Source organism: Symphalangus syndactylus, chromosome 1 (assembly GCF_028878055.3).
Source record: "Symphalangus syndactylus isolate Jambi chromosome 1, NHGRI_mSymSyn1-v2.1_pri, whole genome shotgun sequence".
In the NCBI taxonomy this organism is placed as follows: domain Eukaryota; kingdom Metazoa; phylum Chordata; class Mammalia; order Primates; family Hylobatidae; genus Symphalangus; species Symphalangus syndactylus.
The window spans coordinates 114,240,553-114,294,570 of record NC_072423.2 but is presented as its reverse complement, the minus strand read 5'-3'; the positions used below and the strand labels follow the sequence as shown (position 1 = coordinate 114,294,570).

At 49.9% G+C, this 54,018-nt stretch overlaps 3 protein-coding genes across 7 annotated transcripts; 1 reads left to right on the top strand and 2 right to left on the bottom strand.

Annotated features, from left to right (window-relative positions):
* The first annotated feature begins 4,486 nt into the window (after positions 1–4,486).
* TMIE (transmembrane inner ear) lies at positions 4,487–13,469 on the top strand. Of its 2 annotated transcripts, none has more exons than XM_055294640.2 (4): positions 4,487–4,744; positions 8,389–8,472; positions 11,693–11,842; positions 12,149–13,469. In XM_055294640.2, exons 1-4 carry the CDS (start codon positions 4,531–4,533, stop codon positions 12,253–12,255), a joined length of 555 nt encoding a protein of 184 aa, XP_055150615.2. In that variant the 5' UTR covers positions 4,487–4,530; the 3' UTR covers positions 12,256–13,469. The 2 variants fall into 2 exon arrangements, with proteins under 2 accessions (XP_055150615.2, XP_055150623.2); XM_055294648.2 differs by having other exon boundaries at positions 4,556–4,744; positions 8,389–8,506.
* A 1,212-nt stretch (positions 13,470–14,681) lies between these two features.
* LOC129490993 (probable threonine protease PRSS50) lies at positions 14,682–39,961 on the bottom strand. 2 transcript variants are annotated; one of them, XM_055294617.2, is made up of 6 exons: positions 39,832–39,961; positions 20,449–20,649; positions 18,556–18,718; positions 17,201–17,484; positions 15,466–15,632; positions 14,682–15,047 (listed from the first exon to the last, which is right to left on the bottom strand). In XM_055294617.2, exons 1-6 carry the CDS (start codon positions 39,911–39,913, stop codon positions 14,811–14,813), a joined length of 1,134 nt encoding a protein of 377 aa, XP_055150592.1. In that variant the 5' UTR covers positions 39,914–39,961; the 3' UTR covers positions 14,682–14,810. The 2 variants fall into 2 exon arrangements, with proteins under 2 accessions (XP_055150592.1, XP_055150582.1); XM_055294607.2 differs by lacking the exon at positions 39,832–39,961 and adding an exon at positions 20,731–20,881.
* Positions 39,962–44,795: 4,834 nt separating this feature from the next.
* LOC129490973 (putative serine protease 45) lies at positions 44,796–53,767 on the bottom strand. Of its 3 annotated transcripts, none has more exons than XM_055294585.2 (6): positions 53,645–53,767; positions 51,525–51,551; positions 47,569–47,716; positions 46,792–47,066; positions 45,834–45,997; positions 44,796–45,504 (listed from the first exon to the last, which is right to left on the bottom strand). In XM_055294585.2, exons 3-6 carry the CDS (start codon positions 47,679–47,681, stop codon positions 45,214–45,216), a joined length of 843 nt encoding a protein of 280 aa, XP_055150560.2. In that variant the 5' UTR covers positions 47,682–47,716; positions 51,525–51,551; positions 53,645–53,767; the 3' UTR covers positions 44,796–45,213. The 3 variants fall into 3 exon arrangements, with proteins under 3 accessions (XP_055150560.2, XP_055150557.2, XP_055150568.2); XM_055294582.2 differs by having other exon boundaries at positions 53,650–53,767; XM_055294593.2 differs by lacking the exon at positions 47,569–47,716.
* Between the last annotated feature and the right edge of the window lie 251 nt (positions 53,768–54,018).

Genomic DNA, 54,018 nt, shown 5'->3' with positions numbered 1-54,018 from the left:
CAGGCTCCAGGAGAGAACATTCCACAGGGTCCTCTGGCCACTACCGCCTGCCTTGCTCACAGCTTCCAGTTCAGAGGCCCTGGAGGCTGGATTGGGTCCCTACAGGAAACTCACAGGAGCTAAAAATAGTACAGGAGGGAGAAGCAGGGCTCTGCAGACCAGCATTCACAGCACCATGTATGGAGGGGACACTGTCTTCCAGGGAGCAAGGCTGGGGGACTTGGAGTCCAGAGCTCCCCAACCCCAGATATGATGGGCCCAACTGATTTTGGGGTGCAGGGGGATGTGGGGGCCTCCTAAGAAGTAGAAACAGTACTGGACACTGGGCAGTGCCTTGGGTTGGAGGCAAAGGCTGAGTTGGAGGCCATAGTTCCTGTGTGACCTTAGGCAGGGCATAACCCCTCTATGAGCTTAAATTCCTCACTGAAAAGCCCTCAGAGATGTAAAGTCCCTCAAAGATGGGGAAAAAAAAACCCATGTGGTGTTAGGTATTGATTTTCATCCTCGGCTCCTGGCTCATAGCTCCCACTGCCCTTGTTATACTCTTTGGCTATAATGTGTTGGGCCTCAGGGCAGGCCCCAGGAAATGGAATCTCTCTGACCCTCTCCTGCCCTGCTTTCACCTGCCCCAAGCCAGGACCCTAATTTTCCCACACCTTTCTGATTGCGAATCTTAAGACCCTCCCCAGAGAGGGTCCTGCCCTATACTCTGGGAGGAAGGAATGCAGATGTCGTGAAGCCTCCATAAAGCCCAAGAGGACAGGGTTCAGAGGGCTTCCGAATAGCTGAACATGTGGAGGCTGGGTGACATGCCCAGGAGGGCATGGAAGCTCCACACCCCTTCCTCCATATCTCGCCCTATGCATGTCTTCATCTGTACCCTTCGTAATACCCTTTACAGTAAACCAGTAAAAGTAAGTCAGTGCTTCTCTGAGTTCTGTGACCCACTCCAGCAAATTAAGCCCAAAGAGGAGGTTGTAGGAACCCCAACGTGAAGCCGGTTGGTCAGAAGTTCCAGAGGCCAGACTGGCAACTGGTGTCCTGGGGCTGGGTGGGCAGTCTTAGGAACTGAGGCCTACAGTTTGAGAGAGTTTTCAAAACTACTGTAACTTTCAGGATGTTTGTCTTAACGTGGTGTTTAATACTGGAGAATTGGAAGCAACAGAAATGTCCAACAATAGGACAGAGATCCAACAAGGCTTTTTGTTTTTTTTTTGTTTTGTTTTGTTTTCTTTTCTTTTCTTTTTTTTTTCTTTTTTTTGAGATGGAGTCTTGCTGTGGCCCAGGCTGGAGTGTAGCTCACTGCAACCACCTTCTCCTGGGTTCAAGTGATTCTCCTGCCTCAGCCTCCCGAAGAGCTGGGACTACAGGCACGTGCTGCCGACTAATGTTTTCTATTTTTAGTAGAGACGGGGTTTCACTGTGTTAGCCAGGATGGTCTCGATCTCCTGACCTCATGATCCACCCACCTCAGCCTCCCAAAGTGCTGGGATTATAGGTGTGAGCCACCGTACCTGGCCCTTGCTGAGTTTTTATACAGTGTAGTATCACACAGCCTTTAACAAGAATGATAATAATTATAATGACTAGCATTTAATGAAGGCTTGTGATATGCTGGTGCATGATACTGAACTTAAAAAAAAAATAGAGATGGCGTCTTGCTATGTTGCCCAGGCTGGTCTCGAACTCCTGGGCTCAAATGATCCTCCTGCCTTGGCCTCCCAAAGGTGTGAGCCACTGCACCTGGCCTATGATCCTGAATTATACCTGTTTTACAGATGAGGGACTGAAGCTCAGAGAGGTTAAGTAGCCCACCTGAAGGTTCACAGCTGTCAGTATGCTCATGTCCCAGAAACCTTAGTGCAGTTTTAAGCTTTAACAACTTCAGAAGTTAGGACATATAAAGCTACGAATTTACCAAAAAATTTTTTTGAAAGTTTGTTTAAATTCTCTTTATGCTACTTTAGTTTTGTGAATTTTGAATGACCTAAGTTTCTTTTTCTTTTCTTTTCTTTTTTCTTTTTTCTTTTTTATTTATTAGAGAGACAGGGGTCTCACTATATTGCTTAGGCTGGTCTCAAACTCCTGGTCTCAAGCATTCCTCCCACCTCAACTTCCCAGTGTTAGGATTACAGGCATAAGCCACCACACTCAGCTGACTTAAATTTCTTTCAGTCAACTTTTACCATCTTCAGAGGGCACAAAAGGAAACTTAAACTTTCAAATGGTGTTTCTTCTTTTTTTTTTTTTTTTTGAGACAGAGTTTCGCTCTTGTTGCTGCCCAGGCTGGAGTGCAATGGCACGATCTTGGCTCAACGCAACCTCCATCTCCCGGGTTCAAGCGATTCTCCTGCCTCAGCCTCACGAGTAGCTAGGGTTACAGGCATGTGCCACCACACCCAGCTAATTTTGTATTTTTAGTAGAGATGGGGTTTCTCCACATTGGTCAGGCTGGTCTCGAACTCCTGACCTCAGGTGATCCGCCCACCTCGGCCTCCCAAGGTGCTGGTATTACAGGTGTGAGCCACCATGCCTGGCTAAATGGTGTTTCTCATACATTTGTAGCTTTATACTTCTGAGGTTATTAGAGCTTAAAACTGCACTGAGACTTTTGGGACACCCTGCTATTTAAGTCAGTTTGACTTTGAAGCCCGTATGATAGTATTTGGCTGTGGTGGAGTCAAGGAGGATCTAGAGTACTTGAGTTAGTTAAAAAAAGTTCTGGGTACAAAAGTATACTAGAAATAGTGTACAGTAAGATCTCAGCTGTGTTCAAGAGTCTGCAGAGAAGTGGAACCCACGCAGAGCAGTGGCCATCTCAGGGGACACCGGGGGACACACGATTGTATTTTCTTTCGGATTTCTTCACTAGGCTTGCCCTAGTTATTGATGGATGGATGGATGAACTTTACAGAAAACAGAAACAGCTCTCCCCTGGGCTGAACTGTGATTGGGAGCCTGTAAGCAGCAGAGCGCTGCCTGTCCTGCTAAGGAGAGCCAGCACTCCCATATTCATTAATTCATATCATCCTCACATCAATCACGGGAGTCTCGCCCTCCCCATGCCATGCATAAGAAACAGAAACAGAGGAGTAATGCTTTGCTCAATGCATTACTGACAGGCTCACTTAGTCCTCACCCTGTCTCGCCTTCCTGACCCCATGTCCCGAGGGTGACCTCCCTGACTGGTCAGTGTGGCTTTCCCTAGCCTGGCTGTGACCAGCAGCATGAGGAAGTGGGGATTGGAGTGCTGCAACAAGTGATTTGGATTTTAGCAGAGTTCCTGTTTGCCTGGCCAGGGCATGCCTGGGGAGGACTGGGTGGCCCAGCCCACTCAGTCCCCAGACTTTGCCTCCCTCGTTGAGCGTTTCCTCGATGGGTCTCCTGGGCTGCAGTCCTTCTCCAGCAGCTCTCGTTTTCCTGCCTGGCTGTCATCTCCAGGCCCTGACACTGGCAGGTGTCCGCAGGTGGCCCTCTGCTCCCTGCTGCAGCCTGCTGTGGTCCTTGCCCATTCATGGCATGTCCAGGCCAAAACCTCACAGGGCTCTGGAGCCACAGGGTCTCCCTGGTTCTCAGGGCAGGCCTTGCTGGGCCATCCCCAGCCTGCGCAGGCCTTCACCAGTGCCCCTGGTGATAAGGGTTCCAGGGGCCCAACACCTGGGCTGCTTCTCCTAACACTCAGCAGCAGGAGATAAATAAGAATAGAAGGAAGGAAGGAAAGGAGGGAAGGGGAGTCTACCAACTCCAGGCCTCCCCACTCCTCTTTCTAAGTCTTCAGCCCCTCACCCAGATCTCTACATCTCCTCAGAACCTCCCTCTGTCCCTCAGTTGTCAATGCTCAACATGGGGTCAGGGCCAGAGTGCAGTGTGGGTCAACTTCAGCATGAGGTCAGGGTCCTGGCTTAGACTGAAGTCAGAGTCAGTGTTCAGGCTGGGGCAGAGATTGAGGGCAGCCAGGGTCAGAAAATGGTCCTCCAGCCCTTCCAAGGACAGCCCACTTCTGTCCTGTGGGGCTGAAGATGCTGTCTTCTTCTGGAACCCTCCATAACACTGCCGGCTGGCTGCTCTGACCATACCATGCCCTGCTCTCCAGCTCTGGTGTCCAGGGTGACCAGAGCCGCCTCTGGGCAGGAAGCCAAGTCAGAAAGCCCAGGACATCCCTGAGCGCCTGTCACCATGGCAACCTCCCCTCTCTGCCCCCCCCCCAACTCAAATCCAGTATATTTTTCAAATCCAGCATGACAGAATGGGAAGGGCCTCCTAGATCAGCAGATTCCAGCCCCACCCCCTTGTCCCAGATGGAGAAACTGATGCCCATTTGCAGAAGGGAGGGGGACCTGTTGATTAGGGACCTGGCCCCAGTCTGTCCTCCCTCCCGCCCACCCCCACCTCAGTGTCCCTGGGGATGCGGAAGGTGGGGGCAGGGAGGGGGAGCCTGCGGCCCGATCTCCCGGGAGGAAGGGGGCGGGCCCTCCACCGCAGCGATGGCGGGGGCGAGTGGCGCGGGAACCTGACACCGAGGATGAATAAATGATGCTCGCTGACTACCCGTGGCCAAAGCCCGTGGCCACCGAGCGCCGGCTGGCAGGGGCAGTGACCGGCGGCCGGCCGGTTCGTCCCTGGGCTCCGCAAGCGGCGCGGTCGCGCGAAGATGGCGGGGTGGCCGGGCGCGGGTCCCCTCTGGGTGCTGGGCGGCGCCGCACTCGGGGTGTGCCTCGCGGGGGTTGCCGGGCAGCTGGTGGAGGTGAGGCCGCGGCGCGCAGGGACTGGGGAGGCTGTCACCCTCCAGGCAGGGGGCTGGGGGAGAGGGGACGCCTTTCTGATCCGGAGCTTGTTTGATCCCTTCCTCTTGCCCTGAGAGATCCAGTCTCCTGGGCGATGCAGCCCTGCCCCAAGCCCTGCCAGGCTGTGAGGGAGACTCAGCCCCACTCTTAGGGTCCCTGGTCTGATGGAAGGGCACAGTCCCAGATTTCTGGAACATTAATCTGACGGGGGAGACTCACCTTGACCTTAGGGAGTCCCAGCCTGACTGGGGACACAGCCCCTCCCAGACTGATGGGGGATACTGGGCCCCCATCCTCCAGCCTTTGGTCTCACTGGCAGGGAGGTGCACAGCCCTGGGTTTCCTGGACCTCTAATCTGATGGAGCGGATCCTGGACCTCTAGTCTGATGGAACAGACCCTGAATTTAGGGTCTTCTGGAGGCAACAGTCTCTATCTCCAGAGATGCTCCAGGGACCCCTGTCTAATGGAAGGGGAGACATAGCCTTAAAATGGAGATGAGGGCATTCCAAGTCGGAGGGTGGGGGCAGCAGGATGAGGAGACCCTTTACAGAGAAGCCATGTGGAGCACTAGGTCCAGAGGGGCAGGCAGGGCAGGGCCCAGGGACTGGGGAGCCTGACTTGGTCCTGGTGGTAACCAGGAGCTTTAGAAGCTTTCTGCTCAGAGATGACTCATGATGAGTTCTGGTTTGGAAGGAGGGTAAATTGGGAGCAGGCACACAGTGGGAGAGGTAGAAGGAGCTGCTGAGATAGCACAGAAGCAGGTGGAGAGGATGGCTGGCGGAGAGCCCTGGTGGAGAGCCTGGCTGGGGCCAGGAAGGGTGGGGCCATCTGTAGCCTCCCTAACCCCCTTGTACCCCACTCCTGCTGAGCCTGAAAGGGGAGCCAACGAGGGAGCTGGCAGATCAGACCTAGAGTTCTGGATTGTGAGGCTAGAGGGAGAAGGCCCAGGAGCCAGGGCCAGGGAGGAGCAGGGGATGGAGGCTGTTCAGGCAGGGGCGGACCAGAGGGAGCAGGAAAACAGAAATGCAAGAGGCAGTGAGAGGTGCCCAGGGAAGTCCTGAGGGGCGGGGACTTGGGGACAGTGTGGGATAGGGAGGACAGAGCCATGGGGAAGTCGTTATGGGGGACACAGCCCTGAACTGGAGGGTTTGATGGGGACATAGGGACAGAGCCCTGGACCCGGATGTAGCCTGTCCCTGCTGTTGCCCAGAGGGTGTGACCACAAGGCTGGGCTAGAGTCAGGTGTCAGCTCCAGTGTCCCTGTAAGGGGAGCTATGCTGGCTTGAGCCCTGTGAGGCGTACTTGGGCTCCTCACAGGCTGCCCTGAGGCCTGGGTACAGAAACTGAGCTGGCCTAGGTGCAGACAGAAAGCTGGGGGCAGGGGTTAAGTCAGCTCCCAGCCAAGGACTCTTCTCCCTCACCCCCAGGAACTCATCTTCTCCCAGTTCAAGGGAAATTGCATTTGGAGGCCATCTGCTTACAGCCTGAGCAAGGCCCTAGCTCTTCCCTCACGGAAGCACCAAAGACATGGGTAGGGCTGGGGGCCATGTCACCACCCACCTTAGCCCTGCGTGGGTCACCATCACCCTCCATCAGCCCGTGAGGCTCTGAAGGAGGTGGGGGCCTCCATGCTCCAGAAATCAGACCCCAGCAGGGCCCACCATGAGGAGAAAACCGGCTGTTATCTGCTGCCGTCCACCCAAGACCCCTATCTGTGAGAGTAGGCCCAGCTCCACCCACATCAGGGCTGGGGCAAGAATGTGTAGGAAGTGAGCTGCCTTGGCTCAGAACCTGAGAACTTTGCCATGGCCCTCAGAGTCTTCCAGTCGTACAACCAGCAGGGCCAACACATTGGGCCTTAGAATTAGGGCAGCTGCCACCACCAAGCCCCTAACCCTAATTGCACAGACATGTCCCTGACCACACCCACATGCACGCCAACCACACATGTGCCCAACCTCACACATGTTCCCCAACTTTACGTACATGTCTGACCCCACACATATAGCCAGGGGACAGTACTGAGGAATGGTGTCTTCTTGTCAATAGCTCACCCTGGCAAGGAGAAAAAAGCCTGAGAATCAGGTACCAATCCCAGCCCACAGATCCTCTGGGTTACCTGGGACAGGTTGCTGATCCTCTCTTGAGTTCTGCAACCCACACTGAAGGGTGGCATTCACTAGATGAAGAAGCGCCTGGCTCATGACAGATGCCTAATCCATGTTTATGGACCTGGGGGAAGAAGGGCTGGATGGCCTAACTACAGGTTGCCTTTCTTCTCAGAGAACCAGAAGGGACTTCTCGTGTCTGTCGTTATTTGGTAATCAGTGGACAACATCTCATTCATATGCCCCAGGGTTCTCTCTCCCTTAGAGGACAGACCCCTCTCCCTGTCCCTCAGCCACACTAAGTGACAGACATGGGGTCATATCCATCTCTGGTCAGGGACGGATCTTACTCAAATTCTACAGTGTGGGTCCATGTCCCTTCAGACCTAGGCAGGACTGTGTCCCCTAGACACCCAGGGAAGAGCTGTGTCCCCTAGACTCCCAGGGCAGGACCGTATCCCCTAGACACCCAGGGCAGGACTGTGCCCCCTAGACACCCAGGGTGGATCGTGTCCCCTAGACACCCAGGGTGAAGCATGTCCCCTAGACACCCAGGGCGGACCATGTCCCCTAGACACCCAGGGCCAGGGTCATGTCCCTAGACAGCCAGGAGAAGGGTTGTCTCCCCTCAGACCTGGGCAGAACTATGTCCCCTAGACACCCAGGATCAGGGCTGTGTCCTCTCAGACCTGGGGCTGGGCCATGTCCCTTAGATATCCAGGACGAGGCCATGTCCTCTCAGAACTGGGGCAGGACTGTGGCCTCTAGACCCTGGGGCAGTGTCCTAACCCCTCAGTCCCCCAGGGCAGGGTCATGTACCCCTGGAAAGTGGGAGTGTCTGGCTGTGCTCTATTCAGGCTTGCTACAGCCGCACTTCTGCCTTTTGGCCTCCAGGTGTCGCCACAGCACTGCAGACCTTTTATTTATCTAGTGCCCGTCCTGTGGACACTCTGTCAGAGTCTTCTGTTCAGATGGTGACTCCTAGTAGGGTAGGCGACCAAAGGAGGCCACCTGGCAGGGGTCCAGGCCAGCTGGCAGAACTATGAGGCCCGGACTCGTAGCTCTACACCCCACCCTCACTGGGGAGATGTGAGAGCAAAGCCAGTTAGCCAGCACCCCCCAGGCCTCGCCAGGTCTCTGGCCTTGGTCCTGAGACCCCATCTGCCCGGGTGGAGCCCAGGACTGGAGTAGGAGGGTGTGTTCATAGGGGCCTTAAACCTGGCCAGGACAAGCCATCCACGTTTGCTCCTCCAGGCCTTGCTTTCCCCAAGCATCAACCACCCTCCCACTTCAAGTCCCTGGCTCTGCTCAGTTCTCTTGCTCTAAATCTGGAACTTTCCAAGGTCTAGGGTGTTGGTAGCACATGCTTAAGAGAGTTGATTCTAGGAGATTCTGACATGCTTGGGCTGAGTGTTTGCTGAGACCTGGGCCCTTCTCAGCCGGTTCCAGCCAGCTGGCCTCTGCCTAACTCACTCCCCTCTCTCCTGACCCACAGCCCAGCACGGCCCCGCCCAAGCCCAAGCCGCCCCCGCTGACCAAGGAGACAGTGGTGTTCTGGGACATGCGCCTGTGGCACGTGGTGGGCATCTTTTCGCTGTTCGTGTTGTCCGTCAGTGAGTAGCTGTTCCCTTCCCTCTCCACCACACTGCAGTGGGAACACAGCACCCCCTGCCCCCCAGAGGGCTCGGAGCAGCAATTCTGGGCAGTGCAAGTAGGCCAGGCACCCGCAGGAGACCCGCAGTGGTTTCTGGCACCTCCTGATCCACACAAACTCCCCATGGAGGGCTGACAGGCCGGTGGTGACCTGAAGTATTCTGCCGGACCCAGGGAGGTAGCCACATGGCAATTACGGTAATTACAGGGAACTGCACTGAACCAAGGACTGGGACGAGGACGTGTCATTTTTCCCTATGGCTGGCCTCCTGATGCTTTTCCTGCAGTTTGGCCAGCTTAAAGGCCCACACCCAGGGGCCCCAGCAAGGCCATCCTCCACTAGAGGCTCCCCAGACGCCCAGCAGATGTGGCTCCCAGGCTTTGATCCCTGCCTTGTCAAATACCATTTTCCGGGAGTGACTCACACCCGCCTAAATTAAAAGCAGGAAACCCATTCCTCTCCTGGGCTCTGGGAGCTTCTTGATGCAAAGTCGCAGCAGAAATGGGCTTGGCCTGCTCCTCCTAGCCCTCCCCTCAGAATGGAGGTCTGGAGTTGGGGAAGGGGACAGAAAGGCACAGGAGACGGAGGCCGAGTGGGGAGGCTGCCATGGCACAAAGCAGTCTGACAGAGGTTCCCACGAGGCAAAAGCAGAGTGTGGGGGGGATGTAGGCGGTAAAGGGAGAAGCAGCCCACTCCCCTGCAAAGGTGTCACAGAGGAGGGTCCTCTGAGCTGCAGACTAGCGGGAGGGTAGGTGGGGTTTTGCAGGAGGGAAGGCTGAAAAGGCATTCTGGGAGAGGGAATAGTGTGAGCAGAGGCTGGAGGAAATGCAGCCTCACACAGGGTCTCAGATGACCCCAAGTGGACATTTGCTGAGTGTACCCTGGATGGGGAGGTGAAAGCTGCACTTCGTCCCAGCTGGAGCTGTCCCGGGATGAGGTGCCCACAGAGAGCCCACCCAGGTGTGAGGGGCTCCAAGGAAGACATGACATCTGATTTGCATGTGCTTCTCCTGGCACCAGAAGTGCCATCCCAAGAGAAAATATCTGCCTGCAGAAAATCCCCGCCCCCTATCTGAGCGAGAGCCTATGCTTTGTTCCCAGCCGAGGCTGAGAACCAGTCAGGCATCTTCGTGGAGGCCCCACAGACAGACAGGTGTGCCTGCAGCCTCAGCCAGGTGTCCAGAGAGGGAAACAGCCCTCTGCAGGGCTGGGGGGTCATCTGCCCTACAGGAGCCACAGGCGCAGCCTAGGATGCAGGTCTAGGGAGCAGCAGGGAGAGCACTGTGGGCCTCAATACACAAAAAAGGTGCCTGGGGCCACATGAGAAAATTGCAGTGTCAGACCCCAAGCGGCACTTGGACATCAACCACACAGACCATCTCTAACCCCATTTCCTAGAAAGGGTGAAGGATAGTCCCAAGACGCCTGAGCAGCAGGCAGCACTTGTTACCTTCCATTGCCAGATCCAGGCAGTGGGGGCAACACAGCTCCCTCTCCTGGGGGGAAACATTTTTCCTGCTTCCCAGTCTGCTTGGGCTGTTGTTACTGGAGCATCACCCCCGAAGCCCTGCAGGAAAAGGGGCTGGGGCTAGATGGGGTGCCCCTGGAGGTCTCCTCCAGCCCCAGAGACTTATATCCCAAGCCCCTGCCTGGGCCCTGGAACTTGACCCAAAGCTCTTTGCATCTCCCCTTCTTTGAAGAGAAGCAACCAGGCCAGGCTGTGTGGGGCAGGCCTGAAGTGAGGGGTGGTGTTTGAGCCCTGCTCTGGCTGCCATCAGCTGCCCACTGAGCTCCTTTGGAAGCCCCAGCCTCCCAGGGCCTGGGACCAGCCTGCATGGCCCCTGAGTGGGCATGGTCCCAAGGAGGTTCCTGGTGGGGTGGCTAGAAGAAGTGGCCTAAGCCAGGAGGGTTAGGATTGGGTACCAACTTTGGGTCTCAGGCATGGGCACAGGTTCTGGAGAAATCCAGGACTCAGCTTCTTGGATAAGGCCTACTGTCTGCTCAGGTCCACGCCCGGACAGTCAGATCTACAGCTGGGGCCCTTGGGCAGCACCCTCCTCCAAGTGTATGCCTGGATGCTGTTGGCTCCCCAATTCATTCACTCCAGAGTCCAGTCCTGTTCCCAGCAGCAAAGGCTTTGAGATCATCCCATTCATTCATTCATTGATTTTTTTTCTTTTATTCTGAGCCTGGGTGAGACCTAGTGGGACCACAATATTTGTCTGAAGGGGTTCTGACTTGGTTGCATAAAATGACCCCAGAAGGTACTCCAGTCCAGGCTACATAGATCTGGTCCATCTTCCCCAAAATAGACCTGGCTAATCCTCCGTGGGCCCTTCTGCCCCCAGAAGTCTGCCAGGAAGTTATGTCTGGTCATCTGATTTATAATAGGAACCAGCTCCATCCCCTCCTCTAGGGTTGGGGCCAAGGTGGTCAGGCTGTGGGGGCCTTAGAAAAATAAACTCAGTCCAGCCAGGTCCTGGCAGCCCTGATCTGCCCTACCCATCACTAGACAGGCCAGCTCCATGCCCTGGCCCAACTGGCGTGGGTGCAGCTGCCCTCAGCCGGAAAACCACTCCTGAAATAACTCCGTCTGAGGTGAACGCCTCAGGGCAGGGTCTGTGCCCTCTCATGGGCTCCCGCCCTAGCCAGGGAGAGCCCAGGGATGTCCTGAGGGAGGCTGAGGAGGACATGCAGAGCCACGTCCTCTCATGACTGAGGCAGCTTTGGCCTAGCTCTCAGTGGCATGGGAAGGAGAAGCTAAGTTGCACACCTGGAAGCCTGGGTTGGAAGTGCTGGGTGGCCCCCAGGAAGCTATGGCTTAAGTCATGGTGCAGACTTACCCTCCAGTGACTCTCAGTCCAGTCAGAAAGACCTTCAGGACCAGGACTGGTGACATAATTTAGCCAGGGGCCCTTCCAAGCACGGGGGCTTGTGCAGCTGCATGAAGTCAGCCCTGCTTAGGAAGGCCACCTTGGTCCCATCATAGGGTCCACAGGGTTTTGTCAAGATGCTGAGCCTCCTGCCAGAGTCTGGTGGGTGAGACATATGTGGGTGGATGGGAGCGGGCCTGAAGGAAGGCGGATGCCATTCCTGGGGTGTCTGAACCCCAGCCCCAGCCAAGCCTGCTCTGTCCTCCCTACAGTCATCACCCTGTGCTGTGTCTTCAACTGTCGTGTGCCACGGACCCGGAAGGAGATTGAAGCCCGGTACCTGCAGCGAAAGGCAGCCAAGATGTACACAGACAAGCTGGAGACTGTGCCACCCCTCAGTGAGCTCACAGAAGTCCCAGGAGGTGAGTTGGCCCTGGCTCAAGCCCTGCTGCGCCAGCCAGTTCCTCAGTCCTGCTGCCTGGAGTCACCCTGTTCCTCTGCTCCAACCGCAGCAGGTTCAGGGAGGGGCCCCAGCCCTGCCCCTGGAGACCAGAGCACAGAAATTGGTTGGCATGAGGCAAGCAGAACGATGAGCCTATTCTCCAGTAGGAAGAAGGAAGTTTAAAAAGACAGAGTGTAGGAGGTTCTGGGGCTCTTCCCCTCGGGACAGTCAGACCCCAGGACCTTGTCTCACCACTATCACATGGTCTCCTCCCCCTGCCCCACAGAGGATAAGAAGAAGAAGAAGAAGAAGAAGGACAGTGTGGACACAGTGGCCATCAAGGTAGAGGAGGATGAGAAGAATGAGGCTAAGAAGAAGAAAGGAGAGAAATGAAGACATCCTGGACAGCTTGGGCTGGCAGGCCCTGGAGCTCAAGCCGTGGCCAGGGTCCAGGCATGTTGGATTCTGAGCTCATTTGGGGACCACAGAGTCTGTGGTCAGAGGGGGAAGCTGAGGCCCATGGCCACATCCTCATGGCCCATCAGGGGCAGGAACCAGACAATCTAGTAGGTGTCCTGCCCCCCAGCCTAGGCTTGGCTCCTTTCACCCCATCCACATGAGTACTGTCTCGGCAGAGGTGGTCTGGTGCCACCATCCCTCTGCAGATACACTGCTCTCCCCACCCAGACCTGCCTGTCTCCCACCCTTTCTGCCAGGGATGGCAGTGGCTGTGAAGGAGTAATGGGATAAGGGTTTACTTCAGCCACCCTTTCTGGCACGAAATGGCTGAAGTGCATGGGTCAGGGTGTGAGACCACACCCAGACTGGCCATGAGGAGGCAGAGAGGGTCACTGGGGGACATTGTGGCAGCAGGAGGGACTCTGTCTGGCCAGGGAGGAGCCCCGATGGTGGGGAGACTTCCCCAAGCCTGGCAGGGGATCCAGCTCAAGGGAGTGAGTAGAGGTGTCTTCAGAAATGGAACCCCCAGCCCAGCAGACACTAAGCTCAAGGCAATGGGCTACCCTCATTTCACACGTTGTGATGAAGCTAAGGCTGCTGCCAGGCCCGGCATGAGGCCCCGAGGCTCGAGCTCAGGGCTGGGGGCTGCAGGGCTGGGTCAGGGGTACACAGAGCTAAGGCCAGTGGGCTAGAGGGTGCAGGAAAGAGAGCTGGAGTCTGGGCCCCTCTTGGGAATCAGAGTATGTTTAAGAAGCCAAGGGGGACCTCGGGCTGTTCTGGTGGCCCCTTCTATGCCCAGCTGTGCTGGGAGGTCTCAGGGCCCCAGGAGATCACAGCAGGGGACTTCTGCCTGCTGACCATAACAGCGCCAGCTTCTTTGCAGCTTACTCTTCTACCATTTCCCACTACGGGCACCTAAAAGAAGCATCTCTGACCAGAAGACAAAGGCCCAAATAGCACCTGGGGGAGGGAAGATGCACAGAGGCACTTCCAGATGGCATTGAACAGACTAAGGCTCTGAAACCTAGGCCTGAACACTAAAGTCTCGAGACACCAGAGGTTCCTGAGCCAGGAGAGCCTGCTGGAAAAGCAGCCTGCAGAGGTCTGTGAATAAAGTTGAGTGCCTTCTCAGAGCCAGGCCTAGGAAACGGCCTCTTGAGATGACCCCTCGGGATGCGCTATTCCTGGGGCATTTGTGTGGAGGGTGATGCAGCAGTCTGTGACAGATGGCTCAGGCCAGGCTAAAGTCCCCTCCCTGACTCTTCTCCCAGCCTGAATTAGGATGAGATAGAGGGAGAAATGGGAGCCAAGAGGCTGAGGGGCAGCTGCAGTCACCTGGGCCCACCCCGGAAGCAGGCACGGGACTCGGGAGGGACGCTGCCAGCTCTCTGGGTGCTGAGCTCACAAGGCTGCATTCATGACTTTCAATAGACCTGTGATGGTCTGTGCCCAGTGCTGGGGACACAGAAGAGTCAAACCTGGATCCTGACCTGGACCTGGATCATCACTGTACAGGGAGGAGAGTGATCCAGGCTGATGAGGAAGGAGCATGACATGGGGTCTTAGGAGCAGTGAGGGGCAGAGCCATGGCAAAAGGCCCCGCCATGGAAGCTGAGGACTCTGACACCAGATGGAGGCAGTTGACTGACCTCTGCCCTTAGGGTCCAACCCATGGGCTTCTCATACATAGGGGTGACAAAGGCCATTCTATGCAGAATTTTCCTATTTGGCCAGGCAGCAGAAGTCCAGAGGGGTAGGGGCCACTCAAGGTCACACAGAGCAGCAGTTGCTGAAGACTGGCGGAAGTCCAGGCCTGAGCTCCACCTGCCCCTCCCCTGACATGGGGCCACCACTAGCCTTTTATGGGCAGGCCTGGCTGCTGATGGTTGGAATAATGGCTGACTCCAGTGGGTGTCTGTCACTGTCTCCAGACAGGAGACAGAGATAGAGGGTCAAAGTTCACTATGGCTCTTTGGGGCAATGAAAGGCTGTGTTCTAGCCTCTTGCCAGAAATCAGCCAAAGTCAAGGAAAGCCCGACTCCCACAGTTATCACAGAAATAGCACCCACTTTCCAGCCCAGACAGCTGCACCCCAGCTGGGTCCTGGCAGCCCCAGCTTCAGCCTGGGCGGTATGTTCCAGGCCCCTCGATCATCTGACCCTAATATCACCCCTTCACACCCCCTCCACCTTCTGCGGGAGCCACCCCGAACCTTTGAATGGGGGCAGATCCTGGAGGCTCTGCAATTTTCAGTGTAAACTGCCTGGAGTTCCCCACCTCACCCTCATCTGGTTCACCTGTGGACTCCCAACAGAGCAGGCCCAGGAAACGCGGGGCCTCTGAAGCCGGGGAAGAAGGAGGCATGGAAAACAGTAATGTTTAATTGAGCACCTCGTCTCCACCCTGACTCTCAGGGCTGTGAGAGCTACACCCGCAGCAACCTGGGTACGGAGGCAAGGGGGCCCACAAGTGAGGGAGGGCACACGGAGTCAGAGGGCAGCAAGGAGGCTGAGGGGCAGTGGGAGTGCCAGGAGCAGGGCCCTGGATGGGGCTGGCAAGGCCAGGGCCTGCCCATTGAGGCAGTCCCAGATCCAGTGTTGGTAGGAGGAGACCTGTAGGTAGATGGGTGGGGCCTCGCCCTTCTGGCAGCCTGCACCCCAGCTCACCAATCCCACCAGGTACCACGTGCCCTCCATGGAGCAGACCAAGGGCTCTCCAGTTAGCTCCTGCGGGAAGGGTTGGGGGAGTAAGGGTCAGGGAGGCCAGGCAAGGCCAGAGACGACCCAGCTCCAGGACAGGCAGGATGTCCTCACACCACACCTCCACAGCCCCCCAGTGCCAACATAGGTGAGAAGTGCTCCAGACCCAGGAGATCTTCCTCAAAAGGTTTCATCCCCCACCTCTTAACACCCACCCTCCCTCTCCCCATGGACCCCCAACTCCTCTCATCTCCAACAGCCACCCGCATTCCCAGCCCCTATCTGTTTCCTCCCAGTCTCCCCCCACATCCTCCATCCCCATACCCCAGAGTCCTGCCCACCCCCTTCCCTTCCCCTACCCATCCTCCACCCTTCCCCTCTCCCTCCCCAGATGCCTCTCCCCCAGGTGCCCCTGAAGGTGAGGGAGTGAGGAGAGGCCGCTCACGTAGCAGAACTGCTCCCTGCGGGTGTCCTCCGCACACATCATCTGGGACTTGATGATCCGAACCAGAGTGGGGATTTTGGTGAAGTTGTGGTAGAAGTTGTCACACTCTTTGCTGTTCAGGATGATGACTTCCTTCTCCTGAATGGTCCGGAACTGAGGCCACATGCCTGTGGGACAGGGCCCCATTTAGGCGCGGCCACTCACCACTGCCCATTGCCTCATCTCTCCACTGTTCCCCACGTCCCACCTTTTCTGCTTTAGCCACACACCCCTGCTCTTGTTCTAGCCCGTACCCATCTAGGGCCCTCAACACAGAGCCCCCAGAGCAGACTGCCCCCAACCCAGCCTTGCTGGGCCTGCTCTCGCTTCCTGCAGCGCCCAGGCCACTGGGGCCCCTCACACCACCTCCACCACACTCGGCCTCTCGGCTTTTGCCACTCCTTCCCTCCTGAGGGCCTGCCAAGCCTCTCAGGTCCCAAACCTTCTCTTCAAGCATCCCTTCCTCCACAGGCCTCTTCCCTGCTGAGCCTTCCCAGACCCCTCCATGGAGGCCAGGCACTGCTTCTTCCTCCTGCCTCCCTGACTAGTGTGTCCCTGTCCCTGGCCTAAGCTCCTGGGAGACAGGAGACAGGCCACAGCAGGGATGACAAAGTAACCCCCAGGTCCTCCCACATGGGCTGAAGTCCCCTTGAGCTGTTTTGAGAGTAAGTTCGTTCCTTCAGGCCACAGGGAAGGGCATCTCTCTTATGGGCTGGGGACCCCCTGAAGGAAGTGGACAGTTCTAGGGTCCCCTGGATGTTCCTGAGAGAACACACCTGCTCTCTGGGCCTTGCTCCTGAATTGGGATGACAAGGAGTTGAGGCCCAGTGAGGGGAGGGGAAACCATGAGCTCCAGGTGCAGATGGTCCCAAGCCAGCCATGTGGGCCTTCTGGGCAGCATTTTACAGCACAGAAGACTGCTCCCCCCACAGCTGCTCCCCCCAGCAGCTAAGGCTGCTGCCAGGCCCGGCATGAGGCCCCGAGGCTCGAGCTCAGGGCTGGGGGCTGCAGGGCTGGGTCAGGGGTACACAGAGCTAAGGCCAGTGGGCTAGAGGGTGCAGGAAAGAGAGCTGGAGTCTGGGCCCCTCTTGGGAATCAGAGTATGTTTAAGAAGCCAAGGGGGACCTCGGGCTGTTCTGGTGGCCCCTTCTATGCCCAGCTGTGCTGGGAGGTCTCAGGGCCCCAGGAGATCACAGCAGGGGACTTCTGCCTGCTGACCATAATAGCACCAGCTTCTTTGCAGCTTCCTCTTCTACCATTTCCCACTACGGGCACCTAAAAGAAGCATCTCTGACCAGAAGACAAAGGCCCAAATAGCACCTAGGGGAGGGAAGATGCACAAAGGGAAGATGCAGGTGCTCTGCTGCAAGCTGCCGATGCCTGGGCAGTGGGTGTGGACTGTGAGGTATTACTCTGTGCCTGTCTGCCTTCAAGGAAGTTCCGTTTACATGCCCTGGCCTGGCTCAGGATTCAGAGGCAATTGGGGTCCCCTGAGGCTGGAGCAGCAGTGAGGTGTTCCCTGCGAGATCCTCAAGGGGAAGGAGACCTCAGAGATGACAGCCTGGCAGGAAGGTCCCGGGAGCGGCAGGCTCCCTGGGGAAGGTGCCTCAGAAACATCCATCTGTGGTGGCACCCTGGCCTGCATCCACGTCCTTTCTCACAGCACCTGCCCTGGTCTGCGGAGGCTTTGACTCACCGTCAGCCTTGGGAAGCCCCCAGCCCGTCACAGTGCAGAGGGAATGGTCCTTCAACACATAGTCTGTGCCAGGCAGGCAGATGGGCTGCACGTACTTGCTGTACTTGAGTTCCTGCTCGAGCTTGAGGAGGCCGATGTCGTTGGCCTGGCCCACCCAGGACCAGAACCGCTGGGCCCGGTACCTGCTATGCATGATGACCTGGAGCACTGGCACATCAGAGGCGGTCTGCGTCATCTGGTCAATCCATGGACTCCCCACCCTCACTGAGTAGATCACATCACGCCTAGGGGGGCCGTGAGGGGAGGCCATGATCAGCTCCAGGCCCCCTGCCCCAGCCTCCAGCCTGGGCCTTCCCCCAGTCTGCTGCCCTCCCAGAAGATCCAGGAGGGGCCACCCACCCGCTTCAAGCCCCTGAGCCTACTCCTCACCACAGACATGAACAGGGCCCTGCACACTCACTGTGTGGTCCAGTCCTCACGACCTTTCATTTTATGGAGGGGGAAACTGAGGCTCAGAGAAGCCCAAGGAACCACTCAGGGCTGCATAGCTAGGAGGCAGTGGAAGGGATGCGGACCCAGTTTTCTCTGGTTCCAAACTCTACTCTCAGTCCATGGCATGGACTCTTTCACCCCATGCTGTGCCCTGGAGGAGGCAATTCCACTCCTTCCAGCTCCATGGAATGCGCCATGGCCTGGCTGTCTAGCTGCGCACCCCTAGGGTACCCCTTGGAGTCTGTATGTTGGCCCTTAGGCCTGGAACACATTTCACTCGTCAGCTCTCACAGCCAGCACTCCTGGCCCCAAAACATCAGAACACTCCCTCTTTTGTCCCCACACCAACCAGGCACCCTTGTGAGCATCTATCTTCCTTTCTGTCTCCCCCACCAAGCTGGAAGGAATGATCCATCCCTCCTCTTCCCCCAGTGTCCAGGCCAGGGCCTTGCTCAAAGAAGTGTCAGAGACGGTTGATTGAAGGGAGGAACAAGGATGTGGGTGCAAAGGGGGTGAAATGAAGGAACTAGGAGCTTCTTCCCATGGAGAGGAGGCATGAGGCCAGACAAATGGCTTCTGAGCTTGCATTTCCCATCTGCGGAATGACTGCACGGGACTGAGAGGCCAGGCGAGGGGAGCGAACGGTGGGACACTGAAAAGACTGGAGCCGTGAAGGAATTTTTAGGACTCAGCCTCCACCTGCTTGGAGCCCAGGTGAGGCTGGGGCTGGGACTGTGGGGCTCTGCAGAGCACATAGCTGCCACTGCTGCCACCACTGCCAGAACGGCTGGCAGGGAGGGGGTGACTGGGCCCACAGCAGCTCCAAATGCCTCTCCACCCACCCAACCTCGGCCTTGACTCACCGGATCAGGCAGTGGGCCACAGTCAGCACCCACTGGGAGGCAATGATGGTGCCAGCACAGACGTGTGTGCCATTGGCCCGCACGCTGACCATCCAGGGCCACCGCCGAGCCACGGCTTCTGGGTCCCTGAGGGTGGGGTCCTGCTCGTAGGAAAAGCCACAGACTGAGGAGGAAGGTGAGAGCTTGATGAGGGATGGATCTTTCCCTGTCCCTCCCCTCCCCCAGCCTGACCTCCTGCCTCTCCATCCTCTGTCCTGCACCCATCCAGGGGTGCTCCCTTTTCACCTGTCACCATGGAATCATGCTGTCCACATGTGGACTGGAGTCTCATGCCTCAGAAGGGTCCAAGCACTGCCCAGATATCTGTCTCCCTGTTCCCACAGCCCGGGCCCTAGAGCATCCCCAGCCTACCAGCCCAGTGTACCACCGGCCCCTCTGCCGTCACCAACACACTCTCAGCTCCAATCAGATCCTTCACTAACTTGTTCTCATTTCCACCTAGTTCCACCCTCACCATGTCCCCTACTTCAGCCAAGGCAGAGGTCTCTCCCTCCTCTGGGAACCCCTTTCTGTGGCTCAATGAGAGGAAAGTGGATGCCCCAACAGAAAAATGGGCATAGCCCAAGGAGGAAATCCCAGTAGCCAATGGCCACAGAAGCTGCTCCGCCCTTAGTCTGCAGGGAAATGCAGACTGCTTCTTCTTTCCTCTTCTCTCTTCCCTCTTCCTCCTCCTCTGATGAGGTCTTGCTCTGTCACCCAGGCTGGAGTGCAGTGGTATGATCATTGTTCACTGTAACCTCAAACTTCTAGGCTCAAATGATCTTCCCACCTCAATCTCCTGAATAGCTGGGACTACAGGCACACACCACCACACCCAGCTAATTTTTTTATTTTTTAATTTTTTGGAGAGATAGAGTCCCACTATGTTGCCCAGGCTGGTCTCAAACTCCTGACCTCAAGTGATCTTACTGCCTCAGCCTCCAAAAGCACTGGGATTATAGGCATGACCCACTACCTCCAGCCTGGAAATGCAGATTTCAATCACGATGAGATTCTGCTGTGTACCACCCACCTGGCAAAAACGCAACATCTGTGACACCGAGTGTCAGTGAGGATTATCACCCAGAATGCCTACCCACGGTTGGTGGGAGTGCTCACTGCTGCAGCTGCTTTGGAAAACAGTTTCTCTAGATTGAAGATGCACATATCCAACATCCTAGGAGTCCCATTCTTAGTGTTTTCCAAATGGATTCGCAGATTGTAAACGTAAGTGGGCCGTGACCGGCCTTTTTAAAGGATAACATAGACAAGAAAACATCGGCATGCACAACACAGGGTACGGAAGTCCTGTCTGGGTGACTTTCTGTGGCAGTTAAATGCTATTTGCTGACTCCCAGTCTTACGTCGGTCTGTTAAACATGCCTGAAAGCCACTGGGCAAGAGAACGTCTTACGTGTGCACCCTGGAGACACCACAAGAAGGCTCACACAGCCTGGCCCTGAAAGCTGTGCTGGAGATCCCAGAGGTCCCTGGCTGGGAGCCTGGGTCAGAGGCACGATGGGTCAGGGCCTGGAGCAGGGTGAGAGGCCACGTGCCCCACAGCCAGCTCAGGCGGGGCGGGAACACACAGCCGGCCCCAGGCCCCTCTGACTTTCCTGCCCCCTACCTCAGCAGGAGGGGAGGCCTGTGAGGACAAGACACCCAGAGCTCTGGGCCTCCAGACGGGACCAGGCCTGGCCCACAGGTGTTTAGTGCTCAATGAACACCTGTAGAAGGAGGTGCTCCTCTGTCCTGCTCGCCCCCGTCTCTTCTGCTCCCCTAGCCCCAGCCAAGGTCCTTAAGACTCCTCTGTCACCCTCCTTGCCCCACGGAGTCTACACTCCTGGTACTCACAGTGGTATGGGTCGACTTTGCCTTCAGAAACTGGGGATTGGGTCTCCATGGTGGTCGAGGGCGGTGTCTGGGTGGTCGGGGCCTGCCGGAGAAGGCGAGGCCGGCTGGAAGGACAGGTGGCCTTGGGGACACACTGGACGCTCTGGTCGGCGGGATCAGCAGTGGACAGTGCCCCCGGGGCTTCCCCTGCGCCCCAGCAATCTGCGGGGGACGCCGAGCAGATTAGAGGTGGAAGGCGAGGGCCTCGTCAGGCGGGTGGGGTAGGGATTGGAAGGGACTCACCTGCAGGCCTCAGCAACAGCAGCAGCAGCAGCAGGGCACCGGCGCGGGAGGGGGCAGATGTCCGGGGGCGCTGCCCGCGGGCCAGGCTCTGGCACCAGGGACCCATCCCAAGGTGGCAGCCGACTGCGTCTCTCCGAAACGCGTTCCCAGTGCCGCCCCCACGACGGCGCCCCCTGTTGGCCGCATGCCGCGGCCTCTGGTGAGCTGGGTGGGGATGCTCCTAGTGCCCCGCCTGCGTGGCGCCCCCCAGGGGCCACCGGCCACGGCGCTCCCGGTGTCTGAGCTGCAAGGGTGCCCCTAGTGACAGCCCTCCCTTATACCTCCCGGGCTGGGTACGCCCCGGCTGACCTCCCTCCTTGGCCCCTCCCTCTCCTCACTCCGCTGGTCTAAGCAGTCTCCTGGAGTCCCTCAACTTAACCTCGGCCGATTCTCAGACCTTCTTACCCCTGCAGCCCATTGCCCTGGACTGGCTCATGGTGTCACCCCTCCCGCAGTGAGATGAAGACCAAACCTCAGGGGCTGGCATCCAGGATCTCCAAGTGACCCTACTTTCCCTCCAGCCCCTCCAGTGGGGCTTTGCCCAAGGAACTGAAATTAAGCAGATAGATGTGTTTTAAATAATGATTTTGAAAGACTGCTTCATTCTAAGCAACTACACCCCACCCCCACCCCATTCAGCAGATGCCCTTGCCCCACAGATCCATCTGCTTAGGAAAGAGCGCGCAGGCAAAGGGTCCCTCCACAGAGGAACACTGGTGCTTACCATTGCGCCACTGTGGGATGAGGAGGTCACTTTGCACGTTACAATTTGGGGAACACATTGATGGTTCAGTGACACAGGAGGGTAATACATTTAAAAAGCCATGTGGGGTACTCAAAGCTGTTGGAAAATTCTAGCCTAATAGAAGATAAGGTGATCCAGCATTGTGGCATGCACCTGTCCCAGCTACTCTCAGCTACTCAGGAAGCTGAGGCAGAAGGATCACTTGAGCCCAGGAGTTCAAGTCCAGCCTGGGCAACATAGCACCCCCATCTCTACAAGAAAATAATTTTTTCTAAGATATGGTGAAAGTTAAATCAAGCCAGGATATTCTAACATGTGTCCAGGCTTGTGGTCTTGGGATACACACTTGAGCTGGCCAATCCATGCTCCAATCTCTGAAAAGACAGTAAATCACACCCTTCAGGTGCCCTGAGGGATGGGGGTGGGTGGTTGCTCAGCACCTGAGGACCATCAGGTCTGAGCAGCCCCTCATTCCTCACACAGGGGCAAGGCTCTGTCCTCAGCCTGGTTACCTCCAGCTAGCCTTGCTCATGCTGCAGAGTCTAATGGAGGTCATCAAGGCAGCTCAGGAGCTCAGGGCACAGTCATCTCACACATTCATTACCCAGGCAGGCACTCTGCCCTATCCCCACATCACCTACCTCTGCCAGAGAGAGAGGAGGAATTGGTCAGGCTCTGCAGACCCATGGAAGGATATGAAGGGTTGGGAGAAGCTAGTGGGTTCTGAAACACGGTCCATGATTGTGGGTCTGTGATCTGGCCATGGTGAGTTACTTGGGAAGAGGCCAGGCCTCGCAGGAAGGCCTGAGGGAAAGTGTCTGTCACATACCCAGGGGAGGGTCATGGGGACCTGGGGATTACTGGAGTGCTGGGATGACTAAGAAGGAGCTGCAGTCCCACATTTGGAAGAAGAGGGAGGGGAACAGTCTGCCAGGGTCACACAACAAGCACAAGACAGACACGACATAAAGCTATCAGAAAAGGCTCAGCTTGAGAGAACAGCCAGGACTGCTTGGGGTTTAGGAAGGTTGTGAAGGGCTCTGGCCGAAGTCAGGAAGCGAGATGATCACTTGAGTGGCTCAAAGTTCAAAAGCATCTTCATTGAACAACAGAAAGTAACAATGGCTCTTGGACCCTGCCCCTCACTCTGCCCTGCCATCCTGTGCAACCTCTCATCTCCACTTCTGAGGGTAGAACAGAGGGGAGGGAGAAGCAGCCTCCGGGAGGGACTGTCCTTGAAACACCGCTCACAGGAGCCACAGGGAGCCCAAGGAGCCCAGCAGAATGTAGCCAGTGAGGAAAACTGGGCTCAGGAAGGCAGGGCCAGCCCTACTGACGAACTTCATGTCAGCAACCTCAGTCTTGATCCACTGGTTGAAGTGGGCAGTGCTGGTGTAGATACCTGGGAAGTGGCGCTGGCCACAACTAAAGCTCCAGCTCACCACTCCTATCTGAATCCAGGTCTTGTTCATTTGGCAGACAAGGGAGCTGCCAGAGTCAACCTGTAGAGAAAAGGAGAGAGGGCATAAGGATGGCAGCAGGAGGGCATCCCCGGCCTGAGCCCGCCCCTCAGGATGAGCTCTGTGACACGTAAGCTCTGCACTGGACCACGCCAGCCTCTGTCTTCATTTTCCTGCTAACTCTGACCCTAACCCCCCATCCCCTCCTCTGCTTTCCCCTTAAATCCTGGTGGTCTTTTTCTTTCCTGAAATCCTGCTTGCAGAGTGAGCTGTTTGAAATGCAAACCAGTTCTCCTCTTTTTGTGCAAACATGGGTTTACAGATAAGAATACTATTTACAATGACATACAACAAAAGGTCATAGCTGTTATTGCCGCTGATAGTGGGTTTCTTATGATTTTTTAAAACTTTCTTTACACTCTTCTGTAATGTCAGAAAATTTTATAAATCAGAAAAACCACTCAATTATATTTATTTTTAAAACATAATGCACACCAAGATTTACAGGACATAATCTAATGAAGAATGCAAAAGACTTTTAAGGAAAAAATAAACTGTGCCTAAGAACATAAAAAAAGACCTACATCAATGTACAGATATACTGTTGTTCAAAGCTGAAATAACTTAAAACAACGTGAAAATGTCAATTCTCAGCATTTGGCTTCCTGCAGTATGGAAGACAAGATACCCTAACCAAACTTATTGCTAAAGATACCTACAAATGTGAGACTTTTTTTAAATTATGATTTTAAATGCATAGGTAAGCTAGCAAGAAAATAAAGAATCTGTTCAGAGTCCAAAACCTAAATGAGGGTTAGAATATAGAGGTCAGTAGAGCCCAGAAGACAGCTTTTGTCCCAAGGCCCTTTGTCAAACCCAGCAAAACTGAGCTTCAGTTTTCATAGCCTTGTTCATGGGTTCAGGAGACAAAAGACAAAACCGAGGGCCTAACTAAGGGGAGGAGCCTCAGAGTAGACCCCTGCAAAAAGTTATGCCTTCAGAAAATGACCACACCCTCACAGTGAGGGTGAACCGGAAACACTCTCGTATGAACTCACAACATGACTTCACGCTGTCTGGGTGGTTCAAAAAACCTGAACCAAGGATGGAGGTGGTTTAAAGTGGTGCTGGGATATTCACAATAGCAAAGACACGGAATTAGCCTAAATGCCCAACAATGATAGACTGGATAAAGAACATGTGGTACATATATACCATGGAATACTATGCAGTCATAAAAAAGAACATGATCATGTCCTTTGCAGGGACATGGTTGCAGCTGGAGGCTATTATCCTTAGCAACCTAGTGCAGGAACAGAAAACCAAACACCACATGTTCTCACTTGTAAGTGGGAGCTAAATGATGAGAACTCATAAACACAAAGAAGGGAACAGACACTGGAGCCTACTTGATGGGGGAGGGTAGGAGGAGGGAGAGGATCAAGAAAAACAACTAATAGGTACTAGGCTCAAAACTTGGGTGATGAAATAATCTGTACAACAAAGCCCCATGACACAAGTTTACCTGTGTAACAAAGCTGCCCTTGTACCCCTGAACTTAAAAGTTAAAAATAAGTAAATAAATAAAGTGATGCTGGGTTGGTCATACCTGCAGGCACCTGGCTGAAGCAAACGTAGATTCTGTCTGGAGGAGCCTGTCTTTCAAGCCACACCTCAGAGTAGTCCTACAATTAACACTCTAAGGAGCATGTCTTCGCTCCTCAAAACATTGCACACCACACAAGGAAGTTGAGGCACCATGAGCAAATGTCAGCCAGCAAAATAACTGGGAGCAGTCAGAGCCTTTGAGGCTTGAGATACAGGAACGGCCACAGGGAAAGTTTAACATGCCCATGAGGGCACTCTTTCACAGGCTTGCTGGTGGTATGTGGATGTTGCTAATGTTATTCTTTATTCTCCATATATGTTTTATAAATATCCTTTTGTCTATTCAATACAGAGTAAAAGCAATTTAAAATCATAACAATGTCAATTCTCCTTACATTAGTCTCTCAAAGCAATTACAATTAAAACACCAGCAGGGTTTTCTCAGGAACTTGACAATCTGATTCTAAAATTGATATTGAAGGATAATAGTCCTTAAATTCTAGGATGGTTTTGAGAAAGGAGAGAAAATTGGAGAGTCAGGTTGGGGGCAGATTTGACCTACCAGATAGTTACACATATTTTAAAGCTATAATTATAGAAATATAATTAAAGATGAGAAAGCTATAATTATAGAAATAGTGGGGTACTGGCATAGAAACAAAAAAAAAATAGCCCAGTGGGGGCCGGGAGAGCCCGTAACCTGATGCCTACCCAGGAGGACACTTGACACATGTTACACAAAGCATCACGTCTGCGGGAAATGAGGGCTCTGCGGTAGATGGTGGCAACATTGGCTCACCAGAAGGAGAAAAGCGAAGTTGTATCCTACCGTAACAAAACTTCAGAGGAATTAAAACTCTGAATGTGAAAAGTAAAAATGATAAAGCTAATTAAAACATATAAGACCAGCACAGTGGCTCACACCTGTAATCCCAACCCTCTGGGAGGCCAAGGTGGGAGGATCACTCGAGCCCAGGAGTTCAAGACCAGCCTGGTCAACATAGTGAGACCCTGTCTTCACAAAAATAAAATTAGCCAGGCATGGTGGCACACACCTTAGTCCCAGCTACCCTGGAGGCTAAGGCGGGAGGATCACTTGAGCCCAGGATTTCCAGGCTGTAGTGAGCCATGATCATGCCACTGCCCTCTAGCCTGGGCAACAGAGCCAGACCCTGTCTCTAAAATAAAAAATAAAACCAAAACCAAAATGCATATAGGACCATGTTTTTATGACTTGAGATGAAGCCTATTTTTAAAAATAAGATTCAAAACCCACAAACTGGTGGGTGCAGTGGCTCATCCCAGCACTTTGGGAGACTGGGGTGGGAGGATCTCTTGAGCCCAGGAGTTCAAGATCAGGCTAGGCAGCATCGTGACACCCCATGACTACAAAAAATTTAAAAATTAGTTCCAGCTACTCAGGAGGCTGAGGTGGGAGGATCGCTTGAGCCCAGGAGGTTGAGGCTGCAGTGAACCATACCATGCCACTGCGCTCTAGCCTGGGTAACAGAGCAAGACTCTGTCTCAAAAAAGCAAAACAAAAACAAGCAAACAAAACAAAACTCACAAACCTGAAGAAATGTGTTAGGCTTGATTACATCAAAACTAAGGCTATCTGTTCACTAAAGGATACCAAATCTCAATGAAGACTGATGAATTAAGATAGGGCTCTGCCTAAAACAAACCAGAGGTCAATGTTGAACATATCTAAGGACCTCTTGAAAATAACAAGCGGGCCGGGCGCGGTAGCTCACGCCTGTAATCCCAGCACTTTGGGAGGCCGAGACGGGTGGATCACGAGGTCAGGAGATCGAGACCATTCTGGCTAACACGGTGAAACCCCGTCTCTACTAAAAATACAAAAAATTAGCCGGACGTGGTGGCGGGCGCCTGTAGTCCCAGCTACTCGGGAGGCTGAGGCAGGAGAATGGCGTGAACCCGGGAGGCGGAGCTTGCAGTGAGCCAAGATCGCCCCACTGCACTCTAGCCTGGGCGACAGAGCGAGACTCCATCTCAAAAAAAAAATAAGAAAAGAAAATAACAAGCAGAGTGAGTTGGGGAGATGTGAGGCTTCCACAGCCTCACCATGGAGATTACACCAGGCCAGCTTCCTGATCTGGCAGGGCAGGGAACCCCATCCCCAGGAGCACCAGAGAGTGGGGGGCTCCTGAAGTAAGGTTTAAATTTAAATAAAAACTTCAAATGGCACAAGGCACTTCATAACTGAAAGTGACTAAAAATTATGAACTCTGCCCAAAATGATGTTTGGGGAAGGAAGGAAAATTTGACATAGGATATGTGGGGGCAATTATTTGAAAGAATACAACCATTTAATGTGAATACCTTAACAAATTCAGATGCCTCAGTAAACAATTACAGGAGGAGATATGCAGCACAATATAATTTATGCCAATTAAAACACACACAGCAACACTACGCATTCTTCAAAGACATACATCTTTAATTTCACTTTATTATCATTATGATGATGATTATTTGAGATGGAGTCTTGCTCTGTCAAGCAGGCTGGAGTGCAGTGGCGCGATCTCGGCTCACTGCAGCCTCCACCTCCTGGGTTCAAGCAATTCTCCTGTCTCAGCCTCCCGAATAACTGGGACTACAGGCACGTGCCACCAAGCCTAGCTAATTTTTGTATTTTTAGTAGAGATGGGGTTTTGCCATGTTGGCCAGGCTGGTCTCGAACTCCTGACCTCAGGTGATCCACCCACCTTGGCCTCCCAAAGTGCTGGGATTACAGGCCTAAGCCACCGCGCCTGGCCTAATTACACATATTAGACAGATTTGAGTTGATGTTCTTTTTGGGGGAAGGGCAAATGGAAGATGAAGGAGAAAATGATGCCAGTGATAATCACACCAGCAAGGGTAGTGTGAGGGCCCTTGCCTGAGATAGGACTGATGGGACTCTAGGGGCCCAGAGAAAGTAAGAACATGAGAAAAGAAGAGAGAGAGAGAGATCCACTGTAGGTAAGCATCCTCTCACCTCAGTGAAATAAAACCAGAATTCAGTAACAAAATGTGAGTCACTCCACCAACAGGAAAAAATAACTTTCAAAATGTTAAAGTAAAAACAAAATCTACAATTAGAATGTAGAGTAAAGAGAGCATCACGTATTGCACAGGATGTGGGCCTAAACTGGGCACAGATTGTCCTGGTCTAAAGTACTTTTAATATCAAGCAAGAGAGAATAAAAATAAATTATTTGTTATTATCATCAATTATCATTGCACATTCAGCTCAAGACACGTGAAAAGGAATTAATAAAGACAAAAAGAGGATAGTTCATGTGTTACAAAGCAGAAAAATCATAGACTTGAGAAATAAAAATCAATAGCTTATTCTTAAAAGACAACAAGGCTGGGCACAGTGGCTCACGTCTGTAATCCCAGCACTTTGGGAGACTAAGGCAGGAGGATTACTTGAGCTCAGGAGTTCCAAACCAGCCTGGGCAAAACATAGTGAAATCCTGTCTCTACAAAAATTTTAAAAAATTAGCTGGGCATAGTGGCACACGCCTGTAGTCCCAGCTTCTCAGGAGGCTGAGGCAGAAGGATCGCTTGAGGCCATGAGTTCAAGGTAACAGTGAGCTATGATCACACCACTGCACTCCAGCCTGGGCAACAGAGTGAGACCCTGTTTCAAACAAAACAACAAGAAGAACAACAAAACAGATAAGCACCTTGTGACTCTTACCAAGAAAAACAGAAAGAGAAGGAAAAATGGAAACACTTCATGGTTTGAGTAGAAAAGAAACTAGAACACATCCAGGGAAAATATACTTTCTCAGAATCTCAAGACTACCGTTTTTCCTCTTTGTGGATTTACACTCTGGATGAAATGACCTTTTTCTATGAAACAGAAATCATTTAAACAAATTTAAAGAGTGACAGAAAGCCCGACAAGTCCAACAACTATGGGCAAAACAACTTAAAATATTCCCCAAGAGCAACCACTCAAAGGAAAACAGGCTTATGTGGTTTCATAGGCAACTGCTATCCAGCGTTCAAGGAGGAGATAATTTGTGTTATTTCAAATGTTCCAGAACATGAACAAATATTTTTCAAGTGAAGCATCGTCCTGATACTATCACTTGACAAAGGGGTGCCTTTCTCTCTACATACCTTAAAGTGGAGCCCAGCGCCCCTGGAGGAAAAAGTAAAAAGGTTGCGTGCATTGTGCTGTGTGGATCGTGCCACGTGGTACCATTTGTTCCCCAGGGCCCAGACCTTTCTTAACCCCAGTGTTATCCATGTCTGGCCCAGAGCCCAGCATACGGTGTCTGCTGAATGAATAAATAAATTAAAGTGTGCTCTGGCAAAAAGATATTATGAATCTGAATCCAACAGATGAATGAAACAAAAGTACACCATAAGCAGGGAGGAATGATCTTGGAATGCAGGGCTCATGGACATGAGGAATCTGTTTAGGGAACAGACTCTGCACCCCGAGTTAGAGCAGAGAGTCAGAAAACACATGTATAAAGGAGAACGTTCTTTCCTGAAATCAAATGCTGTGGTCAAACAGAAAGGAATGGCTCTCCCCTCAACAGATGACAGGCCAAATCAGCACCATGGCATGCTTCAGTGTGAAGTGTAAGAAGCACTTCCATCAAAGTGGGCAGCAAGAGAAAACACAGCTATGACTCTAGGTTGTTTTGGGGAGAGAGGGGGACTCAAAACAATAAAAAAGTAAAACTCAAATAAAAGAGGTGAAATCATTACTAATTACAACTCACATGAGTGTAGGCCTAGAAAGCTCAAGAGTTCACTAAAAATTCTTAGATATAATAAGAGTCAAGCAAGTTGAAGTCCCAGATGTCTTCAACAAGAGGGGGAGTCTGGAGGATGGAAATGAAGAAAGCAAAAATGCAGGAAGTCTCTGGCCCCCTGCTAAGGAGGCGGTAGACACTGATTAACTACGTGATAATTCAATTTTAAATATATATGTGGAAAATACGAGGTGACCAATAGCAGAAGGAAATGTATATACATAACTTCTAAACCGCTAGAGGATAAAAGTAGAGTGAAGAAAAAAAAATCAAACCAAAATGTAAGGTGCGGGAACAAAAAAAAATCCCCAGTCTTCTTGGTAAATAGATTAAGGAACAATCTCTCAGATGTGTTGAAAAAAATAGCATCCAGCTTTGTATTGTTTACAAGAGATACATCTAAAACTGACACATTGTCTCATGGGAAATAATAATTTTTCTGGAATACGGTTCTGAATATTTGCAATTACACAAGAAAAAGAAATAAGAGGAAGACTTACAGGATTTTATTTTAGGAAACAATGCTCAGCTTTCTAAATGTGTTTTCTGACTGTATGCTCTAACTCAATGTGCACTCAGTTCCCTGAACAGATTCCTCACGTCATGCACATACACATTGGCAGGTGATGTGTCTGTGGTCCACTCAATTGAAGAGAATTAGCTAGGTCCAGGAAGGTTGCTTATTACAAAGTAAATACACAAAAATCTAAAATAAAAAAAAAACAGAAAATACAACAAAAGAAAATATACCAGGCCAGGCACAGTGGCTCAGGCCTGTAATCCCAGCACTTTGGGAGGCTGAGGAGGGTGGATCACCTGAGGTCAGGAGTTCGAGACCAGCCTGACCAACATGGTGAAACCCCATCTCTAATAAAAATACCAAAAATTAGCCGGGCGTGGTGGTGCACATCTGTAATCCCAGGTACTTGGGAGACTGAAACAGGAGAATGGCGTGAACCCAGGAGTCGGAGGTTGCAGTGAGCCAAGATCATGCCACTGCACTCTAGCCTGGGGCCACAGAACGAGACTCTGTTTGAAAATAATTAATTCATTAAAAATATACATACACCACTCACAATAAGGACATAATATATAACATTTAGGAATAGACTCAGGAAGCAGCATGCAGTAACTACGTGGAGAAAGCTACAAACTCCTGCTCTATAGACATAAAGAAGTAGTGCAAAATAGAAAGTCTTTATTTCCCGAAAAGGATCTATTAATTTCCACCAAAATCTCCATGCGATTTTCTTTCTGACAACTTTATTCTAAGACTGTGAAAAGGAACGTGGGAGAACAGCAGGTAAATTCGTTAAAAGATGGAGAATGAAAGAGGACTTGCATTACCACATAAAAAAGAATTCTAAAGCTACAATAATTTTCAGAGTGGTGGCAGCAAAGAGATGTAAATGGTAGGAAGACACCAAAATAGGGTGGGAATTTAGAATACAATAAAGGGGGCATTTCTGATTCATAGCCAAAAAAACAAGTATTCAACAAAATATTTTTATATAACAGGCTACACATTTGGAGAAAAATAATACTGAATTTCCTCTCTCAATCATCCAGATGAATCAAAATGTAAAGTATTTAAAGAAAAGAATTAGAAAATGATGAGTAAATAATTTTATAATCTTAGGATAGGAAAGGTATTTCGTTGTTGTTGTTGTTGTTGTTGTTGTTGTTGTTTGAGTCTTGCTCTGTCGCCCAGGCTGGAGTGCAGTGGTGCACTCGGCTCACTGCAAGCTCTGCCTCCCAGGTTCAGGCCATTCTCCTGCCTCAGCCTCCCGAGTAGCTGGGACTACAGGCGCCCGCCACCACGCCCAGTTAATATTTTGGGGAGATTTTTAGTAGACACGGGGTTTCACCGTGTTAGCCAGGATGGTCTCGATCTCCTGACCTCGTGATCCGCCCACCTTGGCCTCCCAAAGTGCTGGGATTACAGTAGTGAGCCACTGCGCCCGGCCAAGATAGGAAAAAAAAGCCTAAAATCATGGAGGAAAATAATGATAGATGTAAACACATAAAAATTTTACATAACCTTATGGGAAAAAAAACCTACACCAGAAAAAAAGGGTAAATGAGGTACAAATAGGGTAAAATATTGTAAAGCATTTTACAATGGGTTAAAACTTCCAGTAACTCAAAGTTTGGGGGTAAATTTGTATTCTGAAATAATTTGAGACTTTCAGAAAAGTTGCAAGTATAATATTTTACCCAGATTCACTAATTTTGATGTTTTACCATATATTTTATATTATGTCTCCAAATGTATGTATACATATACACATATATATATAAATGCTTATGAGCCATTTGAAATTAAGCTGAAAAAGACACAATGCTCCTTTACCACTAGTTACTACAGAATAGAATATCCAGAGTTTTTATAAATCAACAAAAACAAAAGTAGTTTAATAGAAGAACATGGGCAAAGGACATGGAAAAGTGTAAATGGTACATTAAACGAAGCAAGCATTTTATTTGGACTTCCTTTGTTCTTTTAAAATTGATTTAGAAGGCGAGTTTTTTCCTTGACCCCGGGTAAAAACTTGGGCAGAACCAGAACATTTTGCCCACTGTGGTTAATGTAATCGTAATCGCCATGATTATACCAAGTGTCATATGAACATCTCACTTCAGAAATCAGAATATTCATTTCCATATAATAATCACAATGTTAGACTTGATTTAAAGTAAAACTTCTCCCCATTGCCATCAGGGCTTTGGCAAGTAGGAGGCTTCCCTCCCTGTAGCTTCCACTCTTCCTACCCCATCTTACTAACCTGATCTTCCTAACCTGCCAAGGTAACAGCAGCAGAGTGAGAGGGAAAGAACTGCCTTAACCGCCCCCACCCCTCCCCTCCAGGCCACTGTGAGCTCTCTGAGCCTGCAGAGGTTTAGAGCTGACTCTCCCTCTACCTCGAGGGGTACGCATCAGGCTTTCTGAGTGAGCCTGTGGGTACCACTCCCAGTAGACTTGCAGTGTGGAACAGGCATCCCCAGCCTGCTCATCCCTGTCCCCTTAAAGGGAGAAAGGTGAGCTCATAGATGCAGTTCTCTCCAGAGAAATTCTCCTCACAAAATCACCTCCAACCCTACCCTCTGGACCCTTTGATACAGACCTGTAGCCAAATATCAGTCACACAACTCTCTTTGAATTCTGATACTTACTGTATTTTGATATCTTTATTGAAACTTCCTACTTACCCTATTAAACAAGCAATTTACAGAATTTCTCAACGTCATGAAATAACAACAAAAATATGATATAAGTTTTAGTCTACCAAAAGGACAAAAGTTAAAATAAAAATAATACCTAGTTCTGGTGATGATGCAGAAAAAGTCATTTATCTACTGTTGGTGTTAATATAAATGGATCAAATCTTTGGGAGGCTAATTTGCAAATATCTATTGAAATTTTAAATATATATACAACTGATTTTGTAATTACACTTCTAAAAAATTATTGTAGCTAAATGTTTGAACAAATGTGAAAAGGTATTCAATTTTTTTTATTCTGGCATAGTAAAAAATATATATAAATGAACCCAAATATCTGTCAATAGAAGAATGGTTAAGTAGATTGTGGCATAGCCATATGAGAAAATTATTATCCAAGGAAGATGGAATATATTTATATGTATAGACCTAGAAAGGAGTCCAAGATATATTTTAAGTAAAAATTTAAAAGTTGGAGATAAAATTATGTAACAGTCCTTTATTAAAAATCATAACCAGAGGCCGGGCATGGTGGCTTACATCTGTAATCCCAGCACTTTTGGAGGCCGAGGTGGGTGGATCACCTGAGGTCAGGAGTTCGAGACCAGCCTGACCAACATGGTGAAACCCTACCTCTACTAAAAATACAAATTAGCTGGGTGTGGTGGCACATGCCTGTAATCCCAGCTACTTGGGAGGCTGAGGCAGGAGAATCACTTGAACCCAGGAGGCGGAAGTGCAGTGAGCTGAGATCACGCCATTGCACTCCATCCTGGGCAACAAGGGCAAAACTCCGTCTCAAAAAAAAAAATCAAAACCAGAAAAAAAAAAAAACTAATGTAGAATTTTATATGTATAGAAAGAAGTGTTAGGAATATAAACCAAACAATTTAGTGTAGAAATTTCTAGGTAGTTTGATTATAGGAAAGTCTCATTTTCTAATTTTGCACTTATGTATTACTTTTTAAACAAAATGTGTGCATTTTTTTCAAAATCACAGAACATATTTTAAAATAAACTAGTGATGATGGAATCACAACAGTGAAAATTTAAGAGATGAATTTAAAGTTCAAATCAAAACTGATTTTATGATCGTAAATGCTTTAAACACAAAACTAGAAGGAGTAAACCTTCTCAGCATATTCCATATAATTGATACCACTTTAGAACTAATTTTAAGACCAGGAAACTGGGCTGGAAATCAATAACAACAAAAAAACCATGCATAGGTCAAAATAAAATCAAAATAGAAACTTTATAAAATATTGTGGCATGAAACTAAAGCCATACTTAGAGGGAAATATGTAGCCTCAAAAATTTGTATTGAGAAGGAAGAAAGAACGAAAATAAATAATGTAAGTGTCCAATTGAAAAAAACTATCCCTTGTGTTTACACAACCTTGATATATGAGAGAGGTAGTGACAGCCAGTGCAGGAAATGACTTTTTCAATAAATAGCATTAGGAAAATTGGTGGTCCACATGAGAAGATAAATAAAAATAGATTCCTATCTTACACCATTCCCAAAATGAATGCCACATGGTTTCAACACATGAAAACCATAATTTCCAAATTCTGAGGAAAAAAATATAGGAGAATGTCTTTATGACCTTGGGAAAAGGAATGATTAAATAAGACACAAAAAGCATAAATCAGAGACGTGATATATTTGACTAAAATAAAACCTAAATTGCTGTTCAGCAAAGTACAATACAAAAAAAAAAATAAAAAGATAAATGGAAAACTGGGAGAAGATTTTGCAATATACACAATGAACATAGAATTTGTATCCGGAATATTAAAAAATAAAAAAAGGAAAAAGGAAAACAATAGTAAAATGTCCAAAGTATATGAATAAGTGATTCATAGAAGAGGAATCACAAATAGTGAATTAACATATGAAGTGCACAAACACATTAGTAACTGGGGACATGCACATTACAACCGCAACGGGTACTATTTCCCATCCATTGGAATGGAAAACATTTTATAGTCTGACAATACCAAACGCTGGCAAGAAATGGAGAAGGAACTCTCAAATACTGATGTTAGAATATAAATTACTACGATCACTTTGGAAAACAATTTGACCATGACTATTAAAGATGAAGATAAATACAGCCTATGACCCAGCACTCCTGTGCAGATACATTTTGCTGAGAAATTGTGGAACATGTAAATAGGGAGATGTGTGTGAGAATACTTAGAGCAGCAGCAGAGTTTGTGATATGAAAAAATTGGAAACTCCCTCAATGTTAATAAACAAGAGCTTGGGTAAATTGTGGCATATTCACAAAAGAGAATATTGTAGAGCAGTTAATGTATAAAACCTGCATATATCCATATGAATAAATCTCAAAACCAATGTTGAACAGAAGGTGCAAGTGGCAGGTGGCAGAAGTATTCATTCTATGCTTGCAGAATGAATGTAAAACACTTATGCAAAACAAGTTCTGCCCGCACATGGCCCACATCTGGGCATGTAGCTGATGCTCAGAAGTGGTAAACTAACCTGAGAAGGACTGCCATCGCAACCTTCATTGTGGACAGGGACAAGAGTATTTCACCCTTATTTTACAGGCTAAATGGAAGCCCAGGGGAAGGAGATTTTTTCTTTTCTTTTCTTTTCTTATTTTACTTTAAGTTTCGGATACATGTGCAGAACGTGCAGGTTTGTTACATACGTATAGTATGCCATGGTGGTTTGCTGCACCTATCAACCCATGATCTAGGTTTTAAGCCCTACATGCATTAGATATTTGTCCTAATGCTCTCCCTCCCCTTTCCCCCTACCCTCCGACAGACCTTGGTGTGTGTTGTTCCCCTCCCTGTGTCCATGTGTTCTCATTGTGCAACTCCCACTTATGAGTAAGAACATACGGTGGTTAGGTTTTCTGTTCCTGTGTTAGTTTGCTGAAGATCATGGCTTCCAGCTTTATCCATGTCCCTGCAAAGGACATAATCTCATTCTTTTTATGGCTGCATAGTATTCCATGGTGCATATGTATTACATTTTCTTTATCCAGTCTATCATTGATGGAGCTATTTGGGTTGGTTCTATGTCTTTGCTATTGTAAATAGTGCTGCAATAAACATACATGTGCATGTGTCTCTTTTTTTTTTTTTTTTTTTTTTTGAGACAGAGTCTCACTCTGTCACCCAGGCTGGAGTAAAGTAGCACAGTCTCGGCTCACTGCAACCTCCACCTCTTGGGTTCAAGCGATTCTCCTTCCTCAGCCTCCCAAGTAGCTGGAACTACAGGTGCATGCCACCATGCCCAGCTAATTTTTGTATTTTTAGTAGAAACAGAGTTTCACCATGTGTGCCAGGCTGGTCTCCATCTCTTGACCTTGTGATCTGCCTACCTTGGCCTCCCAAGCATGTGTCTTTATAGTAGAATGATTTTTATTCCTTTGGGTATATACCCAGTAATGGGATTGCTGGATCAAATGGTATTTTAAAAGTCAAGAAACAGTAGATACTGGCGAAGCTGTGGAGAAATAGGAACAATTTTACACTGTTGGTGGGAAAGTAAATTAGTTCAACCATTGCAGAAGACAGCGTGGCGATTCCTCAAGGATCTAGAACCAGGAGGTTTTCATAAGGGGTCCCAGTGCCGTGTGAAAAGAAAACGCATGACTCATGAAAGCCTTCTCCTGCCCCAGTCCACAAGCTCCGCACCTGACAAGTGTCCAAGCCCCATTCAGAACGGGCACACAGCACATCATTCCCGATGAAGCTCTTCTTGTCCTTCAAGAAGAGGAATTGGTACTGCTGTTTGCAGATGTCATTGTTCACGATCCTGACAGCCATCTCATGAAGACTGTAGGGGGTACTTGGGGTCACTGAGGAAACAGAGAGCCAGCCTTGTCATCCCCTCAGCTTTTCGGCCATCCCCATCACAGAGCTGTCCACATTTGCTAAGGTGGGAGGGAGGGCCATTTCCTGGGATGGTGATTGATAAAGGCCCCAGCCCACAGCCTAACTTTTGAAACAGCCCAGCTCATTAACAAAGACTACACAAAAGTGTCCCAAGGGGCTTGGAGTGATATCCAGGCACCAAAGGACAAGGAGGACAAGAGGGGATTTCTCCAGGAATTCAGGTTCTATAAGAGTGAAGAGCTCAGCTCTGCCCCATGGCCACCGGCAAGGTGCCAAGACCCTAGAGAGGCCCCCACAAAGCCTCCCAGATTCTAGGACCCAAGGAGAGCACCAACAGGGGCCAGACCCCTCCAGGGGGTACCTCAGGATAACCAGTACACAAGATGGATAGAGAAGCCTCAATACCTCAGTATGTCCTGAGATCGTGGCCCTCATGCCACTAATGGGTACTCCATTAATAACCAAGAATTCACTTCCTGCCATGCTGCAGGGTAAGCACTTGGCATTTCATTTAACTTCACTTTGGGAACTGAGATCCATGCAGGTCACATGTGTCTTTTACACTAGAGCACTGGGTATATCTTTGTATCAAGAGGTCAGGAAATGTTTGCTGCCTGAGTGAATGAGTGAATAAAGGAATGAATGAAGGAGCCCGTGATGGGGCTGTGTTCCGAAGAGGCGAGTGTCTTGTAATCTCTGCCAGCCTTCACTCACCTTTTTTCCCTATAGTTCCCCAGCCGATTACCCAGCACATGCTTCCAATGGATGGCTTGAATTTGATGTTAGGGAGGCAGACAGGCTGGACGAAGGGGGACCACGAGATGGAGTCCCTGAGCTTTAGGAGGGCAATGTCCTGAGACTGCTGAAATCCTTATGAATCACCATGCGAGTGAGCGGGAGCTGAGTGCCGTTTTCTGGGAGCTGGTGGACTCCCACCATCACGGAGTACAGGCTGGGGTCCTTGGATCTGCAGGACCATGGGTAGGAGGCAGGTCGCCAATGGTAAGGCCATAAGTAAGGGAGGAGATGGGCCCTGAGCTCAGGACCACCCAGCCAGACCCCCTGCTCCCAGATCCCTAGATTCACCAGGGACCCCTGAGGCCAGAAAGTAAAGTCCCCAGCTCCCGCTGACTGACCTCTGCAAGCAGTGTGCAGCTGTGAGGACCCACTGGTGGTGGATGAGGGAGCCGCTGCAGATGTACGTGCCCAGGAACAGGATGCTCACCTGCCATGGCCACTTGCCTACCTCTACCAGCTTCCCCTACCACCCTGCAGGACACGTTGGTCTGACCGCAGGCCCGGAGCCAGGGCCCTGAGGAAAGAGGATCTCAGGCAGCAAAGGGCAGCCCTCACACCCCTGGACACAGATTTGAGACAGACAGAGCCGCCTTCCAGCCCTGTCATAAGCAGCCACTTACACATGCACATGTGAGAAGGGGCTTTTCCCACTGCCTCAAAACTGGCAACCAGCCGGGCACGGTGGCTCACACCTATAATCGCAGCACTTTGGGAGGCCAAGGTGGGTGGATCACTTGAGGTCAGGAGTTCAAGACCAGCCTGGCCAACATGATGAAACCCCATCTCTACTAAAAATACAAAAATTAGCCTGGCATAGTGGCATGTGCCTGTAATCCCAGCTACTCTCGGGAGGCTGAGGCAGAAGAATCGCTTGAACCTGGGAGGTGGAGGTTGCAGTGAGCCGAGATCATGCCACTGCACTCCAGCCTGGGTGATGGAGCCAGACTCTATCTCAAAAAAAAAAAAAAGGCAACCAAAGGCCAGGGTCAGCAGGTACCCCATATTCTAGAGTTCCCAAACAATGAGGACCAGACAACTCCTCCTGGGCTTGTTATAAGCCATCACCCAGGACTCATCCTTGCCAATAGTTTACACAAACAGATGGTTGGGGGAGAGAAGCAGAAGAGAGAATCACCACAGGGGTGAGCTGTCAGCCAGGGGATAGGTGATGTGGCACAAGTCGGCCACGCTGCCTGTCCCCAGTGAAGAGTAATGTCACACTGCACTGCTCCAGGGGCCACCCATGCCCCTGGAGGTGCAGTCCATGTGATCGTGTAGGGAAGTGAATAGAGATGTGCGTCCATTCCCTCCTTGACTCTCACTGGCTCCAGCAGCAGGGGTGAGAAGAGAGCAGGCTGCACTGAACCAGGTATGAGATGGAGATTTTAAACGGGCCCAGTCTGGATTGCTACAGGTATTTACTAACTAAACATCATAAAGGATAACAAAGGGAGAAAGTCACACCAGTAATCACAGAGCTTTGGAAAGCCCAGGAGGGAGGATGGCTTGAGGCCAGGAGTTCAAGGCCAGCCTGAGCAACATAGCGAGATCTTATTTCTACAAAAGCAGAATTAATCAGGTGTGGTGGCACACAACTGTAGTCCCAGCTACTCAGGAGACTGAGGCGGGAGGATCACTTGAGCCCAGGAGTTCAAGGCTGCAGTGAACTAGGATTGCACCCTCCATTCTAGCCTGGGCGACAGAGCAAGACCCTGTCTCTAAAAAAATTTTAATCTTTTTTTTTTTTAAATATGGAACACTTCACGAATGTGCATGTCATCCTCTTTTCACTCCCAAAGAGTCTATTGAACACAGGTATTGAATTCTGCTACAGCACTCGCAAACCACTGAAGCTCTGTGAGTCTCAATTTCCCACTGTGAAATGGGATGCTGGTGAAGCTCACCTCACAGGGTGTTGCAACCACACTCAGTCTCAGCCACGCTGATACAGAGTGGGCACTAAGCCTCACTCCCTCATCATCGCAAGATGGGGTCTCCTATGACTGTGCCTCCCAAACAAGCTCACTCATTCCATGGGTGTTAGTGTTAGTCTGTTCTTTTTTTTTTTTTTCTTTTTTGAGATGGAGTCTCACTTTGTTGCCCAGGCTGGTGTGCGGTGGTGTGATCTCAGCTCACTGCAACCTCTACTTCCCAGGTTCAAGCTGTTTTCGTGCTTTCAACCTCCTGAGTAACTGGGATTACAGATGTGCACCCCCATGCCCAGATAATTTTTGTATTTTTAGTAGAGACAGGGTTTTGCCATGTTGGGCAGGCTAGTCTCAAGTGATCTGCCCTCCTTGGCCTCCCACAGTGCTGGGATTACAGGCATGAGCCACTGTGCCCACTGTGTTCCCCCATTTTTAATAAGGCTCTTCCCTCCTGTCATGGTCACCCTGGAAATTGGAACTGCCCTGACACCATTTGGGTACCCAGTCTGCTGAGGATGTACCACCCACCAGGACATGGACACACCAAGGCCCTTCAGGCATGAGGACAACCCGACACAGGCACCCGACAAACAGACCCCTCCAGCCTCCGTCCCATGTCCCTGAAGCCTTACCTTCAATATACGGCTGATAATCTAATCTGGCAGAAGAAAGTGGAGGTGTAAGGCCTTGAAGATCCCCCAGCCCACAGGCCATGGCAAGCGGGTATCTATTCCTCAATGCTCCTTCTAACGGGATGTGGAGGCAGAAGGGGTGGGGCACCTCCACTATGCCAAGATTCTAGAACTCATGGTTTGTGTGTTCATGACTGTGGGGAGTAGGCATCTGCCCAAGGTTGGGGGCCTACCTGGCTGTGGCAGTCACAGGACTCTGAGAAGGAGGCAGTGTGGTCATGGCAAGGCCCTGCCCGGGCCACAAGGTGATGCTGCTGTCAGGAACCTCCCTGGAGTGGTACTCCTCGTGCTTGGCCCGTGACAGTGCCTTCTGGGCCCAGCTCTCTGCAGTGTGCCCTATGTCCAGCCTTGGCCTTGATGGTGCCCCTGGTGTGTAGTTCTGAGCCTGTGACAGTACGATGTGCCTGGCTCGTGACAGTGCCTGGTGCCTGGCCCATGAAGCACCCTAGTGCCCAGCCCAGGTTCCTTTGTGAACCCCCTCTCATGCCTCCCTGGAGGTGTGGAAACTGAGGCACTGAGAGGGCGATAACTAGTTCTTATAGTATGTGATGTGATTGAGGTGGAACTGGAGGTTTCTTTTTTCCCTCAGGGTCTGTATTTTCTTTACTTTTCTTTTCTTTTTTTTTTTTTTTTTTTTTTCAGACAGGGTCTCACTCTGTCACCACCCTGGAGTGTGATGGTGGTGAGATCATAGCTCATTGCAGCCTCCACCTCCCAGGCTCAAGCAATCCTCCTACCTCAGCCTCCCAAGTAGCTAGGACCACAGGTGTGCACCATCATGCCTGGCTAATTTTTTTAAAATTTTTTGAGAGACAAGGTCTCATTGTGCTGCCCAGGCTGGTCTCAAGCTCCATGGATTACAGGCATGAACCACTGTGCCCAGCCCAGGGTCTGTATTTTCAAAGGAAAGAGCTCCTGGGTTGAGGAAATCTAGATATGTTTAACCTGGGAGGGTGGCTTCCTGAGAGGAAGCCACTTGCAGACTTGGGCCTTCACAAATCAGCAGAATGAATGACATCTGGGGACACCTCGTCACCACTCCCCCAAGGTCTCCCCTCCCAAGGATCCCAGGCTCCTCACACTGTCCACGCAGGAAGCTCCTGCTCCACCCTGCAGCCAATGCTGCCAAAGACATGGAGTGACGAGGTTGTTCACACTGCTGGGGAGATAAACTGACATGACCACTATAAAGGACTGTTTGGAATCATTTAGCAGAGCAGAAAGTGTGCCGACCCCACAACCCACAGTTCCACTCCTGGCTTCATGCCCTAGAAACTGCACAGCTGCAGCAGAACAGGCGCAAGAGACTGTTCACTAGCAGCGCTCCTGGGAAGAGTCCCAGCTGGAAACTACCCAACTGCCATCCAAGGTGCAACAGCTACACAGAATCTTCAGCAGCGGTGAGAATGGATGAGCTGCTGCTACACCTAGCTGGAAGGTGACGCTCATAACCCTATTCTGAGTGAAAGAATTCAGATACAAAAGTCAGATACAGTCTGTGTACTGTATGAAATTAAAAAACAGGCAAAACAAACTAATTTTAGGGCTATATGGTAGAAAATCAAGGAAATTATTATCTGTACAATCAGATTCCCTCCAGGGGGAAAGACATAGAAAGGGAAAGAGGGAAAAAGAAAAGAGAAACTTCAGAGAAGAGAAACCCTATCACTCTTCTGCCTTTGCAGAAAATAATTCTTTGGGGGAAACAGCCAATCAATAAAACAAAACAGGATAACTGAATAAAGATCAGGCATATCTGTTATCACAACCAATGTGAATGCATAGAATTCCACTTTTAAAATAAAAAGATCCTCATGTTGGGTAGAAAAGAACCCATCCACATACCATTTATTAAAGACACACCAAAAACAAAGTGGCATAAATAAGGTGAAAGTAAAAAGATGTGGCTGGGCTTGGTGGCTCACACCTGCAATCCCAGAACTTTGGGAGGCTGGGGCAGGTAGATGGCTTAAGCCCAGGAGTTCGACACCAGCCTAGCCAACGTAGTGAGACCTCGTCTTTACAAAAAATAAAAAAAATTAGGCAGGAGTGGTGGCATGCACCTGTGGTCCCAGCTACCCAGGAGGCTGAGATTGTGGTGAGCTGAGATCACGCCACTGCTCTCCAGACTGGTCAACAGAGTAAGACTCTGTCTCAAAAAATATTAATTAAAAAAATTAAAAATTAATTAAATTTTTAAAAGATAGGCAAAAATATATTTATATGCAAGCAAAAGTGGCAATGGCAATGTTAATCTCTAAAAATGATTCAAGACAAATGATTTAAACAGAAAAAGAAAGCTATTTTGTATTAAAAAAGGCACAAATTGCAATATGTAACATCATAAAGTTTTGTCCATCAATAAAATAACATCAAACATATGAAACAAAATCAATCAGCAACACAGGAGAAACTGGAAAATCTCTCTTGCAGTGGGAGAGTCTTCTCCAACTCACTCTGTCCTTGAGAGATGGAATAGCTATAAACTACTAATAAAATAATACTAATAATTAGAGCAATACATTATTAAAAAAGCTTACTGGGTGTGCCCAAGGCAAATTCGTAACCTTAAAGATGTTTATTATTGAATAACAGAGAATGAAAATAAATGACCTAAATACTCAAATCTAAAAACTATAAAAAGTAGAAAACAAACCAGAGGAAAATCTGAAGGAAAAAAAGTACAAAATATAAAATTGTACCTTAATCAATTAGAACTGCCAAAATTAAGAATGAACTCCGATCTGGATCTTTGAAAAAACAAGTAATGTTACACAGGACAACAGGCATGTTTTATATTGATAGGGTGTAACCCACTAAGATAATACAGCAGGCATGAACCCTGTATTCCTAACAACACAGCTTTGAAACATAGAAAGCAAGAATTGTGCAAGAAGAAATAGACAATTTCTTAAGTTTTGCAGTAAACTTCTTAGAAATCAACAAATTATGTAGCCGTAAAATATGTCAGGTGTTGAGATAATTTGAATAACACAATCAACAAGCCTGATCCAATCAGTTATGGCTCAAACTTTGTTCTAAAACGCACACTTTTAACTTTTATTTTAGGTTCAGGAGTACATGCGCAGGTTTGTTACTTAGGTAAACTTGTGTCACGGGGGTTTGTTGTACAGATTATTTCATCACCCAGATACTATGCCTGGTATCCAACAGTTATTTTTTCTGCTCCTCTCCCTCCTCCCTTGCATCACTAAAACCAAGGAGGCTCCAGGAACAATGCTGCTATTGTTCCCCTCTATGTGTCCATGTGTTCTCATCATTTAGCTCCCACTTATAAGTGAGAACATTTGGTATCTGGTTTTCTGTTCCTGCATTAGTTTGCTAAGGATAATGGCCTCCAGCTCCATCCATTTTCCTGCAAAAGACATATCTCATTCTTTTTTATGGCTGCATAGTATTCCATGGTGTATGTGTAACACATTTTCTTTATCCAGTGTCACTGATAGGCCTTTAGGTTGAGTCCATGTCTTGGCTGTTGTAAACAGTGCTGCAATGAACATTCGTGAAAGCACACCCTTTCATTTCAGATGCACAACACTCACTGAGGCTAACCAAATACTAAGTCACAAATAAAACCTCAAAAAATTCAAAAATGCAGAAATAATTAAATTCATACACAGTCGTGCATCACTTAATGACAGGGATACAGTGTGAGAAATGCATTGTTAGGCAATTTCATCACCATGCAAACTTAAGACTGTGCTTACACACACCTAGATGGTACATATATTTTGATGTATATGTATTTTTTCATCAGGAAAACCAAATGTCCCAGCACCATTAGTGAATATCAGTCATTCCCTTACTTGTCTGCAATGCCACTATCAAGTACCATATATCAGGTTTCTATATATGCTCCATTATAATCTTATGGGACCACTCTTGTATATGTGGTCTGTAATTGACTGAAATGTCATTATGTGGCATATGACTAGTGACATAGAGAAAAAGAAGCCCTCATTCCTCTCCAGAACTACCCATCAGGAAATTAAATAACACCCTTCTATATAACTCTTGGGCAAAATAAGAAATATACTGTGAAATTATAAACAATACAGAAATGAATGACAATGAGGCCAGTACATATCAAATCCTGTGAAATATGGCTAAAGTGGGACTCAGAGGAAAATTTACGGAATTAACTGAAAATACTAGAACACAAAGAAGTCTAAAATAATGAATTAAGCACACTACTCAAGAGGTTACAAAAAGAGCAATAAAATAATCACATGGAGGCATCCACTTCTCATTTTGGTATATTTTCTTCTACATTTTTTTCTTAAAAAAAAAGATTATGAGCTATATATATATATGTGTGTGTGTGTGTATATATATATATAATATATATATATATATATATTTTTTTTTTTTTAAGACAGAGTCTCACTCTGTCGCCCAGGCTGGAGTGCAGTGGCGCAATCTCGGCTCACTGCAAGCTCCACCTCCCAGGTTCAAGCCATTCTCCTGCCTCAGCCTCCCGAGTAACTGGGACTACAGGTGCCCACCACCACGCCTGGCTAATTTTTTGTATTTTTTAGTAGAGACGGGGTTTCACCATATTAGTCAGGATGGTCTCGATCTCCTGACCTCGTGATCCACCCACCTCAGCCTCCCAAAGTGCTGAGATTACAGGCATGAGCCACCACGCCCAGCCTATGAGCAATAATTTTTAAGAAAAAAATGTAGAAGAAAATATACCAAAATGAGAAGTGGATGCCTCCATGTGGTAGGACTCCAGGGGAAGTCTACTTTCTTTAGGCTTGGCTATGTTTTCTAATTTTCTACAATAAACATGCACTACTTTTATAATTGGTTTAAAAAAAAAGAAAGCTGCTTTTGGAGTACTATCGTGAGTCACTCCTACTGCAGCCTAAAAGCCTGCATGTTTCAACTGTTCCCTTAACAGCATGCCCACTTTACAGACAAGGAAACTGAGGTCACAGGCCCAGACCTTTTCCTTAAGCCCCAGCACTAATGATACAGCAAAAACCAGCAGTCCCCACTCCAGAGAGGCTCCTGGCAGACTTAATTCAAGGAAGCTCTGCCATCCCACCCACAGCTAACCCCTAGGACTACCCCAGAAAAGAGAAAAGAGTTGGCTCAAGTTTGCACATGTTTAATCCCTGCTCTCCTGGTCCCAGATTCCAGAATCCTTCTAGGCCACACTTCCCTTCTCCTGCTCACCCAAGGCCTAGTCATCCACCACACTTCTCCTCACCGGGATGCCAAAGCCAGACCCATTCTCCCAGGGGTTACTCTTCCCCACCCTGACTCTTGTTGAAGATGGACACATGACCATGGTCAAACCATCTGGCCCCATTCAGCAGAGGCAAGGCAGGAGGAGGAAAGGGTAGGGAGGTCATTGCCCATCTGGGGCTGCAGCAGCCAGCACAGGAACAGGAGGCAGGCAGAGGCGCAGGGACCTGAGAAGGCTCCATTGCTCATTTGCTTCTTGATCCATTTGGTGTATTTGGTGACGCGGGTGTACACGCCTGGATTCTGTGCCTTCGCGCAGGCCTTTTCCCAGGACAACACCCCAGCCAGAATCCATCTGCCCTCAACGTCACAAGCCAATGGCCCTCCAGAATCCCCCTAAGCAAAAAGAGAGGAGTGATGGAGGCTGTGGGTCCAGCAGGGCCTGCCAGGCCCTGGGGACCCATGCCCACTCTCTGAGCTCTGCTGGGAGGGTTTTCACTCCTCCAGGACCTCACTACTTGGGGTCCCCTTTTGGCTCCTCAGCTGGGACCCACACCCCAGAATCAGGGCAAAAGTCAGCATCACAGGGAAAGGAAGACAGGAGCAGAGCACTGCCGGGTGATGGTAACGGAGGGAGGCCGGGCCAACCCCGCCCCAGGGAACTGCCTCCACCTGGGAGCGCTTCCCAACAGAAGCGGAGCTACCAGAACCTCCCAGAAACTCACATAGCACAAGTGTTCTCCACAATTGGTGGCACAAATCATGTCCCCCAGGACAAGGGGGACAAATGGGGGGAAGAAGGACTTCTTATGGTAATGCCGGTCACACCTCTTGTCGTCCATGATAAACACTTCAGCCTCCTGCAGCTCTGGGGTCAGCGTGGAGTTGGCTGTGGAGCCCAGCAGGGTGAGCAGTGACCCCTCACTCCACCCAACCCTGACCTCTGCCCAGGGTCCTGTCCCCTTCACCCTGGAGACTCAGCCCAGCCACCGCCTGTCATACCTCCAAGCCCCGCGCTCCTTCACCGGCCCCTCCCCCTGCAGTGCAGGCCTTGTCTGAAAAGCCCCCGCCCTCTAAGGCTCTGAGTCCAGATCCCCTTCTTGGCAAACTTCTGCTTCTGAACCAAGCCAGCCATAACTCAAGTCTCAGTGCAGGGGCTTCCAATCTGGGGCCCAGCCCCGCGCTGCTTCCCTGCAGATTCTCAGCTCTGCTGGCACGGCCACTCTCTCCACCTTCGTTAACACTCGCTCCTCCTCCAGGGCCTCAAGGCAGTCCCTCTGCCCAGAGCTCATTCCAGATCCCTCCCAGCTGGATCTCAAGACCACCAGACAAGAACTTTGCCTTGTTCTCCTCAGCCTGTGCCCACACCCACACCCAATCATGACTTCCCTCCAGGCAGGGCATGCATTTCTAATCCCAAGGATTGGGTGCCGACACTCAAAGTGTGTCAAGTGAAGGGATGAGTGAATGCCCAGCTCTGAGCTTCTATAAGACACAGATGGTCATGCCCAGCCCAGGCACTACCAGGCCTGAATGAGGTGTCCACATAAACAGTGACAATGGTCACCACATGAGGAGTGGTCCTAACACATTCAGAGAACCAGGTCCAGCAGGAAAGGCCCCAGAAGGAAAGGAGTGTGCTCTCGGTGGTACTGCACCGACCCCCCATCCCATCCTGCTCACCTGAAAAGCGCTGCTTAACCTGGCTCCAGCCAGTCACCCAACACTGCGTCCCAACCTTCAGGTTGAAATTGGGCTCCGGGAGGCAGATGGGCTGCACGTACTCACTGAAGGTGACAGGTGTTTGAAGGTGGACAAGGGCAACGTCACCCATGATGAAGGTCCGGCCCCAGTACTTGGAGTGCATAATGATGTCCCTCACAGGAACCCGGAGGGCCCTGCTGAAGTTCATGGGCTGCAGCTTGGAGGTGCCAAGCACCACTGAGTACTCTTTGGTGCTGTGGGAGACAGAGAGCCCCACCTGGTAGGTATCAGACTCCCAAGCAGGAACACACTCCTACCTCCCCGCGGCCCTACCCCTTTAGCAGGAGTCCTGCCTCCACCCAATCTGCCTAATCCAGCCTGAGGGCACTGAAGGTCAGAGAGCTGACTGCCTTCTCATTCACCATTCAAATTGATTCAAGGTGGCCTGGTCTGCGTATTGTGCGTGCAGGTGTGGAAGTGTTGGTGTACACATACGCTCTCACGCGTGATGGGGTAGGGGGCATGTTCTGGGTTTTCCTGTTGCTCAGCTTAGGGTGCAGTCTTTGTTGCTTGGGGCTCCTGCCCTAGCTCAGTCCCTGGCCCCCAGGAGACCCCGAGCACAATTCTCACTTATCCCAGATGCCCTTCCCACTCCCTACCTCCCTCCCACACTGTTTCACTCAGGAAATGAGGAAGCTGGGCTGGGCCCATGGTAGCTCGGGGTCTCCAAGCCCTGGACACATGGGCCACACTCACCCTTGGATGCAGTGGGCCGCAGTCACCACCCAGCTGGGGTCAATGAGGGCCCCTCCACACACGTGCTCATTTTCCATCCGGAGGCTCACCTCCCAGGGCCAATGGCGGGTCATTTCCAAATCCTCCGACCACCAGGGCTCACCACAAACTTCAGGAAGAAGTGTGCCAGGGAGACACAGGAACCACATAGAGGAGCATGAGAAAGACTGAGACCTAGATGCCCTACAGGGCCAATTTGCACAAAGCTGTAAACTCAGGACCTCTTCCCATTTCAGAGATGGGGAGAGTGAGGGTGAGAGAAGGGCAGTGGCCTGCCCAAAGGCACTGAGCTTAAGGGAAAGTGACAGTGACAGAGGTAAAAAGCATCAAGGCAGAGACATGGAGAGGGAGAGATTCTGAGTCACAGGGAGCCTTCAGCCCAGGAACTCAAAACAAAGGCAAGCAGAGAAGGAGCCCCAAAGCAAGAAATGCATTTTCTTGCATCTGGGGAAGTTCCTCTGCCACTGCTGAAAAGCTATAATGCTTGCTGCATTTCTTAGAGCAGAAGGCCTCTGTCCCCTACACTGCTCAGAGTCAAGAAAAGCTCCTGACTTCTGTGTCAGAAGTTTTCACACTGAACATTCAAAGTGCCAGCAGGGAGACCCCAGAGGCCCCTCACTCACAGGTCACACACTCAGTTTTCACACAGTTCTATCAGTCAAGTTATATGGTTGTATGAATGTATGAAGAAACACAGATGCAAGCATTCTAAATAAAACAGTAGCTAACGTTGTATTTTTAAAAAACAATGCACCATGATGATTAAGGATTGGCCCAGGAGTGCAAGGGTGGTTCCACATTGGAAGAATTCTCAGTGGATTCTCCACATAAAAGGTTCTAACAATCTGAAGACAGAAAGACCATGTGCTTTCCTCCATGGACACAGAAAAAGGCATTTGAAAAATTTAACACACATTTATGACTTACAAAAAAACCCCTCTTACTTGAACTAGAAATAGATGGAAAATCCTTAACTTTACAAAAGTTAGACTGCCCCAAACTTACAACAAACATCATACAACACTAAAGAACAGGCAGAAAAGAACCTATCCCACCAGAGACCAGGAATAAGGACACTTTGTGGAAGGAGGGCAGAGGAAATAACTGAGAGAACGCAAGGGGGCTGCTGGGTGCTGGTTTAGCCTATTTTTTTTTTTTTTTTTTTGAGACAGGGTCTCGCTCTGTCACCCAGGCTGCAGTGCAGTGTCACAGCTCACTGCAGCCTTGACCTCCCAGGCTCAAGCGATCCTCTCACCTCAGCCTCGAAAGTCACCAGGACTACAGGCAGTTGCCACCACACCTGGCTAATTTTTAAAATTTTTTTTATAGAGACAGTCTTGCTATGTTGCCAGGGCTGGTCTCAAACTCCTGGGCTCAAGCAATCCTCGCACCTCAGCCTCTCTATATACTTATTCTACTTTTTAACCTGGGTGGTGATGACACACTGTGTGACAATTCCTTCAGCTGGACCTTCATAATTTGTGCACTTTTTTTGGAATGCATATAATACTTCAATAAAACAATTTCCTTTTAAAAACAATAATGTTTTTCTATCCCAGCACAACCAACCAGAAAATATACTGAAGTAAGATACATTTTCAGCAGCAAAAAAATGATAAAAGTTCATAGGAATTAACTTACCTAACACCACATAAGACTCCTGTGGTAATAAATTTAAAACTCTAATAAAGGACACAGAAAATGATCAGCATAAATGGCAAGACAGTCCCTGCTCTTAAAAGAACAGCTAAGGCCTGGCGCGGTGGCTCACGCCTGGAATCCCAGCACTTTGGGAGGCAGAGGCAAGCGGATCACAAGGTCAGGAGTTCGAGACCAGCCTGGCCAACATAGTGAAACCCCGTCTCTACTAAAAATACAAAAAAATTAGTTGGGCATGGTGGCAGGCACCTGTAATCCCAGCTACTCGGGACGCTGAGGCAGGAGAATCGCTTGAACCTGGGGGCCGGAAGGTTGCAGTGAGCCAAGAGATCACGCCACTGCACTCCAGCCTGGGCAGTAGAGCAAGATTCCGTCTCAGAAAAAAAAAAAAAGAAAGAACAGCTAAATATTTTAGATGTAATTTTTCCAAAATTAATCTATAAATTCATTTTGTAAGTTAGAATTTTGAAGAAACTTGATAAACTTATTCTGAAACTGAAACAGAAAAACAAAGGTCTATGAATAGCTCAGTCTTTGAAGAAGCACAGCAAAGAAGGGCCATTTGTCCTAGCAGATATTAAGACACATGTGAAAGCCATAATAATAAAAACAATGTGGTACTGTTACAAGGACATACAATGGAAAGTGACAATGAAAAAGAATAGAGAGCTTGAGATTGTTTCGTGTGCTGCACAAACTTGATGTAAATAAAGGAGCCACCACAATCAGTGGGTAAAAGAAGGACTGTTGAGTACATGGTGTTGGGAAAACTCACTCACTATAAGGGAAATAAGAAAACCAAAACTGGATTCCTTGCTAATAGCACTTCAAGATCTAAAGGTAAAAGGTAAAACTGTAAAATAAATAAATCATGTGACACGGGGTAGGAAAGGACTCCTTAAAACCTCAAACACAAACCATAAAGTATAAACTGATTAACCTGATTATATCAAAATCGAGGGGTTTTGGCCCGGGAGCAAAGTTAACAGACAGAGGACAGATAGGAAGGAAATATTTGCAATATCTAAAATGAATACAAGACTTTATGCAAGAAACTTTAGGAAACCAACAAGAAAAAAAAAGGTAATAGGCAAAGGATAGAGACAAGCAATGTATTAGAAGAGGAAACTCAAGAAGCCAACAACATGTTGAGACATGATCAAACTCATCAGTAATGAGAAAAATGAAAATTAAATCAATAAGTGATTTTTCAATCTATTAGATTGGCAAAAAACATAAAAGCAGGATCACACTAAGGATTGGTAGGTCTGTGGCAACCTATACACCTTCATGCACTGCTGAAGTAGAAGTTTGGAGAACTGACCAAATTAGAATATGGATAGTAGATAAAAGTATGGTATCAGTGTGAACTTTTGAAGTTGTTAAGCATACTGTGCTTATGGAAGAGAATATCCTCAGAAAATACATACCAAAGTATTTAGCAATAAAGAGCCATGCTGTATGTTACCCTCCACTGATTCTGAAAAAAAATTATATATGTGTGCGTGTTCCTTGTACTACTTGTATTTTTGCAGGGTTTTGTAAGTTTAAAATTATTTCCAAATTTTAAAAATGTCTTAATGAGGCTGAATTAAAAGAAGGGAGACCAGAAAGAGATACAGAGAACATACCATTTATGTAAATTAAAAACACATGCACACAAGACAGCAATATGTATTTTCACAAGAGCACACACAAACAGAAAGATCCCCAAGAAAGATTAAGCGGGTGGAGAAGGGGAATGGGAGTGGAGTCTGGACAGAAGCAAGGATAACTAACTTAATCCATCAGTCATCCAATCTATAATAAATTAGGGTAGAGTTCTGGCAGGACCGATGAGAATGGAGGCCCATGAACTGAAGAACAGGAGTAACCCAACGCTCCATGCCTAAGGTGTAAGGAAAAAGACAGGAAACTCAGAAGACCTGGGCTGTGCTGACACTGCCACAAGGCCCAGGAAGCTCTATCTGCAACTGAACGGCTTAGAGCTTGAAAGGTTCTGCGTGCAAAAGGGTCTGAGATGAGGCCTGGGCTGAATTCCAAGAGGCTCAGCATTCCTATGGGAAGCCAAGATCCTCTTTCCTCTAGACTGTTAGGTCTGTATGTTCTGGTAGCTGCAGGCTGTTCTTTAGAAAACAGACCCCTTAGACCAAATACCTGCTTCCTACAGACCCAGAACCACTGTCTATGTGACTCCCTCCAGACAAACCCTCCCAAGAGCTTCAGCTTTTCCTGCAGCAGGGTCTCACCCTACCTACCTGGATTGGTTGTGTCCTCTGTATAACCTGGAGGAGAAAAGAGGCACAGAGATGAAGCAAGCATTCATGACAGGATGACAGCAAAGAGGTGCATTTTTAAATTAGTTCATTCATTCCTTCACCAAATAGGTCCTAATCTCCCACTCTGTTCCCAGCCTGGAGCCAGAGGCTGGGGAGACAGAGGTGTGTCAAATAGAGCCTACTCTCAAGGAATACAGTGTCCAGAAGGGTGGACAGAGGGAAATACACAACCACCTGCATGAGATCAGTGCAGGGACAGGGCGGCAGGCTTCAGGGGAGCCCAGAAGAAGTGGTGGACAGAAAAGACCACTTCAGTGGGAGGAGGGCTTACTGTGCCAGGTGTTAAAGATGAGAAGGTAAACAGAAATGAAAAGTGATCGTCACATTCCTTGTGGGAGAAACATCGTCGTGTATGCCAGAGACTCCACAGGATGAGGGGCAAGACCTGTGATGGCAAGAGATGAGCCAGGGGAGGACAGTCAGGCATCAGTCATGAAGGCCTCGAAAGCCTGGCCAAGAAGCCAGGGTGAGACCCTCTGGGAAAAGGGAGATCAACAGAGGTATGACTGAGCCAGGCTTGTATAGGCAGCATGGATATTAGACAGGAAGATGACAAGACTGAGGCACTGAGATCCCACCAGAGGCTCTGCAGAACCAAGGCAAGAAATGAGGAGGTCTGAATGAGGAAGTGGCTGTGAGAACAGACACAATGAGCTGTGTGGGGGACCTAGGCACATGGGTGGGTCTAGGATCACACCCCAGTTTCTGGCTTTGGCAAAAAGTGGCTGCCATCCACTTAGCTAGGAAACAATGAGGGAAGTCAGTTGGCAGGAAGAAGAAGACCTCAGCACTGACCCCAAGGGGTTGAGATGTTTCTAGGTCTTTCAGGTAGAGATGTCCAGGAGGCAGCTGCACATCCAGACATGTTTTATGAGGCACCATCACATAAATGGCAGCTCAAGTGAGTTCACCCAGGGAGCAGTTAAGAGGGGAGGAGCAGGAAAAAGAGAGCAGCTTAGGGGACACCAACACGTCCGGGATGAACAAAGCAGGGTGGCATGGGACAGATACAGAGGAGAGGGGGAGTTACACTTGAGGTAGAGGAGAATCAGGAGACCACAGAAAATGAAAGAGGAGGGGGTGGTACAAAGGTCAGGGATGATCAGGGTGGAGACAGCCCAGGAAGGAGCTAAGGGTTAAGTGGGGAGCGAGGAGGCACTGGCAGGAAGCATGGAGTGAAGACATTTGGGAGGTCTGGCAGTGAAGGGGCAAGAGATGGGGGAGAAAAATCAGCAAAGCGAAAACGAGAGGATACCTATGAGAGAGGATGGTGGAGGGAGTGTCGCACAGGGAGAGCCCACACAGCAGGGCACAGGTGAGCCGCTGGCCCTGCACCAGAAGCAGGCCTCTCTGACTCCTAAATAAGTAGGTGAGGGTGGTGTTGAGCAGTCCAGTTTGGAAGGGCCCCTGTGGGCTTGGGGATTGGGTTCAGGAAGACAGCACCCAAAGCCTGTGTTTTCTGAGGGAATGATGGGCTGCTAGGGAGGCAAGCTGGGTTGGAATAGAGGATCTGGGAAGAAGGTGAATTTTAGGATACTCCTGTAGTGGATGGGGACCAGGAATTTTCCTGGACCAAAGAGCATGTCCAAGTGGGGTCTCCAGTGGGGCTCAGCTCCAGGAGAAGACCGGAGCGGGGGTGGTGGAGGGGGAGCCTATGAGAGGCCGGAGGGCGGCTCGGATGGTAGGGACATCAGCCACGGTGTCCAGACTGGCAGTGAAGGAAGAGACTGCCAGTGGAGGAGAGAAAGCAGGGGTTCCCCGCACCGCTGGTCCAGGGCGCTGTAGGGCAGGTGTGCCCTGAGGGAGGAGGCCAGAGGGGGCAGGAGTTTAAGATCCTGGAATCGCCCTGGCGAGGTCCTGGGTGCGAGTAGTAGAGGAGAGCTGACCGAGGGGTGCGTGGGCCGCAAAACTCCCCGACCCAGGAGTAGGCAGCCACACCCCGGGGCCAGTCCCCCGCCTCCAAGGCCAGGCACGAAGCCGGAGGTGGAGCAGAGTTGGGGCCGGGGAGAGGGAAGGTAGAGCTGCGGAGGAGCGCCCACCTCACCCGAGCTCAGCGGCAGCAGGACGCGGCAGCTCAGGACCGAGGGCCTGGAGGTTCCGGGCCCCACACCGAGGCTCAACCGCGAGACGGTCACGAGGCTGGGGAGGTGCCACCTGGCGGCTGCGGAGACGGTTCCCGAGAGCCCGGCACGTGCCTGGCGTCCGCACACGTGACTGCACTGTAGCACGTGATGGCGCTGGAAACTCCTGACAGCTCCCCGCAAAACTGGAGCATTTCCTTCACCTCTACCTCCTGCCTGTTCTTGAGGACGACCTGGGAGTCCTGAGTCTGTGATTGCTCCCAGGGTGGCGGGCCCCATGAAAGCACCCCCAAGGGTTTTAAGTTGGTGACAATGCCCAGAGAACCTGGCCG

Excerpts from the sequence above, each read along its gene's own strand:
- LOC129490973 (XM_055294585.2), bottom strand. The coding sequence starts at position 47,681 with ATGACCCGCCATTGGCCCTGGGAGGTGAGCCTCCGGATGGAAAATGAG. Across the intron at positions 47,067-47,568 it reads GCGGCCCACTGCATCCAAGG|CACCAAAGAGTACTCAGTGG; the intron begins GTGAGTGTGGCC and ends TGTCTCCCACAG. Across the intron at positions 45,998-46,791 it reads GGTTAAGCAGCGCTTTTCAG|CCAACTCCACGCTGACCCCA; the intron begins GTGAGCAGGATG and ends TGGGCTCCACAG.
- LOC129490993 (XM_055294607.2), bottom strand. The coding sequence starts at position 20,836 with ATGGGTCCCTGGTGCCAGAGCCTGGCCCGCGGGCAGCGCCCCCGGACA. Across the intron at positions 17,485-18,555 it reads GTGGCCCACTGCCTGATCCG|GCGTGATGTGATCTACTCAG; the intron begins GTGAGTCAAGGC and ends CGGCCCCCCTAG. Across the intron at positions 15,048-15,465 it reads GCAGGGAGCAGTTCTGCTAC|GAGCTAACTGGAGAGCCCTT; the intron begins GTGAGCGGCCTC and ends CCCTTCCCGCAG.
- TMIE (XM_055294640.2), top strand. The coding sequence starts at position 4,531 with ATGATGCTCGCTGACTACCCGTGGCCAAAGCCCGTGGCCACCGAGCGC. Across the intron at positions 4,745-8,388 it reads TTGCCGGGCAGCTGGTGGAG|CCCAGCACGGCCCCGCCCAA; the intron begins GTGAGGCCGCGG and ends CCTGACCCACAG. Across the intron at positions 11,843-12,148 it reads GCTCACAGAAGTCCCAGGAG|AGGATAAGAAGAAGAAGAAG; the intron begins GTGAGTTGGCCC and ends CCTGCCCCACAG.